This window comes from Protopterus annectens, chromosome 2.part0, assembly GCF_019279795.1.
Source record: "Protopterus annectens isolate FY-2018-M chromosome 2.part0, PAN1.0, whole genome shotgun sequence".
Lineage (NCBI taxonomy): Eukaryota > Metazoa > Chordata > Ceratodontiformes > Protopteridae > Protopterus > Protopterus annectens.
Genome location: NC_056728.1, coordinates 963,204,402 through 963,276,490, shown reverse-complemented (window position 1 = coordinate 963,276,490; position 72,089 = coordinate 963,204,402).

The window sequence follows — 72,089 nt, the reverse complement described above, 5'->3', positions numbered from 1 at the left end:
ACAATACACTTGAGATTTACCACGTTCAACTCATCATAGGCAAAATCCAATACCACTTGCACGCTACAGGTCCCCCTGTATAACCCACAGAACCGATTCTATGTATTTAAACGTATTATGAACACTCACCATCCAACCCAACACCATATTCCTGGGCAACTTTAATTACCCCACTATTAACTGGGAATCATATACAACACCAAATGTACAGGCACAGAGATTCCTGGATTTTGTAAACACAAACTCCCTGGTTAAGACTGTCAATACACCAACAAGGGGTTCAACCACACTGGATCTTGACCTCATTAATATGGGAGAGTTCTGCACATCCCCTAGTTTGTCTTCTCAGTTAAGGTCAGACCAAACAAAACAAAGACTCTTTGTACCAAAGGCAAGCGTCCAGTCTGGTGGACCCCAGCCATAAACAAGCTCTACAACAAAAGGAGAAAGCTACTACAAGATAGAGCAAAATCCTTAAAAGGGAAGACACCCTTGATCATTATAAGTAAAAAACTAAGATCTCTCATAAAATCATCCAAGGCAAATTTTGAGAGAAAAGTCGCTAAGGACTCAAAAGACAATCATAAGGCCTTTTTAGCTATGTTAGAAACCTGGGAGGAAACTCCCAGATATGCTCAGAATTAGTTCAAAATGATGTAAAAATCACTGAACCTACAGACATTGCCAACATACTGGCTGACAGGTTCAGTGCAAATTTCTCCCCCCCCCAAAAGGAGAGATATCTATACCAGAGGATTGTAGCCCCCCAAACATCACAAATGCTCAGGTGAGAACTGCTCTCTCCAAGGCGAAAAACACAGCATCCATGGGACCAGATGGTATCCCCAGTTGTGTGCTCCACGAACTCAATGAGGAATTAAACCCGCAGTTAGGGCAGCTGTTTAATCTTAGCCTCACCTCAGGATACGTACCCAAGGAGTGGCGTACGGCAACTGTGGTCCCACTTCACAAAGGCGGTGCCTCCACCGACCCTGGAAATTACCGTCCCATCAGCTTGACAAGCCTGGTCTGCAAAGCTATGGAGAGGATCATAATGGAACTCATAAATAAAGACATAGGGGACTTGCAGACATTAGATCCAACCCAGTTTGGCTTTGTCAAGGGCAGATCATGCCTTTTAAACTTGGCTGACTTTTTCGAAACAGTCACCAAGGCCATTGATGAGGGCAAGGCAGTCCACACAGCCTACCTTGACCTGGCAAAGGCTTTCGACACAATACCCCACTCGGGTATCATTGAAAAACTCACCAGCTTAAATGTAAACCCATACGTCACAAGATGGGTTGCAAACTGGCTAAGTGACAGAACCCACAGGGTCAGAGTTGCTGGCACCATGTCAGACTCCAAGCCGGTCGCAAGTGGTGTCCCACAGGGCTCAGTCCTGGGCCCACTCTTGTTCGGCATCTACTTTTCAGAAGTACAGGCTAACACAGGAGGATTATGGCTGACAAAGTTTGCAGATGACTGCAAACTGGGTGCCATAGTTGAAAACACATCTGACACAGATATCCTTCAGAAGGGTCTCATAGAAACGGATAACTGGTGCCAGAGCCATGGCCTAAAGTTAAACGCCAAAAAATGCATAGTCATACCCTTCGGGGAAAAACAAGGTTACCCCTAGCTACCATATAGGTGGCAATCCACTAAGCACAGAAGAGGTTATCAGGGATCTGGGGACCCAGGTTGACAGTAACCTTTCGTTTGACACTCACGTTGCCAAAGTAGTTAGGAAGACCTTCTACATTGCCCACTTGATCATGAAGGGATTCACATCTAGATCAAGGGAGGTCATCATTCCCCTGTACTCATCACTCATCAGACCAATGATTGAGTACAATGCCCCATTCGGAATGTATCTGACCCAACACCTGCAGCAATTGGAAAGGCCCCAAAAGTTCCTCACCAAAAGGATAAAGGGTCTCAAAAATATGTCTTATGCTGCCCGGCTGAAGGAACTCCAGCTCTATTCAGTCGCTTACCGTCTGCTCAGAGGTGACCTGTGCCTGACCTACAAGGCCATGTCCAACCCGGAATTAATGAACATGCTTCACCTCAAAAAATCTAAATCCATCAGAACTACAAGAGCAAGAGACTTAAACCTTAACACGGTTATAAATAGGACATGCTGGAGGGACAGATTCATCACCCAGAGACTCCCTATGCTGTGGAACAAAATCCCGGTACACGTGAGGCAGAGCACGTCGCTGGCCTTGTTCAAGAGAAATCTTGACCAATGGATGGGAGATCGCAGGTATACCCCAGGGATTACCTCAGTGTCACTGCTTGACAGAGGCACAGCAAAATAATGGGCATAGTATCCTTCAAACTAAAGGGGTGGCGAAAGCCACAAAACTTTGGGCTAGGCTTATAAATGCCCTAGGGCAGATAGCCTAGTATGAACCTATGAACCTATGAACCCATGAACCAAAAAATGGTCTCCTTTGAATAAAAATGGCAAGGCTGTCTCTCACAATATCTAACCAATAATATGGGAGTTCCGCAAGGCTCCATCCTTGGACCCTTCCTGTTCAATATCTTAATAAATAACATCCATACAGCTTCTTGTCAAAGCTCCCTAATCCAAGATGCTGATGACAACTTTCATTTCCTCATCCAACAACTTCGTATACCTTAGAGAAATAACCCAAACTACCTTCTCCTCCACTAAATCCTGCCTTAATAATGAACTATTACTCAACCCTAACAAAACTAAACTTCTCCTTTTTACACCAAAGGCACTTTCAAATAAAAGGAAGCTTAAATAGAGATAGGTAGTTATTTAAGTATATATGTATGTACTCCTGTTTATAAAATGTTACTTATTTATATACTTTTTATACAATTTTATATATATATATATATATATATATATATTTCTATGTATAGAATACGTCTGACTACATATCTCTGTATGGATAAGTATAGGATAGCGTCCTATAATGTGTTTTAAGTACGTTTTATTTGATGTTATTTGGAAAGTGTTTTGATTGGTTGCTATTAGTTAGTACCCATTAAGTTCTCCTTTATTAAGCAGGTTGGTCTTGGTGTTGTATGGTCTGATGAAGCGATCAGTTTAATTGCATAAGAGCTTACCATTAAAGCTTTATTACCATTTTATTTCTGCTGGATTTATTCATTATCTGCTGTGTGTCTGTGCTGGGACATTATACCACAACTGTTTTTCTATTAACCTTGCACAGTTCATTGCCAGTGTTACCTTTTCTCGTTGGCTTGTCTTTATCAGATTTGCACTGGTGAGCATGGCAGAAGGAAATGTGGCTTCTACTGCACTGGATTATGATCCTGGACAACAAAGCAGAAAAGGGAAAAACGATCGGCTCTCCTACTTTTTTAAAATAGAAGTAAATCCCTTGCTACGATTTACCTGAGCAGTCTGTTCCTGAGTATAATGAGTCTGAACTTAAACAGACTAGAGAGAGAGACAGACTAAGGAAATTGGAAAATATGTATCGTTTAAAATGCTTACAATGCCAATGTCTGCAAATGGAAGCCTGTTGTTTTTTAGATATAGGACTGAGAGGCCTTCCTATTTTTAATATGCCGACATATAGGTTTACCACCTTTTGTCGTGGCTGAAACCGGAGTAATGCCACACACCCCGTGTCACCAGTAAACCTTCCTGTCCCACCCCCTCTCCTGTCCACATTCCGCCCATTTTGTGATGTCATGATGAGATCACCCGACATGGAATGCCCACTTTTTCCATTCCTGCTACCTCCTTTCGGCTGATTTACTATGCTTTTCTGTAAAAAAGCATAGTAAATCAGCCGATTTATAAACTCCGATAGTCTGTTTCTTTTCTGAAACAGAATACCGGAGTTTGTACAGTGTTTTCTGGACTACCGGAGAATCAGTTTGATTTCCAGGTAGTCCAGAAAAAAAAACGGAGGGGTGGCAAGCCTACCGACATATGCAGTGATGTATCCACAGTTACTTGCCAGTTGGCAAAGAATCAATTTAGAAATGAGTTTTTCCTGTCCGAGATTACTTGTTGATTTCTTCACACCTGTTTGACAAAATAAAACAGCTCTAAAACTATTTATACAATAAAATAAATGATGACTTTGTTGACTTAAGGGTCAGTGAACTTATTGACCAAGTGTGTGTGTATGACCATAACCTCAAGCAGAAAAAGAGGAAGGTGCAGAGAGACCCAAGAGACTTTCGAGAAAACAGTGTATTTACTTAGCCAAAAGAATTACAAAATAATACTAGTAAGCAAAATGTTGAGACTATAGAAAATTTGGACACTACTACTCCATGAAAATCAGCTGTGAATGAGGTGGTACCTCCACCCTTGAGTGACCGATCAGTGCATGCGACACCTAGAGGAGAGAGCTCAGCTGTTAGAAACGTATCCAGCCAAGAAGGAAGGGTGGAAAGTAAACTGGTTGTTCAGAAATAAACTCCCTTCAACACAGAACAGGTTTTTGCTGCCCTTCCATTACCATTCCGAACACATTGGAAGGATTCCAGAGATTTTTCAACGAAAAGAGACAAAATTAAAAGGAAACAATTGGAACAGGATTTAAATGTTCACATGCTGAAAAAAATGTGGAAACCAACAAACGAAACCTAGTTTGGAATATATCAAGTCGACCAATGAATGCTACTGAACATAACGTGCTAAGCAAAAGTTTGACTTTTATATCCACTCAGTGGGCAGACTTAACTGATACATTATTAGAACTGAGAATTTTTGCACGAAATTTGGCTCTTAAATGTTTATATTCTTCTACTAATGATAAGTTGGTGTTCGGAGTGTTTAGGAAATACTTAATCTCCCTACAGCCACTGAGATTTTTATTAATGTACAAATTTATCAAATGTTTAGTGCAAATAAGAATAAAGGCCATTTTGAGAATCTTAACATAGGTTCATAGGTGTGTACTAGGCTAATGGCCCTGGAGCCTTTACAAGCCTAGCCCATAGGATGACCCTGGCAGTGACACCTGACCTTAGTTCCCATTGCCTCTGTCAAGTAGAGCTACTGGAGTGATCCTCGGGGTGAATTTTCCATTTCTCATCCACTCATCAAGATTTCTCTTAAAGAGGGCTAGTGAGGTGCTCTGCTTGACATGTATGGGAAGTCTACTCCGTAGCATGGGCAGTCTCTGGGTTATGAAACTGTCCCTCCAGCATGTTCTGTTGATTGTGGTAATGAGGTTGAGGTCTCTGGAGCATGTGGTGTGGAGGGATTGGGATTTCTTTAGATGTAGCATTTCTAACAGAGCTGGGTCAGACATGGCTTTGTAAGTCAAGCAGAGATCGCCTTTAAGTAGGCGATATGAGACAGAGAATAGTTGGAGTTTTTTTGAGTCTGTCCATATAGGACAAGTATTTACGGCCTAGGATCCTCTTTGTGAGGTACTTTTGCTGCCTCACCAGTTGTTGCAGGTGTCTAGTGAGGTACATGCCAAATGGGGCATTCTGCTCAATGACTGGCCTAATGAGTCCAGAGTAGAGGGAGACAATGACCTCCTTCTTCCCGGATGCAAAACCCTTAGTAATGAGATGTGCCACATAGGACTTTCTGACCACAGTGGCAATGTGGTGGTCAAAAGAGAGGTAGCTCTCAACCTGTGCTCCCAGATCTCTTACAACACCTTCTATGTTCAGTGGAATACCATCAATGTTGTAATTCATCGGAATCGGGTTTTACCCAAAGGGGATGATGACATTTTTTGGCATTGAGCTTAAGGCCATGGTTCTGACACCAGTTGTTGGTCTCAGTGCAGCCTTTCTGTAGGATGTCAACATCACTTGGGGAGTTAATAATAGCTCCCAACTTGCAATCATCTGTAAACTTTGTCAGCCAGAGTCCCTTTGTGTTGGCCTGGACCTCAAAGAAGTAGATACCAAACAGGAGAGGACCCAGGACCGAACCCTGTAGGACTCCACTCATGACTGGTCAGCAGTCTGACTTGGAGTCAGCTACTTTCACACTGTGGGTTCTATCCGTGAGCCAGTTTGCAACCTACCTAGTGATAGAGATTGATGCCTAGTTTAGTGAGTTTTTCTAGGATTCCTGAGTGGGGAATGGCATCAAAGGCCTTGGCCAGATCAAGAAAGGTTGTATGAACCACCTTGCCTTCATTCACAGCTCTGGTGACTGACTCAAAGAAGTCGACCAGGTTGAGCAGGCATGATCTACCCGTCACAAAACCAAACTGCGTGGGATCCAGAATTTGGAGATTCCCTATATCCTTGTTTATTAGGTCCATGATGATGCATTCTATGGCTTTGCATATCAGATTCGTCAGGCTAATGGAACAATAGCTCATAGGGTCTGTAGTCACACCTCCTTTGCGGAGAGGGATGAATGTAGCAGTGCACCATTCAGTAAGGACAAACCCTGAGGTGAGGCTGTGATTGAACAGGGCACACAGGTGAGGTGCCAGTTCACTCTGTACTTCATGCAGAACACAGCCAAGGATAGTGTCAGGTCCCACAGAAGCTGTACTCTTGGCCTTGGACAGTGCTGTTTTAACCTGTGCAGCAGTAATACTGGGTGTCTGGCAATTTACTGGTATTGTGATTGGTCCTTTGGTGGGGCGAGGGGTAAAGTTGGCACTGAATCTGTCGGCCAGTATATTAGCAATATCTGTTGGCTCTGTATAGGAGGTACCATTGTGCAGTAACTCAGAGCAAATCTGGGTATTCCCTTGGAGATTCTTTACATAATTATAGAAGGCATATTACAGAATTATATTGTGGTTGTCTTTACTACCTGCTGCAATTCTGTTTTCATAGCTACCTTTAGAGGATTTGATGAGGGATCTCAACTTTTTGTTGAGGCTGAAAAGTGAGTTTTTCCAGTCTTGGGACTTCACCTAATTCCGCATCAGTTTCTTCCTGCTACAATGTCTTCCGATGGACCAGGAAACACTGCCGGCGTGGTGGAAATCCAGGCAATTCCCTCACAGTCTCAAGGAGTGTATTATACGTGAAACGTGAAAAATATTCACAGTCTGTGTAATGAAAGAAACTGCTCCAAGAACGTTCTGTACTAAATCCACCGTTATATTGAAAAATTACCTAGGTTTCGTCCGTCTCCACAGACTTCATCAGATAACATAAAGAAATGTACTAAAGCCACTTATATAGTACACATAACCCCAATTGGCAATTAATCAATCAATTTAAAATCAATTACTCAATAAATCCACTCTCATTCGTTAAAAACACAAAACATCACTTTAAATACAATAAGTTAAATAACTCATAATACATTACTTATAACAATATGTTTCTTCCTGCTGTTGTAGAGTTTGTTTATGGTGGGAGACCACCAGATTGGCTTCCTTTTTTTGGTCTTGATTCTACTGGGTATGGCGAGATCCATGCATTTGTGTACGTGTTCGTACAGTGCATTGGTGTATGATTCAGCAGTCATGCAACTATTCCCATTTGCATGGGTGAGGTGAAGTTAGCCACCTCTGTTTTTAGGAGCCCAACGTTAGCTTTGAAGAAGTTTTTCATGGTGGTTACCTTTGCGGGGGGGGGGGGGGGATTTCCAAGGTGATTAGTTTGTGGTCGGATCTAACCAGGAAGGAGTTGATTATTGGTGTAGAGCAACAGTCACCCATGCTAGTAATTACCAGGTCAAGGATGTTGCTACCTCTAGTGGAGGTAAGAACGAGCTAGTCCAGGGCATTGGGATTCATGAATTCCAGGAAATGATGGGCAAGTGCATTGGTACATGAGCAGTTTTCCCAATTAATGGAGGGGTAGTTGAAATCGTCCGGTATGAGTATGTTAAGTTGTACCCTAATATTCTCCAGGGTGCTTAGGAACATGGAGTGAGTGTCCTGGGACATGGTTCGGGACCTATAGCAGGCTACAACCTCAATTACTGTCTTACCCAATGTTAGCTGCACCTGATAATCTGATACATTATGTTGGGCTACCATTCTGGAGGTGTGTGCATCCATTTTGAATATGGAAACACTGCCTTTGGAGCTTCAGTCCAAGTTCTGGGGCCGAAAGGTGTGGAATGAGTTATAGCCTGGTAGTGCAGGGGTGCTTTCTGCTGTCTTGAACCAGATCTCTTTTGCAGCACAAATGTCGATGTTCTCCATTTTAAGGAGTGCTTCGAGCGACTGCATTTTGAGATTTAGACTTCTAGCATTGAGCAGCATGACCCTCGGATTGCATTTGTTTGCAGCTGTTACAGTGGTAATTTGATCTTTAGAACACCACTTAAAAAAGGCACAAGAGGAATGGCAAGAGCCTTGGCCAATATCTGGAAGCCCAGGGGTGACAGATGCAGGCCATCTCTGGCAAAGCATCGAGGTCTGCCAATCATGTCATCCCAAGCAGACAGATACTGCATCCCCTTAGAATGACACCAGAAACTTAGCAATTGTTGAAATCAAATCACTTTCTGCATATACTGTGGTATCATTCTGGGTGATGGTAAGATGCTGCTCAGGGCTAGGGTCATATCTGCCTGAGCTACATAATCCGAGAGCTCCTCCAGGTCTCTTTCATGTAGTCCATGGAGGTATGTCGCAGGTTATTCACATCTGTACCTGTTGTTGAGGGACTTGAGTGTGTGCGTTATGTGGTGGATCCCGGCACCTGACAGGCAGCTGACTGTTACTTTCTCCTTATTCAATCTAGTGAGTGGGACATCAGTGTGTCTCACTATCGAGTTACCTATGACTAGTGTGTTGAGCATACTGTTTTGCCTTGGGGCTTTGGTTGAGTGGCACATAGTTTAGGAGAGTTAATGTCTTGTGATTAGTGTTGTGTTGTGGTGTGGTATGGTGGTCGAGTATGTTTCTGCTTGGAGGTGTCTGTTGTTTGGGTAGATTTTTATTGAGAGCCTCCGTAAAGGTGGGTGTGTGGTTTGTTTTTTTATGCGAAGGCAGTGCTGGTGTGTGTTTTGGAAGGTTGTATGTTCCATGTGGTGTGGTGCAAATGTTGACCTTCTCCTCTTGACCAGCTATTCTGGTCTTGGCTGGAGAGTGCATGGCTTCCAATTTGGATATATAAGTGCATCTCTCGCAAGTCTGAATGTTGGTAGGTAAGAGGAGAGGGTTGTCAGTGTACATAAGGCAGTTGCTACATTGCCTCAGGATACCCAAGTTCTCCAGGTTAATAGGAGAAAGCACAGGGAACTTACCTTTAGACATGCCTGGAGGGGTGGGCATTAATAATAAGTACTGTAGCGGTTTCCTTGTAAAACATTTAGTGCTGGAGGCACTTTTGTGTGCTACAATAATTGCTAAAAGAAGTCTGGTAAAGTGCTAGTCTAATAAACTAGTAAAAGTACAGGAGAGAAGAGAACTAGCAGATCTAAATGAAAAATTGAAGAGCAGACTTTGGCACAGCTCAGAAGCTTACAAACAGTCCAGACGAGTTATAGGAAAGGCAGGAAACAAGCACAATTGCGGGCTTTTAAACCAGAAAGTTCAAAGAGATGGAAAAACTGCCCAAACGGCCAGTAAACTGCAATTTCAGGGCCAGAAACCACTGCTCTTGTGGTAGATAGGCTATCTAGTGCTTACTTCTCCCACTGACAAGCTAGAAGGCTTCCATCCAACAGAGAAAGGCTTGGGGGACTCAGAAGCTTACAAACAGTCTTGGATACAGCAAATCTGTATCTGGACTAGACTAGTTACAGGAAAGGTAGGAAACAAGCCTAGATTTTTTTTTACAGAAAAGCAGCTAAAACAGCGCTAAAAACAATTCAAGTGCAGTGCAAGCTAGCTCACTTGAGTGTGTAGCAATATTAAAGCAAATGCAATTTAAATAAATGGAATTTATTCAAACTGTATTCTGAGCTGAACTCAATTATTGTTTTATTCAACTCTGAACAGCGAAAAAGTGCCCAAAAATATACTTAGCAACTGAGAGGCACACTCAGTCAGAACACAAGAAGATTCTAGCAAAGTTTTTTTTTTTTTGTAAAGTGGAAAGGGAGAAAGGAGGAATAGAAGATAATTCAAGGTTAAGAACCCAAGTGGGTTGGCCTTCTCAAATACTCTGTGTATTAGGTACAATGAGCTAGTGAAATTAGACTAGGAGGAATTTCTCCGATCAAATTTATAGTAGGGGTGGGCAACTGCAAAGCCACCAGGTATAAGAACAAGACACCAACAGGAAGGGAAGATGGGAAACTATTACAGCTACTAGCTACACTAGTTTGAGCTGAAACAAAACACTACAGAAATGTTTATCACAGCGGAAAAATAGCAATGAGCCACTAAATGAAAGTTTTAAACAGATAAAGGAGCAAGGAGACTCTAGAGAATGCTTTTAACAGCAAACAAATCAGTTAAATGATACACTCCTTGGCAGGAAATCAGAAATAAATGGAGAAAATTTCCAGTTAATACCTTACACATAGTGAAACTAGATAGAAAAGATTTACAAACAATGTGACAGTAAAAACCTCATCAGGCCTTGTACGGCAGACAATTTTAGTACAACCGTGCAGATTAGTTTATAGCAATAAAATACAGTAAAAAGTATGCAGCAGACAATAACAAGTGCTACAAATATCTAAAATAAGAAATAACTAGTAAAAATAAGCAAACAAACAGGATACTTATTGTTATATATCACAGATCACAGTTGTGGTCAAGAAGAAAGAGAAGCTCTGAGAACTTTACAAAATTGCAGATATAGTTATTAGGCTGGCAGATAAAGGATGTTCTATGGTACTGATGGATAAGAGGTTTTACTTAAATTCAATTAATAATATGCTGAAAGGCACCTATACGTATAAAAAAGAGCACTTTAAATGATATTCAGTTAATGGAAGAAGCCTAAAGTCACTTAATGATAGTTTACAGGAGAATGTCATTACTAAATATCTATTTCAGTATTTTATAGTTGAATGCCCCCTTATATCAGCTTTACACGAGCTTCCAAAAATACATAAGAACCCTTTAAAACCCCTTTTAGACCTATTATTGCAGGGGGGGGAGGGTTAACACAGCCAATATCGATTTATGTGGAGCAACAATTAAGGCCTATATTGGAACACTATGACGTAGTGCTACGTGATACTCAACAACTTGATTTGTATAAGTTCCAGAATGAATCGTTGTTCTTAGGGAATGAATATCTAGTTACCTTAGTATCCCCAATTATGTGGGAATTACTTTTGTGCAAGATTTTTCTCGTTAAAAATAGTTCATATTCTATAAATAAAACTGATTTGATTTGCTAACTGCTACAGTTAATATTAGAACAAAATCTGTTTATATTTGATGAAAAATACTACTTACAAATGTTTGGCGTATCTATGGGCACTTTGTGTGCAAATAGCTATGCCAATATAGTTATGGCTGAATGGGAAAGTAGATGTTATAGGAGACTCCCGTTTTAATGAGTTTATATGTTTCTATCATCATTTTGTGGACGACTTTTTTATAATTTGGGGAGGAGATCTCCTGTGTTTAGAACAATTTTTGTCACGTCTCAATAATAGTAGTAATTTCTTGAAGTTCACCATGAAGTATTCATTACTTACTTTTGAGTTTTTAGATGTATGCCTAACTAATGATGAAAGTAATACGATTTTTACTAAGATGAATAGGAAAGACTGTTACAGAAATTGTTATTTACACCGTACTAACATGCACCCCAACCATGTTTTTAAGAACGTGATTAAGGGACAAGCTCTTAGGATATCTAGACTGCATGATAGGGAAGTGGATTTTGACAGAGGTTTTGAAATAGTTAGAGGGTATAGAAAGATTGATGATAGGCTCAGCATGCTTTGTAGCTAGACAACAGAGGAGAGGATGTGGTAAGCCCTTTTTTTCTAATCCAGTTTCAGTTCATATAGAAAGGGATGCAAGTAGATCAAACAATGTACCATTTTGTATGACATATACTAGTGATAGTGTAATACTTCCAGGTCTTAGACTAGTGATCATGTAAGACCTGGAAGTATTGGTAAGAACTGGCATATTTTAAGAAGAGATACGGAGTTGTCTAAATTTGTAGGGCTGACTCCTAATTTTGTATACCAAAGTAAGAAGTCTTTGAAGCAGATGCTTTGTTATCTGACTCATAATGTTTGTCTTTTCCCGGTTAGGGGTCGCCACAGTGGAACTTCGGTCCACTAATGATTGGCAGTAGATTTTTATGGTGCTGAGTTGCCAGCCCGATGCTCAACTTTCAGCGAAGGCACGTCCATTCATGCATGTCTTTTGGAAGCCACTCGACCGCGGGGAGGACATGCAGACTCCACACAGAAGGCACTCCAGATGAGAATCAAACAGGAGTACCTCTTGCTGTGAGGCAACAATGCTATCGCTGTACCACCGCGGCTTATCTGAGTCATAATAAAAAATTAATTTTACCCCCATTAAATATTGGTAACACTAATAAATTATTTATTTATTTTATTTATTTATTTAACATTTGTTGACCGGGAATGTCTGACTAGGTTCCACAGAGCCTGTTTTCAGCGGAGGCCCGGGGAGAAATGCTCCACATGCATGTCTTTGGAATGTGGGAGGAAACCGGAGTACCTGGAGAAAACCCACGCGAACACAGGAAGAACATGCAAACTCCACACAGAAGGCACCCCAGCCGAGAATCGAACCGGAGAACCTCTTGCTGTGAGGTGACAATGTTAACCACTGCACCACTGTGCCGCCCATGTAAATGTAATAAATGCGCATAGTGTTAGTTCATTGAAGAGTGGAACCTTTGTACATCCAGAGAGTGGTAAAAGATTAGCAGACTGTAATACTAGAAATGTAGTTTATTTAGCTTACTGTATAGTTTGTTTTACCTTTAATGTAGGCAAAATGAATAGACGTTTGAAACAGCGGATTAGAGACCACTACTGCGCAAGGAAAAATCTTAAGTATAATGCAGTGGTGAAGCACATTAATCTTAAGGGAGATAGTCACTGGTTTAAGTTTATGGTGATGGAAGTAGTGCAAGATGGTATGAGAAAAGGAGATTTAATAAATGAAACTGTACGCAAGGAATTGTGTTGGATTTCTCCTTGCCTGCATACCACAGACCAGGTTTAAATGACCGTTTCCCTTAAGCCAGCTCTGAAGGCAAGGAAGCTTAAATAGGGGTAAGTAGTTTTTAAGATATATGTACTCCTGTTTATAAAATGTTATTTGTATGCTTTTTATACATTTTTATATATATTTCTATGTATAGAATATGTTTGTTAGACTGCATATCTCTGTATGGATAAGTACAGGATAGACAGTGTCCTATAATGTGATTTAAGCATGTTTTATTTGATGTTACTAGGAATGTGTTTTGATCAGTTGCTATTAATTAGTACCCATGAGGTTCTCCTTTATTAAGTAAGTTGGTCTTCGTGTTGTATGGTCTGATGACGTGATCAGTTTGGTTGCAAAAGCACTTGCCATTAAAGCTTTATTACTATTTTATTTCTGCTGGATTTATTCGTTATCTGCTGTGCGTCTGTGCTGGGACATTATACCACAACTGAATTGAAGATATATTTGCTAAATACCACAGAAACTCAAGTGGTTCCACATACTGAACTTCCTTTGACCTTGATATACAATATTACTATCAAAAAACACACCAAAAACTAGGAATACTTTATTGGCATAAAAAATGTATGGAAACCATCACTAAGACAACATTAGCCTCAACCTACTTACCTTTTATATGGTGCCCCCATACTCACCAATCTATAAATCTCACTAAAGATGAGCTTGAATCCTGCCACAGTAAAACTGCTAAATTTGCAACAGGTGTATCATGCTATAAACAGCACTGTGATGCCCTTAGCTCTCTTAATTGCCTTGAACGGGTCTATATCATATGAGCGAATAGGAAAAACCGTGAACGCTCACAATCTCGAAAGTACCGCACCTTGAACTTGCTATTGCCCCCCACACCCCGGCTAAATATATATTCCAACTCTGAGATTGCACTACAGTGAGGAAAGGGCAAATATTCCATTCTTCACTGTACCGCGATCTCAGAAAAAGCACTAGCTATTTTGTTAGGGGTATAACAGGCTCTATGTACAAACTTCCATGCAAAGATTTTCCAACTTTGTATATTTGAGGTTTACTTAATAGAATACAATACATCTATTTTGGTCTCATTTGATAACAATAATGAATAATCTTTAGTAATAAAATTCCAGAATTTTTGGTTAGATTTTGTTTTATAATTAATGATGATTTTATATAACTTTGAAGTTAAATTTGTCCAATTAAAGTCCCTACATATTACTTCATATAAATAAAGTAATTTAGGTATGGATTTAAATGAAGCATTATCTATTGTTCTACATAGATCTTTTGCATAAGGTATTAGACTATTAAGAGCTAACCAGTCAATGTTTGATAAATTAAATGTGTTGATTAACTGATTTACATCTAAGACTATCAGATTTTCCATACACTGGTACCAACATGTGAAATTGTTTCCTTTCCAAGAGTTAAGAGTCTCTATGGGAATGTTATTGAAAAAGTTTTTTTGTAGTTTTAAAGGGAATTAATAACTGAAGCCATAATTTAATGTCAATATTATTTACAAAGCTGTGAACGGTATTGTAAATGTAATTTATGTAATTTAGATTAGTAGATTTAGTAGAATTGTTTTGCAAGTTAATACAAATAATATGCCAGTTTTATTATTCTGTTCATTGAGTTGTATATTTATTGCTAATTTACTTTCTTCTTGAAAAATAGCAGTATGTAATGTTTTCCATGATGAAGAAAATTTTGGGTCTATCCAATTTATTACTGTTTTGAAAATGGATGCCTTGATATAAGATTCTAAATCAGGGAAGTTGATACCTCCCATTTCCCAGGGCCTAATATGGTTTAGAAAGGCTATCCTGTTTTTTTGGGAGGGTACCAAAGGAAACTTATAAAAATTTTATTTAATTCTTTTTGACATTTTTTTTTACTAGGAATTATAGGGATAGCTTGTGTAATGTAATTTACCTTTGGGAGAAGGACCATCTTTATTTGCTGCAATCTATCTTCAAATGTTAAATACAATTTAGAGGGTATTCAGGATATTACTGTAATTTGTAGATGGAGTTAATTCTAACTTTTCACATAAAACAATCCCTAAATCATTTAAAGAGGAAACCTGTTTACCAATTATTTGATTTATGTTAGTATTACAGTTATTTTTATTATTTAACAATATATGATTCGATTTAGAAGCATTAATTTTTAAACCTGAAATCTGATGAAATTTTTCAGTTATTGAATTTAATTCACATCGTGACTCATCTGTGTTTGATAAGGTGAGTAGAATATCATCGGCAAAGAGCATTATTTTGGAGTTAAATTGATTCTAAATGTCAATGCCCTTAATTTTAGAGTTTGAACGAATTGCAGAGAAAAAAAAGTTGAATTGCTAGTGCAAATAATATTGGGGACATGGGGCAGCCTTGTTTGGTACTCTTAGTAATTTTAATTGCTTCTGATATGAATGGGCCTAATTTTACATATGACAAATTGTCTCTACAAATATTCATTATTAAAGTGATGAATTGTGTAGGGAAATTATAAATTTGTAGAATTTTGAAAAGGTAATTCCAATTTAATGAATCAAATGCTTTTTCAGTATCTAATGTGACTACTAGAGCTTCAGTTTTATCTCTGTTTAAAAGATCTACAGTGGTTAGAATTCTTTGTATGTTATCATGGGTGTGTCTATTGTGAATAAAACCCATTTGATCATCACTAATGACTTGAGTTAGAGATTTTTTGATCCTATTGACCAGAATAGACATAAGGATTTTATAGTCGTTATTAATGAGTGAAATAAGTCTATATGAACTACAGGAGTTGGGATTTTTGTTTTCCTTTAAAATAGGTGTAATCAATGAATATCTCCATGAAGGTGGAATTATGCCTTATGAATATGTTTCATTTAGTGTTTTTTGTAGTATTGTTATGACAGATGTTGGAACTAATTTGTAAATTTCTATAATAATTCCCATCTATGACTATGGCTTTGTTATTTTTACCTTCTTTAATTTTTTCATTAATTTCTTTGAGCATAATTTGTTTTTGAATGTTTATGCTTAAGCTCTCTGGTATTTTATTTAAATTTGGGTAATCTAAGCATATGTTTATATTGTTATGAAGAGAATCATTATTATTGTAGTGTTTTGTAAAATGAAATTTAAAAGCTTCCAATATGTCACTTACATCTGAAACATTTTCCTTGTTTTCTCCTTCATGAATTATATTTGTAATACTGTTTCCACTGGAAAGTCTTTTTTAATCTCATTGCTAGATTATGCATATATTTAGAGGAGACGAAAAATTTAATTTTAATTTTTCTAAGACCAAATTGGTTTTATGAATTAAGATATTGTATGTTTTATTTAATTCAACAATTTTCCTTTTTTTACAACAGGATCTTCCACAACCTTCCTTTGCTTTATTGTTAAACCAAGAAATAATTTTACCACAAAGATATGCCTTTACAGACTCCCATAAAATAACTATATTTATGTCGCTAGTATAGTTTGTATCCAAAAAGTATTTCATTTCCAAATCTAGCCATGGCTTAAACTCTTTTAATTTAGTGAGTATGCTGAAATTCTCTTGGTAAATGTCAGTCTCCTAAAATCCATTTCGATTTTAAGAATGAGTGAGTTATGGTCAGTTAGGGGGCAGGGGATTATAGAAGAGAGTGTGATATTTTCATTTTTAAATCTTGGGATACATATATTTTATCAATTCTTGTTTGGGTGTTGAATCTATAGTCACTATGGGAAAATAGTAATGAATTTTCATTTTTAAGACTACATGAGTCTAATAACTGCAAATTATCTATCCATTTTTTAAGAGTTCTCCCTGTAGATGTAATACGGAAAGGTCTTGTGTTAGTGGTTTCCTTACTATCTAAGATACAATTAAAATCCCCTCCCAAAATTAAGTTACGTTTTGAAGTCTTGTTAATAAGTTCTATGTGCTTTCTAACAGTTCCTACTCCTATACCCAGAAACCAATATAAGTTCACCCATGTCCAAATTCTATTACTATATCTTATTATTACTATTTTTAAAAGACCATCCTTATCTTCGTAGTTATATAAACCTTGAAAAATGGTAACATTTTTCTTCCACAATATTAATACTCCTCTGTTTTTTTTTTACTATACAATGAGTTAGACAGCTTTAGGAAATCATTTGGGTTCCAAGTGAGGTTATCATTAGCTTTAAAGTGAGTTTCCTGCAAAAATACCACTTGCGCTTTATTTACTTTTGGATATTCAAGTAAGTTGGATCTTTCTTTGGGTTATTTAAACCATTTACGTTTAATGAGAGTAGTACTATATCCAATTAGTTAATTTGTTATTGAAGAGATTTGATTGAAATAATTACATGATATTTTGTTATTTATTTATTGTGCAACTTCCATACATTTATTAAATCTAATGAAAGGACTATTACTTCCTTTTGAATTATGTAATTTAGAATCTAAAGGAGGCCAAAAGAGAAAACAAACAAATGCACAGTAGTTAATCTTATATATGTGCATAAACATATACGTAGAATAACCTTTTAACAAACATGGAATGAATAACATTCCCAATCTGAGTGAACTAGAAGATTCAGTCAGATTAACCCTCATTACTAAAAATGAGCCAAACATTAATGAGAAGTTAGAGGCTCCATTGTATGTTATTCTGGAGTTTGCAATTAAATCAACCCAAACATATATAGCTAGTTTGATCAATGAAACATTTAGATATGTGCTTGCTATATACAGTTGATATAGGATTCAGGCATTCATTTTTTGTCACAAATTACATTGTGTGTGATAAATCAGGTATGTTTCCATTTTAATCAAGTATTCGTATAATATAAGTAAAATATCCTGTAATATATTTGATAATCCAGTTTCCTTTCATCATTTATGAGTTTCTATATAATGACCATTCATTCCGTAACTGTCTTATAGAACATACTTTGGTCAGAGTTGTGATAATTTTTCACACTAATAACAATTATAAACCCAGTGAATTATACCAATTTCTATAATCTACCTTTACTCTGATGGGTTAGTTGAGTACAAGAACTATAATATTCTGCGTACATATAAACTTCAATGCATATACAAATGTTGCTCAGAGCTATGCTGTACAACAAAGTTGCATATGAAAGAGCTCTATATCACGTGTTACTTTACCCTGAACTGCAACAGAGAGCTCGTTTGTTATTAAATTGATGTGAACCTTAAATAGACTATTGCATGTGTTAAGACAAAAAAAATAAAAATCTTGTTTAACATAGACAAAGTCCTAGATTATTAGTTTACAGTCATACAATATCAAGTAGAAAAAAACAATACAATCTAAGGCTACATCACAATAACTCATCATTGATAATAGATGCAAATTAAATTATGACAATTATTAAAAGGTAGATAAGATATTCATTCTGTTAGATTCCTGATAATGATGACTTTACAACCTAGTCTATTTCCAGCAAGAGACATTTCATTAAAAGTGCAGTCTTGAAGTTTAGCATGCGTCTGAATTAAGTAACATGTTACAGACTATTCATTATTCTGCACTCTATATCTTACTATATCAAGAAATAGTTTAATATAACAAATATGAAGTTTCTCAAAATATATGCTTTTATAAAGACCCAGTATCTGCTAGTACCTTACACATTCTTTTTCTTATCCAGTCATGTAGTTATTTTTCAATTCTTAACATATCTTTTCTTGATCCTTTACTACGTTTGATAACATACAGGCATCCTAAGGCTTATTTTTATTTATTTGTTAACTAAGTTATGTACATTCATGAGAAACTTTTAAAGATATCTAAAAAGGGGTCTAATGTTGAGTGATTCAACTTTACTATCTATAAATGTTTCCAGATGCATATAAATTGTTCATTTTACTTATTTTTATCTAAATTTCCTAATTAATATATTTGCATATAATGAACATTATTATACATGATGTCCATTAATAGACTAAAATACATTCATAACTTGTAAAATTTCCTTGCTATCCCTTCCTTCATAAACAACATATATTAATTAATTAATTATATTATTTAAGGGAAGTACTGTCTCTTTAAGGCCATAAGGAAGTGTGTTATGTTGTATACTTGTGTCTACATCAACCCATACAGTAAGATAAATCAGGACTTTAACAGAGTTTTTTCGCTGACTGTAATGTTATTCAGCAAATAGACAGAGGGAGAGTCTATTCAACACAGCATGTTATGTTACAAGGGTTTCTCAATGTATTTATAAAAAACGGAAGATAAATGTTTAAACAAAACATTGTGATGTTCTCAAATTGTATTCCTATGTCCTTAGACTGATTAGGAAGCTATAATGGCGTAAGTGGGATACTTTGATTTGTATTTATGTTCTAACGTTTAACTTCATCAAGGGCATTCTGTTTTCATGTTAGTGCGCATAGTACACGAAACAATCTCGCGAAGTGTGCAGTGAAGATTTTCCTGCATGTCTCGCGTATTAGAAGAGATTCTCTTTCACTTTTTTTGAAAAAAAAAAAGACGTTTAACTGAAACGCAAGACAATGATAGTTAGCATACCTTTTCAGAGTCTATGCATTGTCTAAATTAAAACTAAGTCATGTTTCATTACAAATGACTCAACTGAGTCAAAAATGCATTTAAAACTTACATGTCACTTAGCGATCTTTGCTTATTGGATTCAAATTAATTTATGTATAGTCACTGTTGTACTACAAATTACAGTGTATACTATTTCCTTCCCCAAACATCGTTTTTTATACCCTTCTATCACAACTAAGATAAAATAATTGAAACAATTAAACTGTTGTTATTAAGCTGCAGCATATGAGTTAATCATTAAATCTGAAGTATGTAAGTGGAATGTTCATATTATTAAGAGGTACATTGTAAAATGCTTGAAAGAATGAATAGACAATACTTATTTTTGTCGCCTCACAACAAGAGGCTCTCCCATTCGATTCTCGGCTAGAGCGCCTTCTGTGTGGAGTCTGCATGCTCTCCCCGCGGTCGAGTGGCGTTCGAAAGACATGCGTGAATGGTTGTGCCTTTGTTGAAGGCTGGGCATCAAGCTGGCACCTTGGCACCGTAAAAATCTACTGCTAATCATTAGCAGGCCAGAGTTCCGCTGTGGCAACCCCTAACCGGGAAAATCCAAAAGAAGAACAGTACGGATTTTTGGTTTTGGTTGATTCTTTGAGAGAAGCAGTAGAAAGAATACTTTTAGAGTCAGTTCTTTGCTTTTTTTCTTTACATCAATCCAATTATTTTTTCTCAGGGGATCTCATCAGTGATGTAGTTAAAGACCAGTCCATTTCCTCTGGAACTGTAATTATATTGTTGTTAATGAAAGTTATTGCTTCCTCACGGTCATTAAATGTCCTTATTTCATTTGAAGTAAAAATCCTTATTTTTGCAGGGTATGCTAGTTGTGCTTTTATTTTGTTCTGCTTGAGTAACTTCACCAATGGCCATGCTTTCTTTCTCATTTCTAAAACTCTGGAGGAAAAGTCATTGTCAAATCTGATTAGATTTTGCTTGTACTTCAGGGGGGATTTTCTCCAAGCACATTTAAGAACAAGCTCTTTGTCTAGGTAAGAAAGAAATTTAACCACAACTGACCTGGGTGTGGATGTTGATGATGAAGGAATAGGTTTCCCAATGGCTCTGTGTGCTCTTTCTATGCCATATGAGAATCCTTCTTTCAGCTATAGGATGTCAGGTAACCGTGAATTAAGGAAAGAGATGATATCATCACCTTCAGACTTCTCTGGTAAACCAAAGATTCTCACATTTGTCCTCCTTTCTCTATTTTCCATATCATCCAACGTGTTAATAAGCCATTTATTCTGTTGCTGAAGAAATTCACCCTGAGTTTCCTCCTCTTTAAGCCTTCCATCTATATCAGATAAGGACTCTTCGATGTTTAATATTTTAGTTTGAAGCTGCTGGAGTACTTCTTTAAAGGTTTCAGTTTGACTATGACAACTTTCTCTCAGATTTTCTAATTTGTCTTTGAAACTATCCATTTTGAGAGATAGTTCTTGTAGAGTTGAGGACATCAACTGAATTTGTTTCCAGATTCTGCATGTGAATTCTTTGAGCCACTCATCTTTCAAGATCAGTTTTAAACTCCAGATATTTCTTACAGGAAATTCTTGAAGAATATATTCCAAAATTAGTACGATGATTTTTAACATTTTTTTCTATAAAAAAAATATATATATATATTTTCCTGTTATTTAAAGTAGTTTTAAGAGCTCTAAAAAAGTGCTGCTTTCAGCTTGCCATCTAGGCTCTGCCTCTCTACCCTCTTCTTTTGAATCTTTTATTCTCTCATTATCCTCCTCAGTACCTGCCTACACAACCCTTACCTTCAATCCCATTTACTCTTTTCCTGCTACTACTTATGTTTATCTCCATATCATACTCAAGATACCTCAGACTAATTACACAGTCTCTCGTTTTATTAAAATATTTATTCTGTGTAACCCCTTATTGCTAAATATGTGCCTCTTAAGACAGAATATCTGCCTTTTACTTTCTATGAAAAATACAGTTATGTAATTATGACAACTATCTATGTTAAAGGGACTGCATGTTATTTATGCTTGAAAATCTTCCTTTTTCAAATATATGTATATGGATTTTTGGGTTTCATTTGCATGTTGGTTTTGTATTCTCTTTTTATTATATACAAAAGTCTTGTTTTGTTCTCTTTGTATATGGAGCCTTTCTCCTCAGGCCTCTGCTGAAATGGGTTACTTACCGAATAGGACGTTCCCTGTAACCAAATGTCAAATAAAATATATAAAATAATGTAAAATAAAATAAAATAAAACCTACAACTCCAGCTAACCCTGGAATATTCTAGAAAGTACAGTTTTGACCTACCATAAATGTAGATGTCCGATAGGTATGCATCTGCAGTCCTTACATATGGGTTGTCCTGCCTCAGGCAGCCCTTCGGTCGGCCAGATTCCAAAGTCTGGGTCCGGTGTCGGCTGATGTCACCCTCTCCCCGACATCAGAGCACCTGGGGTATAAAAGTGTCAGCCGACGCCATCTTCCTCAGTTTTTCTTGCCCCAGATGCCAGGTGCCCTCTAAGGAAGGCTAAATTTGGAGAGATGCAAAAATTCCAAACATGCACAGTAATATAAAACAAATACACCATAATTGATAACCCCAGCTAGATAGAAGGGGGATAAGTACCCATGAAATACCACAGAGGGGTAGGAGGGAGGGAAAACCTGACTGCAGATGCATACCTATCGGACATCTACATTTATGGTAGGTACAAAACTGTACTATGTCCTTCAAGGATGCATCTGCAGTCCTTACATATGGGTAGAATACCATAGCCAAGCTGGGGGAGGTAGGACCTAAGAAAAGGATGGTGTAGCTAAAATGCCCTGGAGGACTGCCGTAGCAAAGCCTGCTCTGGATCTGGAATATAAAGGTAAGTTGTAATGCTTGGAAAATGTATGCACGGAGCTCCATGTAGCAGCTTCTAAAATGTCCCTCGTAGCCACCCCTCTTAAGAAGGCTGTGGAGGTGGCTGTGGCTCTGGTGGAATGAGGTCTAATGTTAACTGGCACAGTTTTTCCATGGAAAGAATAACAGAATCGAATGCAATTCCCTATCCATTTTGAAATTGTCTGTTTGGAAATTGCTTTTCCTTGTACACCAGCAGCATATGCTACAAAGAGCTGGTCAGTTTTTCTGTAATTCTTAGTTCTGTCCAAGTAGTAGCGCAACTGTCTGTGAATGTCCAGGGTATGCAAAAGTTTCTCTCCTTTGTTTTGTGGATTTGGAAAGAAAGTAGGCAGGTGGACAGCTTGGTTTAGTGAGACCCTGGATACCACCTTTGGCATGAATGAAGGATTGGTTCTCAATGAGACTCTGTCCTGATGAAAAATAAGAAATGGTTGTACTGCCATGAGGGCCTGTAACTCAGATACTCTTCTTGCTGAGGTTATGGCCAGAAGGAAGGCAGTCTTCCAAGACAGGTACTGTAGTTCTGAAGATGCTGCTGGTTCAAAGGGAGGTAAAGTTAATTTTTCCAACATGAAGTTAAGGTCCCATGTAGGCACTGGTGGTTTCCTTGGAGGCTTGATGTTTTTAATTCCTCTTAGAAACTGCCTTAGCAAAGGATGAGAAAATACCGGCGGATCAGTGTTGAACTCTGCTGAAATTGCTGAAGCATGAATTTGTATGGAAGAGTAAGAAAGGCCATTATGGAGCATTTCTGCCAGGTATTCCAGGATTTGTGCAATGTTCATCACTGTCGGATCCTGGCCCTTTGTGGTGTTCCAAGTGTGAAATCTTTTCCATTTTGCTGAATATGCCTTTCTTGTGGAAGGCCGGTGAGCTTCCATGATGATATCCTGTACTCTCTTGGATAGTTTATCCTGGCGAGGAGTCAAGGTATTTTCCAGGCTGTCAGCTGCAAGGTTTTCAGGCTGGGGTGCAGAGTTTTGTAGTTGTGCTGTGTCAGAAGAAGTGGCCATTGTGGTAGAGGCCACGGTTTTGTGTGTGACATGCTCCTTAACAGTGGGTACCAGTGCTGTCTTGGCCAGTCCGGAGCTATCAGAATCACTTTTGGCTGTTCTGTCCTGATCTTCAGTAAGACCTTGGTCATTAATGGAAGAGGTGGGAATGCATATACTGTTAGAGTATTCCAGCTGAAGGAGAGAGAGTGTCCACTTTCCATGCTTGTGGGTGGTATGTCCTTGTGCAGAATTTCTTCAGTTGATGGTTGTGGTGAGAGGAAAAAAGATCTATGTCCGGCCTCCCCCATGATTGTGTTATCTGAAGGAATGTGTCTGGATGCAGCATCCATTCGTGCGGATCCATGATATTTCTGCTTAGGCTGTCCGTCAGCCAGTACATTGTCTTTTCCTGGCACAAACTGGGATTGCAGTTGTATATTGAGTTTTAGGGAAAGTTCCCAAAGATTCATTGCCAACCTGCAGAGAGGGTAAGAATGGGTACCTCCTTGCTTGTTTATGTGCCACATAACTGTGGTATTGTCTGTCCTTATTAGCAGGTGTCCTTAATGCAGGAAGTGTTTGAAGGCCTCGATTGAATGTATCACTGCCAGCATTTCCTTTTGGTTTATGTGCAGGTGCAATTCTTTTTGTGACCATAGTCCTTCAGTGCATCTGCCCTCCACATGTGCTCCCCATCCATGGTCTGAGGCGTCTGTTGTAATGGTTTGGCTGGTAATTGGTTTGCTGAAGGGCAGACCCATGTTTGACTGGCTTGCTTGAGCCCACCACAGGAATTCCTTTTGAAGGCATGGAATGAGTGGAATCAAAGCTTCTAGGCTGTGACTGTGCTGAGACCATAGACTCCTTAGGTACCACTGTAGTTTCCTCATATGCAGCCTTGCTTGTGGGATCAGAAGAATGCAAGATGCCATGAAACCCAGGGCCTGCAGGATTTTCCTTGCAGTGAGCTGGGTTTGTTCTGTCAGATTCCTGAAATAATTCGGTAGTTGCTCTAGTTTTTCTTCTGTGAGAAAAGCCATTTGGGTGGTTGTATCTAGTGGTGCACCCAGAAACGTTATTCTTTGGGATGGAACAAGTCTTGATTTGTGAATGTTGACTGTGTATCCCAAGGCCTGAAGTAGGCGGATGGCATAATTCAAGTGTTTTACCAAAGTTTGTTGGCTGTCCGCTTGTATTAGGCAGTCGTCCAGGTATGGGTAAATTTGAATCCCCTGAAGTCTGCAGTGTGCAATTACTGATGCCAGGCATTTCGTGAATACTCTGGGCGCAGTAGATAAGCCAAAGGGCAATGCTGAGAATTGATAATGCCCCGAACCTGCAAGAAATCTGAGGTGTCTTCTGCAACTTTGTCTGATAGGGACATGCAGGTTTGCCTCCTTGAGGTCTAGAGATACCAGCCAGAACCCCTTGCCCAGCATGGGAAGGAGTTGCTGTAAGGTCAGCATTCTGAATTTTGGCACAATGAGAAGTATTTAGTGCGGACAAGTCCAGAATAAGCTTCCATTGTTTTTCTTTTCTTGGTACAAGGAATAGTCTGGAATAAAATCCTTGGCCTTGTTCTGTGGGAGGAACCTTTTCTATAGCTTTCATTTGCAGTAGGTTGGAGATTTGTTTGAAAGCCTCTGCCCTTTGATTCGGAGGCAGGTTTGGCATGCCTTTTCTTTTTGGTAATGTATGAAAATGGAATCTGTATCCTTTGTCTATTATTTGCAGTGTCCATTTGTCCCTTGTAATACTGTGCCAGTTTACTGAGAATAAAGATAGCTTTCCGCCCAAAGGTGCTTCCAATTGAGCCCTGGTTGGCGGAGTCAAGGTCAAATCATTGAGTTTGTCCTTGTGCAGCAGTTGCAGGTCCTGCACTGCTTCTCTGGTTAGGAGGCTGCCATTGACGTCCTCTGTAGGAGCCTCTAGCTTGCCCTCTACCTCTGCACGCCTGTTCTTGCCTCTTTGAAATCTGTCTGTGTCTGGAAAGGACCAATTCTTAGAAGGCCAATTTCTGCTGAATCCTGGTGGTTGGACCTGGAGAAAATCTTTGACTGTTTGTACAGATTTAGCCTTTTCCTCAAATTTCTTTAAGACCTCCTGAGCCGAGGAGCCAAATAACTTTTGCTTTTCCAGTGGCGCATCCAGAAGCTTTGCTTTAACATGATCTGGCAAAGTTTGTTCCTTCAGCCAAGCATGCCTACGTATGACTGCACCTGTCATTGCTGACCAATGAAGCTTCCAATGCATCATAACCACACTGCAAGAAATGGTTGCTAACCTGCTGGGAGTTATGTACCAGGTCCTGAAGTGCCTTACGATCTAGGGGTTCAGGTGAAGACAGTTTTTTATGCAATTCATCTAACAAATACTCTTGGTACTGTATCATATGGAATTGACAATTCAAAGCCCTCATTGAAAGAGTGGAAGAAGTATACACTTTTTTACCCCATCTCTCTAAAGTCCTGGACTCCCTTTCAGAGGGAAGTGGGTTTTTAGTAATGGTGGTTGCAACCCCTTTAGGGCCCTGGGAAATAGTTTCTGGGTCAGGAGAGTGGCCCTTGTAAAGAAAATGATGAGAGCCCGGGACCCTGTAGTACCTATCGGGTTTGACAGGAGCCGGAGGGAGGGAGTCAGGAGAAGTGCTAGACTCGGAAACACATCATCAATGACATTCAAAACAGGAGGAATAGCCAAAGGTCTATGCAGAGGTAAATGCAAAAAAGTCCTTAATCTCTTCCTGGAATCAGAGAATTCCTGGCCCTGCCATTTGAAATGCTCTCTCATGGAGTGAAGGGTCTCCCCAAAGGACAACTGTTCAGGAGGAGAGGCCGAAGGAATAGATTCCTCTGCATCAGAGTCCTCGTAGGCCGTAAAGGCCTCCTTCTGGTAGTCTGATAGGGCAGAGCCATCTGAAGCCTCATCAGAAGACTGGGGATCTGTGTGTTCAACCCTGGGCCTTTTGTCTAGAGGGGGCTGAGAGCCCCTGTCCAGATGTGGCTGAGAGCCCCTAATTAAGGAAATAAGGTCCTCAGCTAAACTTAAGATCTGTGAACCAGTAGTGGATCCCTGAGGAATAGCCTTGGGGGGGCAGAGATTTTGGCTGTTTGGCAGCTTTAGCCCGAGTGAATGCCTTTATGGACATGGATGCAGGAGGCCTGGCTGCTCAACGTGCTGGCGTAGTTTTATCTAGAGAAATGGTGTCGGATTTTTCCGGAGTACCAGTCTCAGAGGGAAATTCTATAACCGACTCAGAGGAGGTCTCCGGGGCCGAGGTTGTCGGTTGTGCGGTTTCGACAGTAGGAAGTACCAAGGACTCAGTTTCAGCCGAGACCGAGACACTCGCGGTAGGCCTAGGCGTGGTTTCGGCCGAAACCGCGGTAGGCCTAGGCGTGGTTTCGGCCGAAACCACGGTCCGCGTGTCGGTCCTTGTCCTTCCGTTTTTTGGGTAAGTGAGATGTCGGAGTCTCCGAAGGCATATTGTAACAGTAACTAGCCCCAAAAAATTCCTCTGCAAACTCCGCCCGACGCCTAAGAGTGCGTCAATTGAAGGAAGCACAGGCTGTACAGGCCGAGACGTCGTGGTCTGGGCCTAGGCAGGGGAGGCAGTAAGAATGGAAATCCTTATGAGGTATTTGTTTCCCACAAGTTAAGCAATTATTAACTAAGTGTTTGATCTGACATCGGCTGAGGCAAGAAAGAGTCCCCAACGGGGTACTTAGCTTTTGAAGTCTTCGGTAGCTGAAGTTACAGGAGCTGGCCGACCGGCACTTGCGAACTGCTTCTGCTTCGGGCACCACGCGGCAAGAAAGACTGAGGAAGATGGCGTCGGCTGACGCTTTTATACCCCAGGCGCTCTGACGTCGGGAAGAGGGCGACATCAGCCGACGCCGGACCCAGACTTTGGAATCCGGCCGACCGAAGGGCTGCCTGAGGCAGGACAACCCATATGTAAGGACTGCAGATGCATCCTTGAAGGACATCTACTCAGACTACCTTCCTACTATTAAGTGATAACCTGTATAAATTTCAAGTGCCCATAAACCCTAAGAACACTATTGCCTATGCAGAACTATTCAAACAAACCCTATACAAGCATGTTAATAGCTGCACAGATGCAGATGTACCCATCAGGAAGAAATACAGAGCTAACTCGAAAATTACGTCACCCTGATGGAATCACAACATCAATAAGCAGTATAACAGAAGGAAGAATATCATGGCAAAAATTAAGAGATACAGCTCCCAGCAGGATAAACTAAACGAACAACTTTGAGGACAAATAAAATTTACCAAAGCCAAATTTGAGGTAAATTTGGCCTCCCAGGTCAAGGACAACCACAAAGCATTATTTAACTAAGTTTGCAACCTCAAAGACAATACACAATTGTGGGCAGAACTCACTGTAAATCAAACCAACTAAACTGAGACACAAGACATAGCGAACCTACTGGCCAACAAATACATCTGCAATGTTACCCCTCTCTCCCCATCAAACTTCTCTCAGGAAATACCATCAAATATAACTCCTCCAGCTATCCCTAGGGAACAGTCCCTTAGTGCTCTCTGTAAGGCCAAGAACACTGCATCAATGGGCTCAGACAATATTCCTTGAATGCCTTCTAAATAGCATGAAACATGATCCATCAGACCCTCTGAAACTGCTATTTAACTGTAGCTTCCAAGCAGGCCTCTTGCCTCATGAATAGACAGCAGCAACAGGCATCCCTCTGCACAAAGGTGGCCCATCTATCTTCTTCTTCTTCTTTTGGCTTTTCCCGGTTAGGGGTCACCACAGCGGATCATCTGTCCACTCAGGATTGGCAGTGGAGTTTTACAGTGTTGAGTTGCCAGCCCGGCACCCAACCTTCCACAGAAGGTACACACAGGCAAACACTCATGCCTAGGGACAATTTAGAGTGTCCAATCCACCTAAAGCATGTCTTTGGGATGTGGGAGGAAACCCACGCGACCACAGGGAGGACATGTGGACTCCACACAGAAGGCACCCCAGCAGAGGATCGAACCGGAGAACTCCTGCTGTGAGGTGGCAATGCTAACCGCTGCACCACCATGGCTGCCCAAAGGTGGGCCATCTATAGAACCTGGAAATTACAGAGCCACAAGTCTCACTAGTCTCATATGCAAAGCCATGGAAAGAATTACCATGGAAATTATCACTAATGAGATACAAAACCTCCAAGCGCTGGACCCAACCCAAAATGGTTTAATCAAGGGCATGTCATGTCTACTCAACCTGGTAGACTTCTTTGAGAAGGTAATGAAATGGAAAACTCCTACAATAGCATAGCCAGATTTGCTACAGGTAACCCTTTCAGAACCCACCACTGTTTTAATCTAAAGCAGCTAGGATGGCTTGAATTACAAAATCAGCTTAAATTCCACCAACTGACCACTGCCCATAAAACCCTTTACCAACCAATACCCCTATACTATCTACCCTCATTACCCCCTACAACAATCTAAAGACCTTACGACCATCACATGAACTTCTTGTAAATATCTGTAAATCAAGCAACAGGGCTGGGGACTCTCTTTTCTCTAATACTGTTGGAAAAAGTTGGAACCTTCTTCCTAACGAACTTTCCTCTCTTCCCTCTATATTACTCTTTAAAACCGAATTGAAACTTGTCCTCAGAACACACTGGTTGTGCCCCTGTACTAAACCTGATTGATCAACTAGCTCTTCTTACTTGGTTCAACCTACCCTCCTCTTCTCAGTAATCAAGTTCCGTTTCTTAACAACAACTTACCTTGTCCTTCTATACTATTACTTACATCTTCAGAATCTCATTAAGGAGACTACTTTTATTAATATATAATATAATTTCAGCTCCTACTTTTTATGACTACTTGTATACTAATATATTGTATAATTCAGCTTCCATCTTTTTCTTTATGATGTATTACAACTACATTTTGTATTGTACTAATTGTATCTGTATATTTTGTACTATGTTATGAACGAATGACCTCTGTGATTATTCTCTGTACTGCACCTGCAATGTTCATTTTATACATTAATACATTAATTTTTGTATATGTGATTTTGTTTGTTTCCTCAGAGCTTCTCTCTACTGAAAATGGACATATATCCAGTTAGACTAGTCCGGTCAACAAATGTACAATAAAATAAAATAAATAAAAACCCTGTCTAGCCCCAACACGTTGATTTTTTTTGTGGACCAAACATGGCTGTTACTGTGCTTTTCATTATTTGTTTTGCCTGCTTTTGCCATCGGGAACCACAGGTGCATCATCCTCTGCAAACACTGGAACTGTAAGTACAGAGTTATTTCTTAACAGACATACACATTGCTAAAAAGAAAGCCAAGTCTTTGGTTAGAACTGAATCAAGATCACCTGAATGGCATCTTAAAATTTAATACTTTTTTCTGCTGCCTTGCATATTTATGCAAAGACCCTTAGCGTTAACTGTTGGGTTTGTGCAATTATTCCTCCTGCATGTGATGGGGGTATTCCATCCAATCCTATACCAAGGGACTGATTATCAGCGTCATGCTGTTTCATACTACATTTCACCTTATTTTTCTTGCTAAAAATCGAAAGAATATGCATGTTTCTACCCCTTTACAATAATGTAGTTTCAACTTTCAATGATGGTTAAAGGACATGTTTGGTATTGTAAAACTGTAACACTTTGCCAGAATTAATCCTGGCAATTTCACCTGGAGAATTTATGATGGGCTGGAGGGCATAAATATTACTACATGTGGAAATCAAGCTTATTACCAAGCTTTCTACATGGCCCACATCATTAGTAAGGGTATCTCATCCAGGGACAAGGAGGTCATAACTTCCCCAAGTACAATGCCCCTTTCTGCATGTACCTTACAAAGCACATGCAGCAGCTGTTGAGACCAAGAAGGTTCATCACCAGGACAGTCGAGGGCCTCAAACATCTACCCTACACAGGATAGGCTTAAGGCCCTGTCCCACTACTCATCCTCATATAGAATGATCAGAGGTGACCGTGACCTCTGTCTGGCATACAAAGCCATCTCAGACCTCGTCTTGATGGGACTGCTGCATATCTGCACATGCAACCTCAACCTGGTCTGTGACATCAATAGGACTTGTTGGCAAAACAGATATGTCCCAGAGACTCCCCTTCTATGGAATAGATTCCCTCTCCACGTTAAGCAGAGTGCCTCATTAACCCTTACATGCAACCTGCATAACTGGATGGGGAACAGAAAATACATCCCTGGGATTCCACCTGTGTACTTGCTAGACAGGGGCATCGGGTACTGACTTGTCAAAACATGGGCTAAACTCCTGGCTAGGCTTGTAATGGCCTAAGGGCCAATAGCCTATTAATTTCCTATGATCCCTGGTTGCCAACCGACTGGTCTGGTTTTGTTATATAAATTGTGTTATTCCAGCTATTTGACACGCAGCTGCTTTACTGGAAGAAATGATTCATAATGCTCAGCACAAGATAGACATTAAAGCCATTCCTAACCCAGATGGTAAAAGAGATGCTTCTTAGGTATATCATAATGCTGTACAAAAAAAATTGCTTTAAAAAGGCTTGGTCACATGGACATTAGTGATGGGGTAATTTCTGCAGCAGGTATTGCACCTTCTTATGGGACGGTAAAGTCCATCTGGGAGCACAGGAAATTGTCCAAGTTCCTGGAAATATTATGTAATTCCATTTTTGTGTCTAGTAATTTGATAACCCAAGAACTGACAGCAATGCGTAGTGTGGTGCTATAGAACCGCATGGCACTCTACTTTACTCATGCATCTAAACAGGGTATGTGTGCAGTCATTCTGTGCCATATCAGCCACCTAGATAGAATTCAGAAAGTCACTGAATATTCACATGCCAAAGAAGTTGATAGCTCCCAAAGGGCATGGTTAACCAACTTTTTTTCAGCAGCACATAGTCTCATTGAATGTAATTTCGGCAAACACAAGAACAGAGTGCTGTTCCCCAAAATTATTTTCACCAGCAATGAGCTTTGCTCCATTGTTACGTCGAACCTTGGATTTAGTATATACATATCCATGGAGAATGCAGGGGTGCTTGCTACCCTGTCAAAACAAAACTGGTGACTTTTTTGAAGGTGGATTCCATGAAAGGTTTTTGTTTTATTCTATTTGCCGAAATTACCTTTGATGACTATACGACTCCCCTTTTTTCTGGATTTTGAGGAGTGATTTTAAAGTTTTTCATTTTTATAGCCATTATAACTATTAGTTTAGGCCTTCTTTTTAGGATTCTTTTGTCAGAGATGTGGCAGAATGCAGGAGGATAGACCTGAAAGAAAATGGAACAGGGATTCCTAACATTTAGGAACAGAGAAGGAGGATGAATCTCTATATACTGCTTAGCTATTTTTATGTGAGGAAGGGAACAAGCAGTCCAAGAGCTCACCAGTCTCATATGGAGCTGAAAATGACATTTCATTTAAAGGAATAAGATAAGTCTTTCTCCTTCCAAAGTGCACAGCTGATAAAACATCTATAAAGGCAACGCTCCCAAACAATAGAGGCACTGTGTGTGTGTGTGTGTGTGTGTGTGTGTGTGTGTGTGTGTGTGTGTGTGTGTGTGTGTGTCTTCAGTGGGTACATTATTCTTGCTGTAGGAACACTTGTGAAATAGACTTCTTGGAAGTGCTTAACTTAAGAAACAGGCACAGGCTCAAACTCAGAAAAAGATGACAAACTGGCATTTCACACACAAGACAAAAAAAATTAAAACGGGGGGGGGGGGGGGGTAACATGAAAGCAAGAAGAAATATGAAAAAATAGACTAATGGTTTTACTAACAAATGTAGTACAAAATCTTAAGAAACATTGTGAATGTAGGCTGGGGCAATATTCTTTAAACAAAAGAAAGCAAGGTTGTGGTAAGAGAGGACCCCCAAGCACATGATGGAAAAGAGCAGGGTTCTATGCAACCTGAGAAAAGTTTGTATGTCAAGTTATCCTAATGCCTGTTGCACTTTTGCTGTTGTTAAAAAAAAAGCTGGACCTCCTCTTACCAAATCTTTTTTAAAATCCATTTATATGAAATCATATCTTTCTGTGTATTACTGTTTTTATTGACAATATTTTTATCTTCTAGAATGAAAATGCTGAAATACTGGCACAAATTTAATGGACATAGAGCAAACAATATTTCAGGTATACGTTAAACTCCTAATTTATATACTTTGGGACTAAAATGCAACAAAAGGAACTTAAAAAAATGCATGCCAAAAGCATGCACCCAAGGTTTGAAAAAGAATATTATTAAGTCCAGTTAATAAATTTTAACAGGCTGATGACTTGTCTTGTTGACAATTCTATTATGCCCAGAAATGTTAGAGGACATACTAAAAAAACGCACAATCAAATATTATAAAAGTGTATGACCAAGGATGTGCTACGTGTATGCCTTATGTCAAATTCAAACAAATATCACATTTGAATAACCAATGCAGTGGTGGGAATTTTTAGGAAGTTGCATACAAACCTTGGATACCAATTCAATATGACCATAATGCCCAGAATGCCCAGAATGTCTTAGAAAGAAATCAATGTTTACTTGATTTAATTAAACATCAGTCAATATTTGCAAAAAAGCACCTGATTTAAATATACGCTACAAAAGAATCTAGCACAAAAGTATTTCAGTGTCAGTGACAGGTATCTTTCCATATAAAAATTATTCTACATTTTGCTATGTATTGAGCCAATATACATCTGTAAATATTTTACAGCTATCAAGTATACTGTTATGCATTAAGACAATGTTATCAAGTAAGTAATACATGTATTTGTTTGCATTATGTGCAATGGGTTTATGATAGAAAAAAATGAAGAAAGCTGCGAGACTAACAGCAAACAAATCTATACAATTTAAAAATATGAATAATGCAGGTGCATTTTTAGATATGGCATTTCCTATGTTAAATTCCATATTTATTTCCAATTTGTTTGGCCTAAGGCACAGAAAACACAGAAATATATTACCTAAAAAGGAACACTGCTCACAAATGTTACCAAATGATGGCACTAATACAGATTTAAATAATTTCGTAGTCTGAAATTTTAGGTGAAATTGCAGTGGAGTTTTTAACTAGATTGTTTAATGAAATCTTGGATAGTGAGAGGATGCCTGAGGAATGGAGAAAAAGTGTTTTGGTACCGATTTTTAGGAATAAGGGTGATGTGCAGAGCTGTAGTAACTACAGAGGGATTAAACTGATCAGTCACAGCATGAAGTTATGGGAAAGAGTAGTGGAAGCTAGGTTAAGAAGGGAGGTGATTAGTTATCAGCAGTATGGTTTCATGCCAGGAAAGAGCACTACAGATGCGATGTTTGCTCTGAGAGTGTTGATGGAGAAGTACAGAGAAGGTCAGAAGGAGTTGCATTGTGTCTTTGTGGACTTAGAGAAAGCATATAACAGGGTGCCTAGAGTGGAGTTGTGGTATTGTATGAGGAAGTCGGGAGTGTCAGAGAAGTATGTAAGAGCGGTACAGAATATGTACAAAGGTAGTGTGACAGCGGTGAGGTCTGCGGTGGGAGTGACAGATGTGTTTAAGTTGGAGGTGGAATTACATCAAGGATCAGCTCTGAGCCCTTTCTTATTTGCAATGGTGATGGACAGGTTGACAGACGAGATCAGACAGGAGTCCCCGTGGACTATGATGTTTGCAGATGACATTGTGATCTGTAGTGAGAGTAGGGAACAGGTGGAGGAGACCCTAGAGAGGTGGAGATATGCTCTAGAGAGAAGAGGAATGAAGGTCAGCAGGACTAAGACAGAATATATGTGTGTGAATGAGAGGGAGGATAGAGGAATGGTGAGGATGCAGGGAGTAGAGATGGCGAAGGTGGATGAGTTTAAGTACTTGGGATCAACAGTTCAGAGTAATGGTGAGTGTGGAAGAGAGGTGAAGAAGAGAGTACAGGCAGGATGGAGTGGGTGGAGAAGTGTGTCAGGAGTGATTTGTGACAGACGAGTACCAATAAGAGTGAAAGGGAAGGTCTACAAGAGGGTAGTGAGACCAGCTGTTATATGGGTTGGAGACAGTGGCATTGACTAAAAGGCAGGAGTCAGAGCTTGACGTGGCAGAGTTGAAGATGTTAAGATTTGCACTGGGTGTGACAAGGATGGACAGGATTAGGAATAAGTATATTAGAGGGTCAGTCCAGGTTGGAAGGTTTGGAGACAAAGCCAGAGAGACAAGATTACGTTGGTTTGGACATGTGCTGAGGAGGGATGCAGAGTATATTGGGGAAAAAGATGCTAAGGATGAAGCTGCCAGGTAACAGGAAAAAAGGAAGGCCTAAGATAAGGTTTATGGATGTGGTGAGAGAGGACATGCAGGTGGTTGGTGTGACAGAGCAAGATGCAGAGGACAGGAAGAAATGGAAACAGTTGATCTGCTGTGGCGACCCCTAACCGGAGCAGCCAAAAGTAGAAGAAGAAGTCTGAAATTGATCATGAAAAATAGACAAACCAATCAAATAATCTGTTCAGTGATGTAATAAAAAAAGAGTATTTTGCAGGGTTATTGCATCCTGAAGAAATATACAAGAACACAAAGTTTTAACAGTGCAAGAAAATCGTAAGCATTTTTTTTTTGCTTCTGTTACACAGTTCTGCAGCCATGATTTTTCACTTTTATTTGATTAAAACTTTGTGGAAAACTAGCTTACCGTGGCACCTGAGGTTCTGGCTCGGACATCTGCTGGGAATGTAATGTAGCAGTTATAGTAGTAATGGGGTAAAAAAATGCAAAAAGTTGTCCAGCATTTCTAGAAGAGACAATAAAATCATATACATATTTAGGATCTCCAGACAGGCAAACTTCAAACTACATCACTGTAAAATCTAAACACACTACTTACAGGTGTGTAGCTAAATACTAGGCTATCAGTCTATAGACTATTACAAACCTATCCAATAACCAGAAGTTAGATATTACTTGTATATTATCAATACATGCAAAATTAAAGACTTCCAAGATGGCTGCACATTGAGTAACAACTTAATTTCACCTCTCCCAGTATGAAAACAGAAACTTAGCAGAGAAAGCCAGTGGATTTATACTCCTGGGTAAATTTCAGTAACTGATTAGCAAGTGCACTGCCATGATGCCAGCAAAAAAGAAATGCAGAAGGCCTGAAAGAAAATCAGCTTCAAAAAGTGAGGAAAAAAAACACAGACTGGGAAAAGTACTGCAGCTGTTCAGCAAAATGCAGTGCAAGTTCCAGGCATGACGTCCATGCACCTAGATCTGATTAAGATAAACAAAACACTGATGGGGTGTATTAACACAAAGAACAAAAAACTGGAAAAAATGGAAGAAGATTTTAAACAGATATTCAGATGAGATGATAAATGCAAAAAGCACAGGTTGAAATGAAGAAAAGGTTGGCTGAATATGAGACTGCACAAGAAAAAATGTTTAAAAAAATAACAGAATTAGAACACAGAGCACTTAGGGTAAACCTGAGATTTTCTGCTGTACCAGAGAAGCTGCAAAGAACAGATAGTATTAATTTTATGAAAATACAAATCAGCAACTGGGCTGGTGTTCCACAGCAGGAGTTTTTAACTGAAATGGCACATTGTGTGTATGCTCCAAATCTGGCTATGAGAAAGCAACCTAGACCTTCAATAGTAAAGATGCAATCTTACCAGTAGAAAGAGAGGATTCTGACAAAAACTGTGGCAGGAGGACAAAGTACTAAAAGTGGGAGACAGCACAGTGTTTGTGGAGAATGATTACTCATTGTACACCAGGCAGAAGAAGAGTAAAATTTATACCACTTTTTGGGGACTGTAGAAATGCAGGTGTGAGATTCAAAACTTCTGTACCCAGCTATATTCAAAATATTCTTCCCTGGAGGGACAAAATAATTTTTAATGAAGTACATGCTAAGGAGGAATCACAAAAGTTTGTCCAACAAAAAGTGAGCTGTGAAACAACATGAGATTATGCTTCTTGTACTTCTGGCAATAAAGACCACAGAGAGACAACGTTCAAAATGCTTAAGAGAAGGAAAAAAGCAGAGGAGTCGATTAGAAGGATCAAGCGTATGTTGGAAATGATGCAGAGACAGGATTTGGGAGAGGGAGATGAACAAGAATAAAATCAGTAACTTGGAAATTGACAAATGTGGGATCACAAACCAATAATTATATTTGTAAAACATGACAGAAGAAGAAAATCAGGAAATATTGGACTTTATTAAACTTGTAGGAGAGACTAAAGCACATGCCCTACTTCATGTCAATGTTAACATTAATTAAGGTACCATACAGTAGTAGTGGTCACAGCACTGCTTTGTACAGTATTTTTCGGCTTTTTTGCCATTCTTCTGTCATATGCTACCCCTGACACTATGTGCCAGTGGCTGCATCTCCTCCAATTCTAATTCTGAGCACCTTATTCAGACTTCTCTCGTCTTCAACCACCCATCCCAGATACTTGAAGCTGTTCACCTGTTCCATTGTGCTATTTTCCCTTCTATCTCAATTCGCAACTTCTTCTGATTTCAACAATTTTCTACCATTACAACTGTCTTATCTGTACTCAGTTTCATTCCATTTACCTTCTATTTTGCATTCCATTCCCCTATCTTTTGCAGAAGTTCTTGCTCAGAGTCTGCCTGTAATGCCAAATCATTTGCATACTGCAACTTATTTGATCTGTCCCTTGTGAAAAGTTTGCTAATAAAGTCCATCACCAGTATGAACAGCAGGTGGGCTCACAGCTGAACCTTGAGGCACACCCACTCCTACTGGGAACTTCTCAGCGAGAACAGTTTGTATTTCAGTCATTGGGTCCTTGCTCATAGCTTGTGGTAATTCTACCAATGTTTCTGTGACTGAACCACCGCAGGTCTGCCCAAATCAGCTTTCTCTGAACCTTGGCATATGCTTTCTTAAAGTCTAGAAGTGCTCTGTTGGACTTTTCCCTATTTCTAGCTTATTCTCAAATATCTGTCTCACTGCAAACTTAAGCTCAGTTGTGCTGCATTTGGATCCAAATTTAAACTGCTCATTTCCCATCTTACTTTCTACCACTCTGCTTATTTGTTTACTAGTCGCCCTTTCCAGAACATTCATGCAGTGTGACAGGAGTTTGATACCTTTGTACTGCCCACAGTTGTGAGTGTCCCCCTTGTTCTTGAACAATGGCACTAGCAAGCCTAATCTCCAGTCATTTGGGATACACCTTTCTCTCTGTACTGCTACGAATACCCTCAGGAGCAGTTTCTCCCATATCTTACCCAACATCTTGATCATATGTACTGTACCCTCATCTGAACCTGCTGCTTTCTCCGACTTCATTTTCCTTGGTGCTGTTCTTACTTTCTTTGATGTGCTCCTCCTCTTCTTTCACTGGAAGCAGAGTCTGGGACAGTACAGCTTATCTGGGGTTTTCTTCATTCAAAAGCTGCCAGAAGTATTTTTTCCATCTGTCTTTGAAGTCCTGTGGACTGGAGAGCAGGTTGTTGCTGGCATCTCTTACAAAGGATGTCTGACTATCTTCTTTATCGGCCTTTGACATGCATCCTGATGTAGTTTTTCTGCCATCTACTGAGGCACTCTCTGGAAGCTGGCAGAGTGCCTCTGATGCCTTGTTCTTTGCTTCTGCAACTCCTCTCCACTTCTGCCAACCAGTATTTCTTCCTTAGTCCATCTTTTCTATCTCCCACTTTTTCCTGCATGTCTCCTTTCTTTGGATGATTTCCTGGACTTTTGCATTCCACCACCGGGTTTCATTTTGTACTTTATTTTCATACCTGGCTCAGTTGCGCATCTGTTCTGTTGTACACACATATGCTATTTTGAGGCTCTGCCGTTCTTCAATTCCACCTACTTCCTCTTCTTCTTGAGGTGCTACAGCTCTGAGCAATTCTTTGAACCATTGTGCTTTCTCTCTAGTCAACTTCCAAATCTTCAGTCTACTCTCTTACAGCCTTCTCTGATCACTGCTTGAGGCTGATTATGGCAACCAGTGGTTTATGCTGCGGGCCGGCTCTTTCAATGGGGATGACTTTGCATTTACTGATTCTATGCCAGTGCCCTTTCCTTACTAGAAGGAAGTCTGTGAGTTGTATGTTGGCCGCTTTTGTATGTGATCTTGTGAATGTCTGTCTTGCAGAACCAAAGCCACCATCAAGCCATTTGCCAGACAGAACTCTATAATGGCCTCTCCTTTATTACTGCTGCCCAATCCATGTGGACCCAGGCAGTCCTTGTATCTTGTTCTGTTCTGATATGTGCATTCAGGTCATTCACCAACACCAATGCACTAGCAGGTCCTGCAGCTGTTATCTGAATATACTACTTCCTAACTATCACAACCCTACTGTGGGGGTACAGGCTGAGATTATGAACACTGTCTTATCATTATACTATACGGGAGTCTGACTGCCATGAGCTTGTCACTAATTCTGATGACATCCTTCACTGTCTTCTGCAGCCTCAACCTCACCACCATTCCCACAGCATTTCTAGCCTGTCGTCCTCCTGAGTGGTAGACTCTAGATCCCAGGACAAGTGGCTTTGATATACTGCCCTTCATTCTTGTCTCCTGGATATATAGGATGTCCAGCCTCTTCCTTATCATCGTATCATCCACTTCCAAGCTCTGTCCTATCAGTAAACCTACACTGAGTGTAGCAATTCTTAGTTCATGTTTCTATCCCAAGTAGCTCAAGCTGGGGAACTGGACACCAGCTGGAATGTAGCTTACTGCTGCAGGCCTTTTGGGCTTTATGGCAGGCACAAACTGGTCAATGGGGCACATACACTTCTCCCACTGTTTGCATGGGTCCCTGGAATAGGTCGAGTAGGCCGGGTCCCCAACCACTTAGCCCTGGCAAATATCCATAACAATATTCAACAATATTAATTTGTCAACAAGACCAAAGCAACCAGAGCCATACTTTTACATTACTGTGTGGCCTGCCCCAACATGGCGAGCACTCTGACAGTATTCTCCTATCTTAAGGATACTGTGCACTGCAGTAGATGCCCAAAGCGGTCTATACAACTCCATCTCCCTCCCAAAGGGCATCATCTAGTATGTGCTGTTGCCAACAACTTCATTGCTGGGTGAGTTTAAGAAACACACAGTCACCATGTTTTTGTGAGGTGGGAGGAACCCCACAGACACACAGGGAGAACATGTAAACTCTATACAAGCATTGACTGGAGGACAGGATCAAATTTTGTACATGCATGGGAGGAAAAGACCTTAACCACAGTTTGGCATCTCCCATGTCAATCTATCTAATGTTTGGCACCTTATTTAGACCACTGGACTACCATAACATTTGTACCTTCATCTGAATTTATCTAATTTGGAAACTTTCTAAAGTCATGACCTTTTCTAATGAAATATTGGGTCTATATGACAGTATCGAATGGACTAAATAGTGAATGCTTTTTAGTCGATCAGATACTGTCGAAATGGCAAAATAGTGAAGTCACGGAACATCAAATTTTTTCCCAGGGAAAAAATTTAGTGGGCCGTCTTCGGGACTTTGCCATTTACTCCACTATGGTGCAATCTCGGAGTCTGTATATTTAAGTAGGAGGGGGGGTACAGTGTGGGGGCAAAGCCCCCCACTTAAAATTGTGTTTAAGTTTTTTTTTTTTCCCTGGGAAAAAATTCTCTGTTCCATTTGTTCGATATTTTGTTGTTTAGATATTACCGGTACGATGAAATAACGTTCGCTATTTTCATTGTACGATAGTATAATACAGACACGAAATATTTGCCTGCTTTCTATTGTTGGAGCAATAAAAAATTTCAATAATTCTGCAGCAGGATTAACCCAGGGACATTCACTGATTAAAGCAAAAGGTAAAAGTTGCCCTGCTGCTGCACTATCAAACACTAGCATACAGAAGGTATGTGATGCATATTACTTGGCCATGCAGATTCTGCAGAGAGCCATTTCCACCTGATGTGTTTTTCTGCAGCCTTAACTACTACTTGGTTTTAGGAGAAGTGTTCATGAAGTACAAAAGGTCGAGAGAAGTCTACTGTAAAATTTAAAATGCTCCAATAAAAGGAATACAATTTTTTACATTATTACATTGAGAGATTATACATTCTGCCAACAAAGGATCTACTCATGCATGAACCATATGTAAGCCTACCTTACCCAGATGATTATATCTCCACTTTTGGCTCCCTCTAGTGAAATGTGAAAAGATTAAAAAAATTCCAGCAGTTAAAAAGTTTCTTTATCTCCATCCAGGAGACAACCAGTCTTAAAACACCCAACTCAAAATCAAGCCTATATCAAGCTAAGCATTCTTGTGTCAGAATAAAAGATATTAGCTGTGTGTATGAGTAGCTAGTTGTGACTGTTTAGACAGACAAGCAACACATATTCTGGTTCTCAGTAAAGGAAAGAATAATTAAGATTTCAGGGTGATTAAAAGTATTTATTTAATTTGCTTACCAAGATACTAAACTGATCACAGTAGGTCATTTGCAGGATAAGCCCAGGTGAAGAAATTAAAAAAAAATAACAGAACAAATTCAAAGAGTAATCACAAAATGTAAATAATCTCATAGACAATAAATACAATATGCAAGTATTATTAGCATAGTTGACAAATATGAAATAATTTTAGCAGATTTTAGAGGGAAGCAAGAAGTGAGAACAGACTATTAAAGTATGAGTGATGCAGGTGGGGAGGAATTTACTGTGTCCAGTGGAAAAGCACTTGCAGTCAGATTTTTCATGGTGTCTTGAGATAAGCTCCGAACATGTGGAAAGATTTCTTTTAGAAGAGGGGGAAGGGACTGCCAGAGTTTGGGTACAGGAATGCAGAAGGAAATTATTGGTACTGTGCAGTTTGGTTTGGGGTATAAGGAGTGAGGGAGTTAACTGGGAGAGGTTTGTAGGGTAGTTTTATTATGAAGTTTAGCTACAAAAGGTGGGAAGGCACCTCGTTGAAGTAGTTTAAAAAGAAGAGACTCCAGAAATAGCTCAATTTTGTAGCAGACTAGTAGCCATTTGGAGAGGGTGATTCAGTGGTATTCCTGAGGAGGAAAATTGGAAATGAATCAGCAGAGTTTGTTCTCAAGGGACTACAGAGTGGCTGTGGCTAGAATCCATATATGCTCAAGCATACTAAACCCAAATGCATCCTTCTAAAATTTCCGTCCTGGAAAAAAAAAAGTCACCTTCTAATAGCAACTGCCTACCTTCCTCCTCCAACCTCACTTAAATTTAAATATGTTGTTCTTACTATCACCCCAGCTGCCAGCAACTATAAAAACATATTATTTTAGGTGATTTTCACAAACTAAAAAAGTCCCTTGAGAAATGACATTGCCGAATTCCTAGCCAATATCAACCTTATATAATTAGACAATGACACGACTCATCAAAATCTGTAAACCAAAAGCTACTCCCTCATGGACTGCTAACCACTAACTCCCCATCATCTCCAATATATCTGCACTTTCACCCTCATTCAGTGAGCAAGCCCCAATAACCTTGCAAATTATCCCACAGTCATCAAACTGCTTCTCAAACTACCAGAAAAAAACAACAAAGACTTTAATCCTCCAATGCAATACACCATGAATCAGATAAATCCAAAAGCAGTTTTATTCACAATACCAATTAAGCACTTTCATCCTCTAAGAGGGACTTCATCAGAACAACTTGTAAAACAACCCCAGTCCTTTTCTATAAATCACATACCCCATTAATCAATCAATTAAACCATAACGGAAACTGAATAATTGACACAAATAAAAATATATTAATCCTATTAAAAACTGAAAAAAAAATGAAAAAAATATTATCCATGTCTATGTATAAATATCCCACACAATATATACAAAAAACACAATTTACATAAGCTAGTTAAAAAGGAATAATGAAACATTTTTTCAAGCCACTATCTCAGAATAGGTTTTAAATTTAACAAACATGATATGTTAATATTTTCATTGATTCCCGGGTCCTTTGTGGCATTTAACCTTAGTTGCCACCTAAGCTCATAAATGTCTAAATGCACATCAAGTACCCTACCCTGGAAATCCTTGACTAATTGCTGTAAAATCATAAATTTAAACACATGATCATTATGGTCATGTACATATTTACATAGGCTATTAGTCATTTTATTATTTCTTATACCTAACAAGTACTCGCCAATTCTTTCTTTTAAAGCACCTACATGTCTTTCCCACATAAAATGTGGGACATTTTTGGCACTTAGCTAAATAAACTACATTCTTACCATAACAATTCAAGTGCCCTGTTAAGTGAATCTTTCTACCATTCAAACTAAATTGGTCCTTGGTCTCTAAAATATTGTTACAGCAGAACCCCATACCACATTTAAAATTTCCACTAACCCTAGAGTGGGCCAATTCATTCTGGAACCCACCAGATTCCAAAATATTCTTAAAGGAACCGTCTTTCCTATATACTACAACAGGGGGCTCTTACCCACTTTCTGGGCTACTAGATGGTCAGTGGTCAAATAACAAAATTTCCCAATTGCATCTAATTAACGCAACAACAGCGTTAGCATCCAAATTAAATGTAGTGATGAAACTGAGTTTCATATTGGACTCATCAGCCCTACCAAAGTGTTGCACCTCAAGTTCCAAACTTGTTACCTCTCTTCCACCTAATATAGGTTTGTAAACCCCATCAATTCGCTGTTTTACTACCTCATTGGCAACCTCATTTAACATTTGAGGGGGATATCCCCTTTTCAAAAATATCTGGATAATAAAATCCACTTCAACCTTGAACTTGTTGTACTCGCTCACCATTCAGGCAGCCCTCACTAATTGTCCTTTAATAATGGAACTTTTTTGATGATAGGGATGCCAACTATCATAATTTAAACAAGAATTAGAAAAAGTAGGTTTACGAAAAATCTCTGATGTCAATCTTTTATCTTCCATATCTACCCTTTCCGACTCCTTTTGCTAATCGTCAATTAAATCAGACAAAAAACCACTACTTTGTTCAAAACATATAAGTCAGTTGCCAAATGCTCACACTGGGTACCACATGTTGGAAGTCTCTGCTCAGAGGTATAATGTCCACAATTACTCATATCATTATTGTTAAAAGCACTTAGACCTAACCAGTCCTGTAGGGCCAAATCTATTAATTTTTCTGCCGAGAATTCTGAGTCCTTTGTTTTTTCTGTCTCACCCCCTGCTCGCTGTAGTCCCTCTGGCCATTCCCCGTAAAATAAAACTGTTGCTGTTCTTTACCCCGTAATCACTCAGAACTCCTAATATCTTCATCACCTTGCGAATGCTCATACAATTGCCATTCCTGAAGTAGGCTCGGGGATGACATCGCTTCCTCCTCATTCCTCGACTCATGATTGGATCCCTGACTTTTTTTGCCACGATGCCCAGGGGAATACGGATACACCTTCCTTTTAGATATTCATTGGTGTCCCTCTTGATCTTATTACACTTACACAAAAAAAATGTCACCACAAAGATTATCAACCTTCCTCAAAATATTTGCATAATTAGTCTGATAGCGGTCAAATATCAGATCGTTCCTAATAGTTATTATTGTCCTCCAAACTCTTAGACAGACTCTCAAGTGTTCGGGTATTGTATTTAACCATTATTTTCATAAGTTCCAACCCTTAACATGTCAGGGTTACTCTGGGCACCGTTCGAATACTTCCACAGGCACAACCCCGCGGCACCTGCTGTAGCTCTAAGTTCCTTTCCAAATAAGCATTTTCGAGTTACAATTTTTTAAAATATACCAAGTCCTTTTCAAAGTTACTCAGTCTGTCAACTAAGGACAAACTTTTTTGTTGACCATCAGTACTGGGAGCTGAATTCTCCCAGAAATTAAAGCCATTGTTTTTCCAGGAAATAAAATCCTCTCCTGTTTTACTGTTTGTTCTCTCCCTTGAATTAAGGCTTTCAGTGGGTTGCAGAACCTCCATATCCTGTGCCGACTGCCCAGGCTACAAACCCCATGTGGCTTGTGTTAATGGAAGTCCTAAACTGCCAAATATATTGGTAGTTCCACTTTGCTTTTCCACCAAGGACTTAACTTTGGGTTGTATGATGTGTGAGCTGCTGATTAATTTGCTGAAGCAGCTCCATTATGTCTGTGTTTGCCACAGATCCCTCCATGACTCGTGGGACTGCAAATGAACCAAATAACGAGAAAAAAACACCAACAAAGACTTCAATCCACCAATGCAATACACCACATCTCAGATAAATCCAAAAGCAGTTTTATTCACAATACCAGTTAAGAGCTTTCATCCCCTAAGAGGGACGTCATCAAAACAACATGTAAAACAAACCCAGTCTTCCCAAACTAGTTATCTTCAGACCCAGATCTGCCATCAGTAAAGACAAACTGAAAAACACCTTGCAACTTGTGGCTGGTTTTCCATTACCGACTTACAGAACCCTAACTCAGCTGCAACAGCTGTTACACATACCCTCTTCCATCTTCAAGACAAATTCTTCCCACTCAAAGTAATTTCATGCTCTGGAAAAGGCTCCTCATCCATGTCAAGCACAGTTCACCCCCCTAATGCAATTTAAGCATAATATTGACCAATGAATCGGAAATTCACCACAGGTCTGGCCCCATGTCTCTGACAGAGACACAGTAATGCAAAAACTAACATATCCCCCCACATAACCCCTACAAACTTCCTAACATACCCTCACCTAATAAATGTCCACAATACACAGGAACACAATAGGACTGGACAGCTAGGCTTAAAGTCCCTGGTGGTCATTAGCATAGTACACAATTATGAACATATGAACAAGGTAGACCAACTTCACACACAGCCCCTTTTCAGGGGGTGACATGGGAGCAATGTCTGGTTAAGTGACTTGCTCAAAATTACACAGTAGGCAAATGAGGGTTGAAGGAATGAGACAGCACCACAGGAACTATAGCTCACAGCCTTAACCTTCAACACCAAATCTCAATAATACACATAGGTCAACCTTAGAATCTAGTTTAGTCTAAGAGTGCAGTAACTATAGCAGTTAAGTGGCAACGATGGGGTGGTGAGGACTAATCGATGATGACAGATGATGGTGATGGATGGATGACGGGTGACAACATTGATTTTGCAGACTACACTGGTTATTTTGAGCATAAGCAAGTAGTAAAGAAAGTTACAATCTGGCAGTGCAAATCAGCATAGTAGCTTCAAGAGTTTTCCAGCTGTACTATGGAAAACTGGTTTATGATATGATGATGGCACAGTGACAAAGATGCTGATTACTTAGGTGATAAGACCTTGTTCAAAGACTGCAATAGTACTACAATGATTAAAAATGCTGTACTTTGTAAAGGAGATAATCTAGCATACCAGACTGTGGTTTTTAGTAATGTACTTCTCAGCTAAATGAGTAATGTTAGTTCCAAAACCATTAGACAGTTGAAATATCGGAGATATTAACAAGGAGACAGATGATGACAAGTCTGACAGACATCTAGCAGCTGGGATACAGATCATGTTGAAAGATTAGGTTATTCTGAAAGTAGTAAAACAGTGGTGGAGCTGGAGTACTGATATTAAGGATTTCAAAAACATTGAACATTGCCAGCTATGAGAATAGTTGATTGGCTATCTAGAAGAAATAGTGCTTACCTGAAAACTCTAAGCATCCAGCAACATGTCTGCAGGAAGCAATGACTGGCTGAAGACTGTTATATATGTGGCTTTCTGGGAATGGATAAGTGGATGAGTTCCAATGACAAACATCTTGAATGCAGCAAACAGTTTCTGCCTTTAAGTCTTTGTTGTAACAAGGCATAATGAATGGCTAACTGAAAGTGTTGTTAAAGAAATTCAGCTAGTTCCAATGTTTGGTATTCTAGTTATAAGAATGGCAGTGTGCTGCACTAGCTGTAAGCAATGCATAAAAGTCAGCCATTCAATGACTGAAATCTGGCCATAAGAGTAAAGTGAACTGAATGGAGTGGACAGTTCTCCACTTCGTAGAGACAGCAAAAGCACAACAATGATCACCGTTTACACTTACGCTATTCTGTAAATGACTGAAGCAAAAAGAGAAACACAAGGCTGATGCAAGTTGCTGTACTGAGCTACACCTTTTCGGGGTAATGTCAAATGTACTCACACGGAAAGAATATATCAACTCAAAAACAAAAGACTAGAAAAATGGAGGAAGCCTTAAAAAGATATTCAGATGAGGTGATACAAGTGCAAACACAGGTCAAAATGAAGAAAAGGCTGGCTGAATGTGAAACTGCTCAAGAACAGAAGTTTCAAAAAAAAATAATAGAATTAGAGGACAGAGCAAATAAGGAAAACCTGAGACTTTCTGCTGCACCAGAGAAACTGGAAGGAACATACTGTATTAATTTTATGAAAGCACAAATAAGCAACTGGGCTGGTATTCCACAGCAGGAGTCATTAATTGAAAGGGCACATCGTGTGTATGCTTCAAATGTGGCCATGACATATTTATTCCACTAATCGGAGTGTCACGAAGCAAACATGATAATCAAGCTACTGTACCCTGCTATTTTCAGAATAATCTTTCCTGGAGGAACAAATTTGTTTTTTGATGCATTGCATGCCACGGATGATATACAAAAGTTTGTCCAACAAAAAGTTATGAAATGGAGATTCTGCTTGTTCTTCTGGTAAAAGATCAGAGAGAGACTGTGCCAGTGAAACCCTTTCCAATGTTTCAATGGAAAATGCTTGAGACAGAAAAAAGCACAAGAATATACTAGAACCACCAGGAGTATATTGGAAATAAAATAGAAACTGGATTTGGGAGTTAGAGATCAACAAGAATGTAATTAGCAACTCAGAAATTGACAAATAAATGTGGGATTACAAAACATTAGTTATATTTGTGAAACATGTAGAACAAGAAAACCTGAACATATTGGACTATTTTGACTTTGTTAATCTTGTAGGGGACTCTAAAGCATATACCCTACTTCATGCCATTCATGTTTGGAAGAACATTTAGGAGGTGTGGAAGAGGAAGAAAAGAATTAACTGTACGTAAAACTAAATTTTGTTCTTAATAGTAGTGTTTTTACAATGCATGACATAACCTGCATGCTATAAAGTAAAGTTTTCTCAGTTACGTTTGAGTGTAATAGGGCGCTAAAGTAAACAGGTGCCCCTGTTTTTTTTTCCTTCTTTCTCCTTGTTCAGTTTTAAGAAATGTAGGCAGTGCAATGTAAAACGTCTGCTCAAAAGTGCAGGATACAAGAAAATTTTAGTTCATTTTTTTCACTTCTGCATAGCAGAATCACTGGATTAAGGCCCTTGGCTTGATCTAGTAACAAGTTTAAAGAAAAAGCAAATAAAGAACATCATTTAACAAATAAATGAGTGATTTTAGAAGAAACACTGTATCTGGTTCTCATGTATCCATGGAGACAATCTGATCAAGATCAATAGAAACAAAATACTTACTTCTTTCAATGGTAGATAATCATATTTTCTGAAAGTATTCAAATGTTTTCCCAGTCTGGGACAGTAATAAATGTAAGAGAAAAACAAACAGCATTTAGTAGAAGCACAGGCTGTACCATCCATGTTAACATACATAACCTTCCTTTTAGGTTAACAGAAGTCTGAGTGTGGCTGTCAGTCTGGGACAACTGTTCCTATTAGGAGGGTAAAACTTCAATATTTGAATATGTACATAGTTTTGTATGTTAATATTAAGTTAATACGTTATAAGGATGTACTGGGGGGGTGTCTTTTTGTTTGAGGGCTTTCAATAAAACAAAAGGTTTTGTAATACGTGACACAGGTTCAAATGGATATATCAAGAAACAACTGTGTAAAAGATGAACTTGCCAAACAGTGTATGCATATAACACAAAAGTTGCAACTTGACACTTAAAAAGCTGTTACATATAAAAGGATGAAATATATTTTTTAACATAATGTCACCTTCCATATTATCTTTAAATGAAAATGGTCTCACAGGTATATACAAAAAAGAAAGTAGTGAACTATAATAAAAATATTCAGAGTGCAAATAGCTATGCTGCAGCAGACACAGTTGGAAAAAATATGAACAGTTATTCAGCTGAATTCCTGGGACAAAGGAAAAGAGGAGTACTTCTATTAATTACAAGCAAAGCTCCAATAGTGATAGAAGAGGATAACAACAAAATATACTACTGGCAGATTTGTAATACTAAGAGGCTACTGGCAAGGGAGAAGGATTACATTAGCATGTATTTATATTCCACCTAAAAATTCTGGGAGAAATGATCACCTTTCAGCAGGGAGAAATACTCATAGGAGGGGACTAGAATTTGATTTGCAACAGTGAAGATGTATCTAGGGGCCCAAAAGGGAAAATATAACAAAGGAGCTTAGACTTTGGAAGAAAATTATGAAAATTTTTGTCATAGAAGATGTGAAGTCAGTTGTAGGAGTTTGGAGTGAATTTACATATTCTCCAAGATACAAAAACTAATGTAGACTAGACAGAACGTATATTTCACAAGAACATGTGCATTTAACTGAAAGTTTTGATAAGCATCCAATAACTATTTCAGATCATGCCAATGATAACTAAAATAAAAATCCAGGATAATGAAATAAAAATGAGATGCTGGCACTTTCCCACTTATCTGTTGAAAAGAGAGGAATTTAAGGAATGGGTACTGGAAATTATTTGGTAGTTATTTCAGAAGATAAAAGTTGCTTCTGAAAATATACCTAGGACGTAGGATAAAATTAAGGAAATAAAAGAATGGGAGATATGGTTAAGAAGCAAAAAGAATTATTTAGAGGGACTAATTGACAAAGGTTAAAGTATCACAGAATGGGGGAAATCTCACAGAAAATGAAGAGAAGCAACTACACAATGCTAAACAGAAAACAAGGGATTACCTCAATAATATTCCTGGGTTTAGAAAGACTGCTGTTAAGCAACTGCTTTTTGATAACTCCAGATCACAAAAACGTTTAGCACAACTCAGGAAACAGAAAGTAGAAAGGGTTGTCAGCAAGCTTAGGGAGCCTATAACGAGGAAGATAATGAGATCCTGCAGAGGTACTAGAAATATTTCCAAAAATTTATAAAAGTCGGTATAAAGCAGAAAAATATGGAAATCAAGAAAAGGTACAATTGGAAATCTTTATGGAAGAATTAAATATGCCAAGGTTAGAGGCAAATGAGGCTCAATTACTAACAGGATAGGAGAAGAGGAGATGAAAATTGTGATGTACAATAAATACACAAAAGAAAGTCCCCAGGAACAGATGGTATTCCTGTGGAAGTTTGGAAACTAGGAAGGAAAAAAAATGAAAGATCTAGAGGGTTTTGTTGAAAAAGAAGTTACGTACTCACCATAACGTTCCATCTGAGTAGGTAACTTCATTTGTCTGCAACCTGTGGGTATCGGATCCGTACTCGGATCCGAGCCGGCAGCTTTACCTAGCTAAAAGATCCGAGCTCCTAGCTCATCCCCTACCCATAATCCCCTACTACACATCCCCCATCCTCAGATTGAGTTTGCCTATAAAAACTTCACAAGACCCTCGAAAGAGGCCAGTAACCTACTGCCTAACAGCATGAGCAATCCTATCCCATGGTTAAGAAGCATGGAACTGGTTAGGAGGAATGGAGGGGGGGTCGGTTGCACACAAATGAAGTTACCTACTCAGATGGAACGTTATGGTGAGTACATAACTTTACATTTGGTCTGCAACCTGTGGGACAGAGTCCCCAGCTACCTAGAAACCTTGGGCGGCCCTCAAGGAAGAATATTCCGGAGCACCGCGGAGCCAAAGGAAGCCCTACTCCTGGATATCATATCCAATTTATAATGGGAAATGAATGTATGAGAGGAGGACCAAGTAGCTGCTGAACATATGTCGTCTATAGGGACTCTAGACCAGAACGCTGCAGAGGTAGCTATGGATCTGGTTGAATGAGCATGGACTCCCACAGGTACCGGTTTGTTTGAAGCTAAAAAGGCCTGAATGATGCATTGTGAAATCCAGTTGGCTAAAGTAACTTTGGTAATAGGTTTACCTAGAGAAGACTTGGCAAAGGACACAAACAATTGATCAGATTTGCGGTTGGTCGCTGTCCTGTGCAAATAAAAATGCAGTTGTCTATGTACATCCAATTTGTGTAAGTGTATTCCCCTTTGTTCTGGAAATTGGGGAAAAACACTGGCAGATTAATAGACTGATTAATATTCGACTCACAAGCTACTTTAGGGAGGAAGGAAGGATTAGTCCTGAGAGAAACTCTGTCCTTATGAAATATTAGGTAAGGGGGTTTCATACAGAGGGCTTGAAGCTCAGACTGAAGTTATTGCAATCAGGAAGGCTGTTTTCCAAGATAAAAATTTCAACTAAGCAGAAGCAGCCGGTTCAAAAGGAGCGCCCGTGTAGGACCAATGTTAAGTCATATGATGGGACCGCAGACTTAACTGGTGGTTTTAACAGAAAGGCGCCTTTTAAAAAAGTTTTGCAAATCCTGGTGGAAGCCAGTCATCCTACATCCAACATGAAAATGAGAGATGGCTGCCAACTGTACTTTAACCGTAGATGCACTGGCTCCCTGATGAAAGATATGGGACAGAAAATCAAGAATCGTTGGAATAGGGACAGTAAAGGGGGTCTAAGCCCCTGTCTTTGGCCCAGTTGGAAAAATGTTTCCATTTACTACTGTAGATTTTTCTGGTAGAAGGTTTGTGTGCTGCTACCAGAATAGCTTTCACTGGTGACGAGATACCGGGATTCCTTGCTACGGAACTGGATGAACCAAGCCGTGAGCTTGAGGTCGCCCAGGTTTGGGGGTTGTAATCCCGCAGGATGAGAAATTAGATATGGAATGGGATCTAAGATCCAAGGAGGAACTACACTGTGAGACCGCAGGTAAGGGAACCAGATCTGGAGAGGCCAGAATGGGGCTAGGAGGATTATCTTGCTCCCCAACCGATGGGCTTTCTGCAGGAACTTCGTCATGAGCGGAAGTGGGGGATAAGCATAAAGGAGACTGGGGGGCCAAGCATGAACCAGAGCGTCTCTGGAGCTCTCCCATACTGGGGGAATTAGAGCGAAAAATTCGCTGCACTTTGTGTTTGACGGAGAAGCAAAACAATCGCAGCAAGGTATACCCCATTTGAGAAAGATTTGTTTTGCTACTAACGTGTTTAGAGACCACTCGTATGGTGTGAGGATCAAGCGACTTAGCTTGTCCGCAAGGATGCTGGTCCGGCCCGGAATGTGCGTTGCCACCAGAAAGCAGTTGGTGGAGATTGCCCATTCCCAAACTCTCGTAGCCTCTCGGCAAAGGGGATAAGATCTGATTCCTCCCTGTTTGTTGATGTACCAGACTACAGCCATGTTGTCCGTCTGAATTGCAATAGTTCCCGGAGGAAGAAGGTCTTGTAGGGCTTGCAACACCAGAAACACCGCCCTCATCTCCAGAACACTGATATGCAGAACAGTCTCTGAGGGAGTCCACGTGCCTTGGACGGTTTTGCCCATAGCGTGCCCCCCACCGGAGGCAAGAAGCGTCCGTGGTCAACGTGGCTTGGGGCTGAGGCATGACAAACTGTCTCCCCTCTCGCAGCTCCTGAGAGTGAAGCCACCAGAGAAGGGAGTCCTTGTAAACCCTGCTCAAGGGAATCGGGGTGTTCAAGGGGTGCAGTAAAAGTGACCACTGGACCTGAAGTGTCCACTGAAGAATTCTCATGTGCAGTCACGCAAAGGGCGACAGACTGATGGCTGCCGCCATGGAGCTCAGAGCTCACAGGACTAATTCCGCAGGTGGGGCTGGGGATTGGAGAATTGCCAAAACTTGAAGAGACAAACTGCGCAACCTGTCTGTTGTTAGAAAGGCCTTGGAGTGGCGTGTATCTATCTTGGCCCCTATAAATTCCAGAACCTGCACCAGATGAAGGAACGATTTCTGAAGGTTTACAGTAATACCCAAATGCTGAGTAAGAGCCAGGGTACAATCCCTTGCAGAGCAGAGTGGATGCCTGGTGGAGGCGGTGAGGAGCCAGTCGTCCAGGTATGAAAAGACCTGAATGCCTTGAAGTCTCAGGTGGGCTGCGACCAGTGCCATTACCTTGGTGAACACCCTGGGGACTGAGGTGAGGCTGAACGGAAGAGCCCTGAACTGATAGCGACTGGCTCCCAGCCGAAAGTGGAGGAACCACCTGGATCGTCTGTCCATTAGAATGTGGTAGCACGCATCCTTGAGGTCTATGGAGCACATCCAGTCGTTTTCCCGTAGGAAGGGGAGAATAGATTGCAGAGTGACCATCCAGAATTTCTCTTTGGGGATAAACAGGTTTAGAGATGAGAGGTCTAGGATAGGCCTCAGGTCCCCCTTCTTTTTTGGCACTAAAAAGAACCTGGAGTAATTTCCCAATCCGGACTGGCCTGGGGGGACGTGCTGGATGGCTCTTTTTTCTAATAGCTTCAAAATTTCAGAAGCTGCTGCCTCCCTTTGATCGGGTGGGACATCGGGGAGGCGTTTCAAAGGAGGGGGAAGACTCATAAAGGGAATGGAATAACCTCCGGATATAATTCGGAGCACCCGCCGATCCGTAGTAATGGACTCCCAAGTTTGAAGATGCTCCAACAGACGCCCCCCGACTGCCTCCAGAGAAGGACAGTCGAGTAAGCCCTCAGGGCTGTTGAGCGGGCCTCTCCGAGAAAGGTTCTCGAGATCTGAGATTCCTCGGCCCCCCCCCTCTGCCTCTGGGCCGGCGTCCACCTTGTCCTCCTCTGCCTCTGAAGGACGAGGGGTCCGAAGCGGGACGGGACTGCTGTGATTTCTGGAACCACATTTTTTTTGTCCCCTCTGGTTCCTCGAGAAGGACCGTTGGGGGTTAGAGAAGCGGACCCAGATGGCAGACAGCGTCTTCCCGTCTTTCTCGCTTTCGACCAGAGTGTCGCGGACGGTCTTGCCAAAGAGTGTAGAACTGTCAAAGGACACCTTGAAGGTTTCCGCAAAATCGCAAAGGCGGAGCCAGGCATGGTGCCGCAGAGCGATGCCTGTTCCACTGGCTCTAGCTGCTCCCTCCATGGCATGGGAGAGTAGCCGCATAGATGTGTTAGTAATAGATTTCAGAGTGGCCATGCGAGCCGAAAAGGTGCGTTTGTCCTCGGCCGCCATGTACTCCAGGGGGGGCTCCAGCGTATTCCTTAATCAAGTCTCATTGGAGTCTGATGACGTGTGCCATATAGTTCAGCGCCCTTACAGAGAAGGTAGCTGAAGCAAACACAATAGCAATATTGACCAAAACACAGACAGAAATTGCAGTTTCCCTTTGCCCATAAGCAGAGACATGGCAGCCATAAGTAATGTCATCCATAAAAATTGGAACATTATTAAAGCGCATGATTCTTTCATCAGCCCTGTAGGGGCAGAACTTGTCTTTACTTACAAAAAACTACCACCTTGAAAGCTGCCTTTGAAAATAAAGACACGCACTACTTGTTGACCGAAGTTAGTAGAGTAAATGGATGTGGCATGTTTAACTGCAAGAAATGCATAGTGTGCCTGTTAATATACACAGGGATTATTTCTAAATTTGAACACTGCAACCTTCTAGTTTCATTCAAAATACATTTTGTTAGAATAATATATAATAGTAATATGCATGCTTAGTGCATTCGAGGTTTAAAAGGGTTAATACATTTATTCTGTTCACACTGCATGAATCTGCACAGCTATTAGAAACTTAACAAGAGACATTTCATTTCTGCTAATGTCATAAAACCTAACAGAGATATTCATTTCTGCTTAGGCCATGAGAAAGTATGCAGCTGCTAGAAGCTTTGATAAAGAAAACAATAGATGCTTGAAAGTATAAACCATAGTCAGCATTACTTGTACTAAAGCTAGAAATGTACCTTGAATCCAGACAAAATGTAACACATGTATTAGAACAGTACAATTGAAGAATTGAAAAGTTAAAATGGGCTAAAAAAAGCCCAAGGCCAGGTTGTTTTTCTCAAAATGTTTTGCAAGCTAGCAAATATTCTATCCTAGTCAGCAATAAGTCTAGTAACATTTTCTGTAGAACATACAGAAAGCTGTGTCTAACTACATCAGCAATAGAATAGTAACATTTTCTGTGTGACAGGAAGAGAACTGTATAAGAATAACATACTAATCACCAGTAATTCAGACAAACCTTGTGCCTACATGCTTTGTCTCCTTGCTGCAAGTAATAAAGGGTGCCTTGCTTGAAACTAACGTGAATTGGTCTTTGAAGTTTTTTCCTTTGACAGACTGGTCCTTCGGACCGGAACCCTCTCTTCACCTCAGATCAAACAGCCAGGTGGTTGAAACCGTACGGAGAAGAAACCAAATTGGTTCTTCTTATATGGAAAGTCCTCGACTAAATTGTCGTTCAAAAGAGGCCAGCCACTTTCTGATCTGTGACTGAAGGACGGGTTTCCGCGAATTGGTGATCAATCACGGGGGCTCAGGTAAGGTGAGTCTACTTTTTTCTGTTTTAGATCAGGGACTAGATGTGTATTGTTTTTGTCAGACTGTATTTTTCTTACAAGACAGAGACAAAAAAGATTACTGTCTTGTCATAGAGCAGGAGAAACAGAATAAGTAGGCAGTCATTCTGAAGAGACTATAACAAAATCCGTGGTACCACGTTAAAAAATTAAGAGAAGTTACGTAACGATCAAAGGGTAGAACAAAATGGGTAATAATTGCACAAAAAGACACCAAAATCCGCCTTTAACAGAAGATGCAAAATATATGCAGTCGCAGCACGCCGACAATATTAGATATTATTCAAAATGGGTTAATAAATATGAATTTGACGGAAAATTAGAAAAATCCTCGCTTATCAAACAGCTCAAAACCGATTCCAAAGTTCAGGTAAAAAGCAATGTCGATTAGGAATTCCTCAGGCACACAGGTGGCTTGAGGAAGTAAACCGTAGGGAACAAAAAAACAAAAATTCAAAAGCAATGTTTTTAGATAAGGAGGACAATAACTTAGTAATAGCATCAGCACCTCCGCCTCCCTTTCCAGAATATGAAGCAAGTGAACAGGTTAGTCTACCCCCACGATATCCTGTAGTCACTGAAGATAGAGATATTATGAAACTAAAATTGACTAAAATTAGAGATCCCATCAGGACCAGGTCCCAAACAAAGGCAGGTAACTCAGATGAAGGCATCGAGTTATGGCAAATGGTTAAGAATTCACGATCTATAAGTGAAGAAGAAATATGCCCACTTATAGAAGTACCCAATCCTCAGGCAGGTCAAGACAATCAGGACCCAACTATTTAGTGTATAGACCTTGGACTTCGGAAGATATCTGGAAAGTCACTGAGGGAATTCCCCATCCAAAGGTTAATTTTAGAAAATTCTCAGAAGATTTACAAGGAATGAGGCTGAGTTATAACTTAAACGGAGAAGAGATAGAAAAAGTAGTTAGACAGATTGTAGGGCCAGATTGGTACATGATTAGTGAAAACTGGAATCCCCGTGATGCTGCACAAAGACCCCTCCCACATAGCAGCGCAGAATTAGACACCAGAGTAAAAGGTCTCACAGACCGCATCTCAGAAAAATGGAAACCTAGGGCAGACTGGACTTGCATTAATCAATGCATCCAACAAGAAGGTGAAACAATTGACTGGTACTATGCCAGATTATTAGAGTGTTTTAATAACCACTGTGGAATGTAGGTTCCTGAAGATCAAACACAAGATTCCCCATATGAACAGCAATTAAAAAATGCATTCTTAAATGGCAGTATTGGACCTATAAGCAGTTTTATTACAAAACATATGGTAGACCATCGTACAAGCAGGTTACAATCATTACTTAAATATGCTAGGCATGCCGAAAGGCATTTTAATAGCAAAAAACAAAGAAAGCTCAAGTATTTTCTGTAGAAGATGGAGCAGAAGTTTACGTAGTACAGTCCGGGAAAAAGGGCAAGAGAAACGCGCAGGGAAACAATCTGATTAAAGATCAGAGGACTTTGAAGGGCGGAAGAAAAGGGGAGAGTGTTTTAAATGTGGTAAAAAGGGACATTTGGCAAGGGATTGCAAGAAAAACAGGAAGGTAACAACGGAAGACAAGGAGAGTGAGGACTGACTATATGATAGTCAGGAATCACTAGAAGGAGCTAGCGAGGAAAGGACAAATGAGAATGTGATAGAGAGAGTAGAGAAAGTGCAGGAAGTTAGTGACAATAAAGAAAATGAAATATTAAACCTAGCTTTATTGAGCTTGGAGCTCTATTTAGCGGACACGAAACCAGAAGTTACACTCTTGGTAGAAGGGAGGGAAGTCAAATTCTTGTGTGACTCAGGGGCATCACAAACCCTGATACATCACTCCAAACTGCCAGAAAACAGAGTCACCTGATTACATACTGGTCAAAGCAGCTAATGGACAGCTGTATCAGGAGCCTCTCTCCCGTAACATTGCAATAACTGATCCAGTTTCAGGATTGACACAAAAAAGCAAAATTGTTGTTTCTGCAAAATGCCCAGTAAACCTCTTGGGCAGAGACCTCATGCAGCTATTTGGTATATCAGTAGTCCCAACCATGCAGGGTATGGAAGCACAGTGACAAATTAATACCTTTGCAGTGCAATCGGAGGGTGAAATGTTTTATTGGTACAGCCAGGACTTGGTTACGACTGGTCCAGGGACTGTGACCAAAGAGTTAATGAATGTAGCCATCAGCAAGCTCCCCTCCCTTGACAGTGATAAGCAACACCTGTTGCACTGTACCCTGTGTTATTGTAACACACCAGGACCTGATAAAGAATATGAGCAAGAATTATTTAAAAATCATGCAAATAGATTGTTATTGTGTAACCTTGTACTGGGACACAGAAGGGAACAGGTTAGCCAGCTGTTCATTGCCCCAGGAGTTCTTTGCACTTTATAAATCTAATCGATTACCACATGTTAGCATAACAAAAAACAGAAATATAAAATGGGCATACCTAGGAGAAAAAGTCACGAGATGGGAGAAACAGACAGAACAGGGAATACAAATACAAAAGTTGAATTGGATAACTCAGACCAACCCAGCTGTGCACTTGCAGTCTAGTGAGGACAGCTGATTGACACTCCTGTTAAAGGAGGAAGAAAATGCCTTACGAAATATACCACAGACCCTCTGGTCAACAGGAAAATCAGATGTAGGACTCATTCGTACAGCGGGACCAGTTACTATCACACCAAAGTCACCATTTAGACCACAGAAAAGACAGTATCCCTTAAGAAAAGATGCAGAGGCAGGGATAAAGCCTATTATAGCAGCCTTACTTAAAGGAGGGATACTAGCAGACTCTCCCGATTCACAGTGCAACACACCCTCATTTCCAGTTAAAAAGGCCAATGGAGAATGGCGTATGGTCCAAGATTTACAAGCTGTAAATGACGCAGTAATACCAAGGGCACCTACGGTGCCAGATCCACACACCCTGTTGAATGATTTAAAACCTCAACAGAAGTATTTTTCTGTGGTAGACATCAGCAATGCATTCTTTTTGATACCGATACACCCTGATAGCCAGTATCGGTTTGCATTCACATTTCAGGGGAAAAGGTATACATATACGCGACTACCACAGGGATTTTGTGAAAGTCCAACAATATTCTCACAAGAAATGGCAAGCAACTTGGCGGGATTCACCCCACCAAGAGGCAGTCAGGTTTTACTTTATGTTGATGACATCTTGCTGGCAGCCCCCACCCAGCAGGAATGTAGAGAAGATACCATAGCACTTCTACGATTTTTAGCCGCTGAAGGACATAAGGTAAATAAAAGTAAACTGCAGCTTTGGAAAAAAAAAAAGTCAAATACCTGGGATATGCAATATCCAACATTAGATGAGGACAGAAAAATAGCAATTTTGCAAGCTCCAAAACCCACTACCAAGAAGGAAATGATGTCCTTCCTGGGTACAACCAATTTTTGCCAGAGCTAGATTCAAAAAGTACAGTTTTGTACCTACCATAAATGTAGATGTTCGAGGATCCACATTGCTGCAGTCCTAACTATTGGGGTAGTCCGCTGTCCAGTCGCCGAATACCAGTATATGGCTGGGGCGCGGGTCAGGCGCATTAGACTGGCGTCAATGCGTCAGGGTACTAATGCGCATGACCCACCTCATATCCTGTGTTTTCTTGCCCCAGATGTCAGAAGACCCTAAAAAGACAAGGCCCAATATACCTGCACCAGAAATATGTACAATATATACAAAAATATATACAAAAATATCAGCATATAACCTCACCTACACAACCACCCCTAAACACAGGGGAAGGAGGGAGACTGCAGCAATGTGGATCCTCGAACATCTACATTTATGGTAGGTACAAAACTGTACTATGTTCTTCGCTCCACATTGCTGCAGTCCCTATTGGGTAGAATCCCAAAGCAGAGGTAAGGGAGGCTGGCAAATCATAAAGAAGCAGGAGCTGACAACATGCCTTGCAAAATAGCTGTGGCAAAACCAGCCCTAGACTTAGAGTAGAGAGGAAGGTGATAATGCTTAGAGAAAGTATGCACTGAACTCCAAGTAGCTGCCTCCAAAATATCCTTAGTTGCCACCCCTTAGAAATGCTGTTGAAGTGGCAGTAGCCCTAGTGGAATGAGGCCTAATCCCAGCTGGAATCTCCTTGCCATGATGGGAATAACAAAATGCAATGCAAAACCCAATCCACCTAGAAATAGTTTGTTTTGACACAGGCTTGCCAACTCAAAGCAAAAGAAACAAACAACTGCTGAGACTGCCTAAAATCCTTAGTCCTGCTTAAATAATAGCAATTGCCTATGTACATCTAAAGTGTGCAAAATCTTTTCCCCTTTATTTTGGGGTCTGCATAAAAAGTAGGCAAATGAATAGTTTGGTTTAAAGCCACACTAGAAACCACCTTAGGCATAAAGGAAGGATTAGTGCGTAATGATACCCTATCCTTATGGAAAATCAAAAGGGCTCTACTGCCATAAGGGCCTGCAACTCAGACACCCTTCTTGCAGAAGTAATAGCCAACAAAAAGCAGTCTTCCATGACAAGTATTTCAATTCAGCAGTAGCAGGCTCAAAAGGTTGTAGAGTAAGTTTTTCCAACACAAAATTGAGATCCCAAGCAGGAGTAGGAGCTCTACGTGGGGGTCTTATATTCTTTGCCCCTCTAAGAAACTGCTTGAACAAAGGATGCGAAAACAATGGTGGGTCACAATCATAGTGAGCTGAAATTGCTGCAGCATGAATCTTAATGGAAGAGAAGGACAAACCTTTGTCCAATAACTCAGTAAGATATTGAAGAGCCACATTCAAATTAGGCTCAGAAATCTCCAAATTCTTTGCTGTACTCCAAATTAAAAACCTCTTCCATTTTTCACACTTTCCTTGTACTAGGTCTTCTAGCTTCCATAATCACATTTAAAACTTGTTGAGGAAGTTGAGACCTGCTGTGTTTCAACACAGAATATGCCAGGCTGTTAGATGAAGTGAGTGAAGCTTGACATTGAGCAGATGACCGTCCTTCTGAGATAACAGATGTGGAATCAAAGGTAAAGGCCATGGAGGCTTCCTTACCAGACTCCTTAGTAGTGGGTACCAGTGTTGCCGAGGCCAATCTGGAGCTATTAAAATCATCCTTGGCTTGTCTTGTCTGACCTTTAAGAGCACCTTTGGAAGAAGAGGCAGAGGTGGAAAGGCATACACATGAAGATTTTTCCAACTGAAAGAAAGAGCATCCACTTTCCAAGCTGTGTGATGAAACCCCTTTGTGCAAAACTTTGGCAGCTGGTGGTTTAGTGGAGAAGCGAACAGATCTATGTCTGGAGTTCCCCATGACACTGTCAATTTCTGAAATACATGAAGATCCAGTTTCCACTCGTGGGGATCCATGATTTGTCTGCTTAACACATCTGCTAAGGAGTTCTGTGCTCGGCAGAAACCTTGCCTGAAGAGTTAGTTGCAAGCTGAGCGCAGTCTCCCATAAAATCATTGCTTGCCTGCATAGAGGATAAGAATGTGTTCCCCTTGTTTGTTGATGTACCACATGACAGTTGTGTTGTCTGTTAGAATCAACACCTGCCCTGGAAGAAGTAACTCCTTGAAAGCCATTAATGCAAACTGGACTGCTAACATCTCCTTCATGTTGATATGTAGATGCTGTAGTCTGGCAGGCCACTTGTCTTGTATCCACTTTCCATTTAGATGAGCTCCCCAAGCAATGTCCGAGGCATCTGTCGTTAAAATCTGACTCGCCTCTGGCCGGGTCACAGAGAGTCCCTTGTTTAGGTGACATTCCTGAGCCCACCACAAAATTCTTTTTCAAGGCAACGTATTATTTGAATGCCAGCGTCCAAATCCTGGCAGTGCTGTGTCCATACATTTTTGAGATACCATTGCAGCCTCCTCATATGCAGTTTGGCATTGGGAAGCACCAGAATACAAGATGCCATGAACCCTAATGCTTGAAGGACTGTCCTTGCAGTCAGCACGGACTGATGAGATAGTTGATGGAAGTAAAGGGATAGACTTTTTGTTTGTCGGGGTTAAAAGGCCATCTGGGCTGCTGTATTCAGTCTCACACCCAGAAAGCACATGTCTTGAGAGGGTACTAGACTGGACTTTATTTCGCTCACAGAATACCTAGGCATCTTAGCACTGCTATAACATATTCCAGATGCTGTAGAAGGTCTTCCTTTCTTGAGCCAGAATCAGGCAGTCGTCCAAGTAAGGATAGATTTGAATTCCTTTTAGCCTGAAGTAAGCTATCACTGGAGCCAGAACCTTTGTGAATACTCTGCAGTAGATAAGCCAAAGGGCAATGCAGAGAACTGATAATGAGAATTTCCAGCTCAAAACGCAGATACTTCCTGCAACTTAGTCTTATAGGCACATGAAGGTAAGCTTCCTTGAGATCTAAAGTTACCATCCAGTGATCTTTGCCCAGCAGGGTAAAAGCTGTTGTAACGCTCAACATCTTGAACTTTGGAATGTCCAGATAAGTGTTGAGGATAGATAAATCCAAAATTGGTCTCCACGTGTTCCCCTTCTTTGGTACTAGGAACAGGCGAGATAAAATCCTAGGCCCTTTCTGATACAGGGACTGGCTGAATGGCCCCTATTTGGAGTAACAGAGAAATTTTCTTGTGAGCCTCTTTCCTTTGTGGAGGAGGCGTCTGGCATGCCTTTGAAAGGGGCAATGTATGGAAATAAAACCTGTAACCGTGGTGAATGATATCCAACACCCATCTGTCTTGAGTGATTAAATCCCAATTTTCTTTGAAAAGAGACAGTCTTCCTCCCAAAGGAGCTGCCAGGCGAGAATCTACTGGCAGCTGAAAAGGCAGGTCATTGGGTCTGTTTACGAAAGGACTGACCCCTGCCCTCACCAGAAGTCTGAGCAGGTGAACTCCTGTTCTAGGCCTAAAGTAACCTTGAGCTCTGCCCCTACCACGTCTAGACCTACCCCTAGACTGGGAATCATAAGCAGGATATGTCCATCCCTTAGTAGGCCAATTTCTACTAAACTTCGGTGGCTGCACCTGCAAAAATCTTTAACAGTTTGCATAGACTTAGCTTTGTCCTCCATTTTCTTTAAAACTGCTTCCACAGGCGAACCAAACAACACATCAGACTGTAAAGGAGCATCCAAAATCCTTGTCTTAACATGCTCAGCTAAATTCTGATCCCTCAACCAGGCATGCCTGAAGAACAGAACTAGTGGCAGCCACCCTCGAGGAGGCCTGTACAGCATCAAAACCACATTGCAAAGAATGCTTACCCACTTGTTCAGACACATGAACTAAATCTAGCAACTCTTTACACTCAATACCTTCCGCCAAAGCATCCACCTTAGATTTCAGTTGTGAAAGGAGATAATTTTGATATTTTAGCATGTGAAACTGACAATTCAACGCCCTCAGGGCTAAAGTGGAAGAAGTATACACTTTCCCCCCATCTATCCAAAGCCCTTGCCTCTTTATCAGTGGGAACAGGGAATTTAACCACAGTGGCCTTAACACCTTTAGGTCCTTGAGAAACAGTTTCCGGGTCTGCCCTAGGACTCTTAAAACGATACTTATGAACTTCAGGCACCCTATAGTACCTATCAGGTTTAACAGGAGCAGGAGGCAAAGAATCAGGGTTCAGGGAAGCCTCTGCAAAAACATCTTCCACCACATTCAACACAGGAGGTATAGCTAAGGGCCTATGCTGGGGTAAAAACAAGAATTCCCTAAGCCTTTTCCTGGAATCAGAGTAATCCTGGCCTTCCCATTTAAAGTGCTCCCTCATGGAATGCAGAGTCTCTGAAAATGAGAAATCCTCAGGAGGAGAAGCTGTAGGAGTGGAATCATCCACATCAGAATCAGAATAAGGAGGATACTCCTGCAAATCTTCAGTCTCAGAAGCCTCTGAACACTGTTCAAAACTATCAAACTCAGGTTCCACCCTAGGCCTCTTATCAGGAGGGGGCATAGAACCTCTAATCATAGTAATCAAATCTTCTGCCATTTTAAGCATATGTTTCTTAGGCACAGAACCTGAAGTGCTAGGAGAAGCCCCCACTGAAGCTAAACTTGGCCTACCTCTCAAAGTTTTGGAAACAGAAGGAGAGGCTCTAACTCCCTTGGGAAGAGAGGGAAGAACAGTTACCTGAGAAGCCCCCTCAGCCTGGCCTACCTCCTGAGAAGGCACATCCTGTAACAGTAAAGTCTCTGCCTGAGACTCCAAAGAAACTCCTGGCAAAACCTCAGGCTCCACTGAGCCTTCTAAAGAACCGGCGTCCGGGACTGCGGTTCATCAACCCTAGGCTTCGCTGTTTTGTCCTTGCGCTTCTTAAGCGGCCGGAGCATCCGGCGGCATTTTATAATTGCAACGCTTCCCAAACACTAACCTGGCACAGTCTAACCTTCTCTTAATAGTGCGTTTGTTAAACCTAGCACAAGAGCGGCATCCAACAACGCCGTGCTCAGGCCCTAAACAAGGTATACACAAGGTATGGTAATCCCTATGAGGTATCTGTTTCCCACAAGAAATACAGTTATTCACTTTTCTGACATCCGGTTAAATACTGAGGCAAGAAAAACCAAAATGTTCCCAACGCGGTACTTAGCCAACTCTGCTGCGGTCTGCACCTCCGGCTTCACAAAATTTCAGAACGTCCCCCTGCACTCGCAAAGCTGCTTCCGCATCGGGCGATGCGGCAAAAGACTGAGGATATGGCGTGGGTCATGCGCGTAGTACCCTGACGTACTGGCGTCAGTCTAATGCGCCCCGACGTCAGCCATATACTCTGGTATTCGGGCCGACTGGACAGCGGACTACCCCAATAGTTAGGACTGCAGCAATGTGGAACGAAGAACATCTATGTCTTGCAATCCGCACTTCTGACTGACCTTATATATAAGAAGCCTATGGCAGCGCAGGATTTGTTACAATGGATACCAGAGGCAGAATCTGCTTTCTGCAAACTAAAGCAGTTAATAGCATCCTCATTAGTTCTGGGATTGCCAAACTACCATAAACGTTTTTTCCAAACTGTAGATTGTAAGCAGAGTTACATGACATCAGTATTAGCACAACAGCATGGGGATAAGCAACGCCCCATTGCTTACTATTCATCACAACTAGACCCAGTGGAACGATCCTTACCTCACTGTGTACAAGCAGCAGTTGCAGCTGCAATGGCAGCACAGGCTTCAGCCTCAGTAGTTTTGTTCCACCCTCTCACTTTGAGAGTGCCTCATGCAGTCACGATTATTTTACTAGAAGAAAAGGTGGCATATCTTTCCCCTGCTAGGCATCTTTCCTGTATGACTATATTGTTGAGCCAACCTTATATGACAATTGAGCGCTGCACGACTTTAAACCCTTCTACTCTGCTCCCGACCCCTGCAGACGGCACACCACACTGCTGCCTGCAGGTAACTGAGCAAAATACACTACCTAAAAAAGATCTCACGGATGTCCCCTTGGATGATGCTGAGGTGACATACTACGTGGATGGTTCGTGCAGAAGGGGTCCTGCAGGACAGAACATAGTAGGATATGCAGTAGTTTCCGATACTGGGATTATAGAAGCAAAACCTTTATCACACAACTTATCTGCATAGGCAGCAGAATTGATTGCCCTGACATGGGCATGTACCTTAGCAAAGGGTAAATGTGTAAACATTTTTACTGATAGCCAGTACGCTTTTTCTACTGTACATGTTTTTGTGCAACAGTGGAAAAACCGGGGAATGATCACATCTACTGGCATAAATCATGCACAGTTTATTTTAGATCTTTTAGAATCTATTCAGTTACCTCAGAAAGTAGCCATTTGTAAATGCACAGCTCACACCAAGCAACAAGATAGGATTTCAAAAGGTAATGTGAAAGCTGATACAGCTGAAAACAAGCAGCCACAGAAGTATTTCTTTTAAATGAGGAATTACAACCCTCTGAGATTTTAGATTTAGATATGTTAAAAACAATGCAGACACTCACTACACAAGCTGAAAAACAACGATGGATAAAACGAGGAGCAATCTTCGAAAAGTGGCTGTACATCTCTAGAGAAGAAAAAACAATACTACCCTCTAATTTGTTTCAATATGCAGCTTTGTTGAGCCATGGGCAGTGCCATGTCTCAACAGGAGGGATGGTACAGCTGGGTTTACCAGGTGTTCACAATGTATGGATTTACAAACTACTCTAAAAAATTTTGTTAGATGTGTCAGAGTTGTAACAAACATCATGCACAGGGGGCGATAAAGCCCAAGCAAGGGAGTTTCCCTCCTCCACCATATCCGTTTCACACTATCTGTATGGATTTCATAGAATTGAACAAATGTGAAAATAAAGAAGTATTGTCTTGTCATTGTAGATATTTTTTCCAGATGGGTGGAAGCCTTTCCAACCAAAAATCCAGATGCAGCTACGGTGGCAAAAGTACTTGTCAAGGAAATCATTCCTAGGTTTGTTATTCCGGAAAGGATCTACAGTGACAATGGTACACACTTTGTAAATCAAACCATACAGCAGTTGAGTAAGCATTTTGGTATTTCGTTAAAAAAAATCATTGTGCATACCATCTATAATCTGCAGGGCTAGTTGAAAGGCATAATGGTATACTAAAAAACAAATTGAGAAAATTAATGTCTGAGACAGGAAAAAACTGGTTATACTGTTTGCCCCCGGCACTGTTGAGCATGAGAACTGTCCCTATAGCAAAAGGATCGACTCATTTTGAAAAATTATTTGGAAGGGCTTATTATACACCCCAGTGGAAACTTCTCATGTCATCAGACCGGGAAGCTGATTTCACACTAGCTGAATATATGAAAAAGTTGTTGAGTTCTAAACATCTGTTGCAGTCAAATTCTGTTTCAGATAGAAAACAAACAGAGACATCAGAAGTGGCAGTGACGCCCGGAGATTGGTTGTGGATCAAAAACATCAAGAGGAAGAATTGGTCATCACCAAGGTGGGAAGGTCCCTACAAGGTGCTTCTTTCAACACCCACTGCAGTCAAGATAGCAGAACGAGCTTCATGGATACACCTAACGCACTGCAAGCTGGTTAAGAAGTTGAGTTGGACAAAAATCTTACCTCTCCATCAGGGCCCTCAGCACAAAGTCTGGCTACAAAGGGGGGTCAGATCAATAGGACTGATCCGTCTCAACCCCAGTGAAAAAAACATTGGTGCTGAAGGTCCTATTAGGGCAGTGAGTAAGAGCATGTGTCCAAAGAAAGATGACGGAATCCAGTAAGATCCAAATACACCTACTCGGAAGAGTCGGAAAAAACAGAAATGCAGAACAACCGTTTCCACAAAAGTATTGCATAACCATCTTTTTGTTGTGGCCATTCCTTTTCTCAGCCACACAAATTGAACTGAACAAGCATGCAGAGTGGCACCCGAACTTTAACACTTACCAGGCAATCAAATATCTGTATGCTGAAACTTTCAATTTCGAATTTCTGGATTTGCACAGCCTTACCAACAGCATATGGGGGGTTACTGTTAACTTCAGTTCCCCTAGGAGCCAACAAGACCTGGGAAAACCTAATTCATGATACATTACATGTCACATCACAAGATAAAGTAGCATTGCACTTGTCTGTTCGACGGAAGGGAACTGTGTGTTTTTACAAGAATGATACAGTTCAGGTGGGTTGGAGCAATTGCAATGTGACTGTTCCCTATAGATGCTACACTAAACCTGATAACACCAGATCCTATTGCAACACAAGCTATGATACATTTTTTGAACTGATGTATAGGACAACTAAAAAAGTAAAACATAATGCTGATCTCTGTAAGCAACTGTCTATAATCGACAAAAAAATGTTTCATGCAGAGCCAGGGCATAGTAAAGTTACTAGTAAAGTTGAAGATTGTTACTTTGTATGCGGTAAAAAAGCATACAAATGGTTACCTGAGAATTGGTTCGGCAGTTGTTTTTTGGGTTACCTGGTTTCGGCCATATGACACACAGCAGTTTTACCTCAAGGGAAAATTTGGAATGTTCGAGAAATCAAGAAACCTATCAATCCAGTGGGGCAAATCAATGCACACTGGAAAAACCATCATGCTGTGGGCGATGGACTGGCACACATGGACTTGAGTGATACTGTTATATCATGGGCAGGTGTAATGCCAGCATATGAAGCAACAAAATCAATCTGGGAACTGAGAAAATTGTCTAAGCTTCTCGAAATAATGAGCAATGCAACTTTTTCTGCCCTAGAACTGGAGCCTGATGAACTGACTGCCATGAGAACAGTGGTGCTTCAAAATCGCATGGCTCTTGACTTCACCCTAGCAGCGAGAGGAGGTACGTGCGCTTTAATCCAGGAGGAGTGCTGTTTGTATATTCCTGACCACAAACACGAGATAGATAACCATCTTGAGGTAATTCAGCAGGTGTCAGCCATGACCAAACCAGGACCAAATCAATTGACGGACTTTTTCCAGAAATTGTTTGGAGGGTGGGGCAGTATCCTGATGAACATCCGGATTGCCATTGGTGTAGGAATAATCCTACTGCTGGTATGTGTGTGCTGCTGCATCCCCTGCATAAAAAGACTGATTAAAGACTTTATAGACATTTCAGTTTCAGAAACCTTATACCAAGGTGCTGAACTTGAAAAATTGCTAAAAAACTGAAAATGCTTTCATAATTTTAAACTGAATGACTCTCAACTGCAAATCCTGAGTAGGAAGAGGTTAGGGGAAGAAAAAACTGTTTATGCTTATCTTGAAAGCAGAATAAAAGTATTAAAAGGGGGGAAATGTTAGAAAAATATATAATAGTAATATGCATGCTTAGTGCATTTGAGGTTTAAAAGGGTTAATACATTTATTCTGTTCACACTGCATGAATCTGCACAGCTATTAGAAACTTAACAAGAGACATTTCATTTCTGCTAATGTCATAAAACCTAACAAAGAGATATTCATTTCTGCTTAGGCCATGAGAAAGTATGCAGCTGCTAGAAGCTTTGATAAAGAAAAAATAGATGCTTGAAAGTATAAACCATAGTCAGCATTACTTGTACTAAAGCTAGAAATGTACCTTGAATCCAGACAAAATGTAACACGTGTATTAGAATAGTACAATTGAAGAATTGAAAAGTTAAAATGGGCTAAAATAAGCCCACGGCCAGGTTGTTTTTCTCAAAATGTTTTGCAAGCTAGCAAATAATCTAACCTAGTCAGCAATAAGTCTAGTAACATTTTCTGTAGAACATACAGAAAGCTGTTTCTAACTACATCAGCAATAGAATAGTAACATTTTGTGTGTGACAGGAAGAGAACTATATAAGAATAACATACTAATCACCAGTAATTTAGACAAACCTTGTACCTACATGCTTTGTCTCCTTGCTGCAAGTAATAAAGGGTGCCTTGCTTGAACCTAACGTGAATTGGTCTTTGAAGTCTTTTCCTTTGACACATTTTGATTGCCATTCCACCATGGTTGTGTATGCAGCAGCCTGCATTCTACATAGGGAAAATGATGAGAAAGCTCTCTGACAGAGCCAAAGAGCACTTGTCAGCAATAAGAAAGAAAGAAGAAACTTAACGTCTTAGGATGACAGAGCACCAAATGTCTGAACTTTTACCGGTTTCAAATTTGTTTTTAATACAAAGTTTCCTCTCGTAATGTATAATGCTTGCAACTGAAATTATGTTGGTATGGTTTATTTTCACTTACATAAATGTAAGATTATAACATTATCACATATTATATAGGCAAAGATGTTTGCTTACTTAAACATTTTAAGAAAACAGGGAAGCCTTCCCTGTTCTCTCTACCAGAGCTGAAAAGAGCGTCTCTCCTGGGCTCACTGAGGGGACTACAACTGCCACAAGGATGTGGCTAACCCAGTGAAAGAGGAGTGGTCTGTGGTACAACTAATGGCCAAAGCAGTCTCATCCACCTGCAGCAGAGGCAAACTGCTAGTGTGCTGTGATGGCAAAAGGCTATTTGGTTAATTTTTTTCTTTTTGTGTATGGAAGAAGGACTGAGCATGGGTGTGAAGCCCCACCACTGGCCTAGTAATCGAGGAGCCTCAATCCTCACCACTGGCACCAGTGGGGAAGTACATTAGGAGGACTGACAGGTACACAAACAGTATTTCCAGATACAGCTCTCTGCATCAAGTGCAGTTTCGCTTAAGAGCACATGGAGAGCAGTTAGTCCTGGGCTGATTTCTCCCTCTTTCTCCAGATCCCCAATAAGACTCCCCCACTGGCACAACCATAGTCTCGATATCTCAGCTGAGTGGCCAAGCCAAGCCCTCCAACACCCTCTCTGTCCAACTAGTGCTTCGTGTACCTAAGTAGCTGAGACACACACACACACAGGTTTGATTTACACACACGGTAAAGGCTGGCACAGGTTTACTAGCTATGCCCCCTTTTACGCAAACTATAAGGTAGTTATCACTGCCACCAGCCAACTTCTTATCAGCTACTTTAAGGCCTTTAACAAAGGGTATCCAATTTTACTGTGTAATGTTACTATTAATACAAACAGTAGTCTGACCAAGAGCAAGGCTATTAGGAGTGGCCCATACAGCATCTAACAAATATGCAAATACTCCCAGAACTTAAATATCTCTAAACAGATCAGCTACAATGATGGTTTAAATATATTTAATAATAAAATGACAAGAAAATATTCAGTATATAATTAAAGTAACATCAGAGATCAAAATCACAGGAAATATTTAAAGCATTGCAGGGCAGTCTTAAAAACAACTAAATGAAGCTTTGCTATATTCCTGATTATATTCAAAAATTACTATACCCTAGTACACTTAATTAGAGCAGCAAGGCAGATGTGTGGTGAATGGATCTTTGTTGTCACCAGGTCCAAGGCAGTATACAGAATGCTCTCTCTAAATAACTTCCCAAATTAATATCTCAAATATTACTGGGATAACTTGCAGAATGACATCATTGCTTGGAATCCGACTTCATTTTCCAGGCTCAAAACCACCATTGACGGAATCTGGCAGTATTTAACATCTACCTCAGAAAATACAAACACAAGGGCTTTTCCTCAAATCATGGTACTTGCTGGAAGTCATAAAACACTTCCACATCTCATGTATAGTAATCATTTCTCCTTAAAGACCACACAGACAGCTCCCTAGTATAGACATCCTGTCTCTTGCAGTCAAAGTAATTTAATTTCGCTATTTTTCTGAAGTTTTTCTGGAATGAAATTAACCCCTTGTGTTCCAGTTTCCACTTTACTGTATGTACATTTCTGTTCTCTTCTAGCAGGGCACACTGTGGATCCATTTTAAGCTCAGTATTTTATAAAATAATCTTTTCAACACACGTCTGTAAAAACCTAGTTTGATATATACATGGCATACACTTCTAATACATTTGTAACACAAGCACCTTACATGAAACATATTGACATTCAAAGATGAGACAACCATTTGTAAAATTCCAGACAGCTGTGCTGGCAATATCTCCCTTTGTTACACTTCTATATAAATCAAGCTAATATTCACAAATTACATAGAATTTACAAAATTCCAGATAGCTAGACTGGCAGCATCTCCTTTTGTGACATTTCTTCCCCCCTTGAAGACTCAAACTAGTATTTCAAGTGACCCTTGAGAAACACTGCTCGAGAGGGATGAGCCTATCTGGAAATAACTTACCCCATTCCCTGTCTTGAGATTCCAGCTGACTTGGCACTGCTGACCCCAGTACAGTGCTGCACTGTCGTATCATATGCCTGCAACCCTAGATTCCACCACAGTAATTTGGGATTTGACTGGCTGCCTCCCTGTAGCCACAGATCCCCCTCAGACTCCTCCTGCCTCATACTGCCAATACTTAGCACCAGGGCCTCCCTATCATGGTAAGGTTTCATCATGTTAACATGGTACAGTTTGTGCCCCTGCCTCCTACCTAGCAGCTCCACCATGTAGTTAACATCACTAACCTTCATTACCACCTTGAAGGGTCCCTCCCCAGCTGCCTGCACCTTGTTGTGTCTGACAGGAAGGTGAACCACAACCTGCTGCCCCACAGCATACTCTCTAGCTTAAGCATTCCAGTCATATCAGACCTTTTTCTGCTGCTGGGCTTCTGCCAGGTTCTCCTGGCTCAAGCCCATGAGTTCCCTGAGACTTTCCCTGAGATTTATGACATATGCCACAACTGACTCCTTGCGGAATTCACACTCACTGTCTCACTCATCATGAGTCAGATCTACAAGTTCCCTCACCCTATGCCCATACAGCAACTCAAAGGGTGAAAACCCTGTGGATTCCTGGGGCACCTCTCAGTAAGCAAACAGATGGGGCAAATATTTGTCTCATTCCCTTTTAAACTGGTCTGCAAATGCCCATAGCATGGTCTGTAGTGTAGAGTTTAACCTCTCAACCAGACCATTAGTCTGGAGATGGTAGGGTGTGCTTTTTAGGTGCTTCACCCCACAGTGCTTCCACAGACAAGCCAGCACGTCTGACATGAAATTGGCAGCTCTGTCAGTGGCCATTTCTTTTGGGAAACCTACCCTGCTGAAAATCTCTAAAAAAACATTTGCCACCTTTTCTGCCTCAATGGAGGACAGGGCCACCACCTCAGGGTATCTGTTAGCATAACCTACTACCACTAGGATATATTTCTTTCCTGTGGAACTTGGGGTAACCAGAGGCCCCATAATATCCATAGCTACCCTCTAAAACAGCTCCTCAATCACAGGCAAAGGCACCAAAGGAGTTTGACCTTGTCTCCTGCCTTGCCTACTTTTTGGCACTGCTCACAGGTTCTGCAGTACCCTGACACATCTCTGGAAATCCCAGGCCAATAAAATTTCTGCATAATATCTCTCTCGGTGTGCTTTATGCCCATATGACCTGCAATGGGAATGTCATGGGCTAGGGCTAGAATTTCGAACTGCTTCTGCTTCGGGCACCGCACGCAAGAAAGACTGATGTAATGGCGTCGGCTGCATATTTTATACCCCTGACAACCTGACGTCATGGAAGAAGGGACAGCAACT